General features: G+C 45.6%; 3 protein-coding genes across 9 annotated transcripts; 1 reads left to right on the plus strand and 2 right to left on the minus strand.

The window, feature by feature from the left end:
- The first annotated feature begins 11,747 nt into the window (after window positions 1–11,747).
- Window positions 11,748–17,712, plus strand: LOC123407144. Of its 6 annotated transcripts, XR_006612545.1 has the most exons (8): window positions 11,748–12,071; window positions 12,179–12,300; window positions 12,633–12,738; window positions 15,905–16,087; window positions 16,347–16,823; window positions 16,938–17,024; window positions 17,342–17,554; window positions 17,639–17,712. XR_006612545.1 is itself a non-coding variant. In XM_045100211.1 (7 exons), exons 2-7 carry the CDS (start codon window positions 12,253–12,255, stop codon window positions 17,350–17,352), a joined length of 912 nt encoding a protein of 303 aa, XP_044956146.1. In that variant the 5' UTR covers window positions 11,748–12,071; window positions 12,179–12,252; the 3' UTR covers window positions 17,353–17,712. The 6 variants fall into 6 exon arrangements, 5 of the variants coding, with proteins under 5 accessions (XP_044956146.1, XP_044956148.1, XP_044956147.1 ...); XM_045100211.1 differs by having other exon boundaries at window positions 17,342–17,712; XM_045100213.1 differs by having other exon boundaries at window positions 17,389–17,712.
- A 191-nt stretch (window positions 17,713–17,903) lies between these two features.
- Window positions 17,904–19,420, minus strand: LOC123407145 (thylakoid lumenal 16.5 kDa protein, chloroplastic-like). Its single transcript, XM_045100216.1, has 4 exons — window positions 18,841–19,420; window positions 18,612–18,751; window positions 18,453–18,525; window positions 17,904–18,326 (listed from the first exon to the last, which is right to left on the minus strand). The coding sequence occupies exons 1-4, from the start codon at window positions 19,214–19,216 to the stop codon at window positions 18,217–18,219; spliced, it is 699 nt and encodes a 232-aa protein (XP_044956151.1). The 5' UTR covers window positions 19,217–19,420; the 3' UTR covers window positions 17,904–18,216.
- A 13,025-nt stretch (window positions 19,421–32,445) lies between these two features.
- LOC123408682 (glycosylinositol phosphorylceramide mannosyl transferase 1) lies at window positions 32,446–35,837 on the minus strand. Of its 2 annotated transcripts, XM_045101741.1 has the most exons (5): window positions 35,242–35,837; window positions 34,753–35,137; window positions 34,246–34,409; window positions 34,051–34,121; window positions 32,446–32,878 (listed from the first exon to the last, which is right to left on the minus strand). In XM_045101741.1, the coding sequence occupies exons 1-5, from the start codon at window positions 35,481–35,483 to the stop codon at window positions 32,718–32,720; spliced, it is 1,023 nt and encodes a 340-aa protein (XP_044957676.1). In that variant the 5' UTR covers window positions 35,484–35,837; the 3' UTR covers window positions 32,446–32,717. The 2 variants fall into 2 exon arrangements, with proteins under 2 accessions (XP_044957676.1, XP_044957677.1); XM_045101742.1 differs by lacking the exon at window positions 32,446–32,878 and having other exon boundaries at window positions 34,065–34,156.
- Window positions 35,838–72,089: the final 36,252 nt, after the last annotated feature.

Consider the following 72,089-nt stretch of genomic DNA (forward strand, 5'->3'; position numbering starts at 1 on the left):
GCTTTAGTAGTAATAACATGAGTAGCACGACAACCTCGATGGCAACACGTTGATGGAGATCATGGCGTGGCGCCGGTGACAAGAAGATCGTGCCGGTGCTTTGGTGATGGAGATCAAGAAGCACGTGATGATGGCCATATCATGTCACTTATGAATTGCATGTGATGTTAATCCTTTTATGCACCTTATTTTGCTTAGAACGACGGTAGCATTATGAGGTGATCTCTCACTAAAATTTCAAGACGAAATTGTGTTCTCCCCGACTGTGCACCGTTGCTACAGTTCGTCGTTTCGAGACACCACGTGATGATCGGGTGTGATAGACTCAACGTTCACATACAACGGGTGCAAAACAGTTGCGCACGCGAAACACTCGGGTTAAGCTTGACGAGCCTAGCACGTGCAGACATGGCCTCGGAACACATGAGACCGAAAGGTCGATCATGAATCATATAGATGATATGATTAGCATAGGGATGCTTACCACTGAAACTATACTCAACTCACGTGATGATCGGACTTGAGCTAGTGTAAGTGGATCATAAACCACTCAAATGACTAAGAGAGATGTACTTTTTGAGTGAGAGTTTAGCGTATAATTTTGATTAAAGTTAAACTCTAATTATCTTGAACATATTCTAAGTCCACTTTGAATATATTTGTGTTGTAGATCATGGCTCACGCGACAGTCACCCTGAATTTTAGTACATTCCTAGAGAAAGCTAAGTTGAAAGATGATGAAAGCAACTTTGTAGACTGGGCTCGTAATCTTAAGCTAATCTTACAAGCTGGGAAGAAGGATTATGTCCTTAATGCTGCGCTAGGAGATGAACCACCCGCTACGGCTGCTCAGGATGTTAAGAACGCTTGGTTAGCACGTAAGGAGGACTACTCAGTAGTTCAATGTGCAGTCTTGTATGGCTTAGAACCGGGACTTCAACGTCGCTTTGAGCGTCATGGAGCATTTGAGATGTTCCAGGAGTTGAAGTTTATCTTTCAGAAGAACGCCCGGATCAAGAGGTATGAGACCTCCGATAAATTCTATGCTTGCAAGATGGAGGAAAACTCGTCTGTCACTGAACATGTGCTCAAAATGTCTGGGTGCTCAAACCGTCTAGCTGAGCTGGGGATTGAACTCCCGCAAGAGGCTATCACTGACAGAATCTTTCAATCACTGCCGCCAAGCTATAAAGGCTTTGTGTTGAACTACAACATGCAAGGGATGAACAAGTCTCCCGGTGAGTTGTTTGCGATGCTGAAAGTCGCAGAGTCTGAACTCCGTAAAGAGCATCAAGTGTTGATGGTGAATAAGACCACTAGTTTCAAGAGAAACGGCAAAGGCAAGAAGGGTAATTCAAAGAAGAGGGGCAAGCCTGTTGCCAATCCGATGAAGAAACCCAAAGATAGACCTAAGCCTGGAACGGAGTGTTACTATTGCAAGGGTATGGGTCATTGGAAGCGGAATTGCCCCAAGTATCTGGCAGATAAGAAGGCGGCCAGAGAAAAATCACGTATATTTGATATACAAGTTATTGATGTGTACTTAACCGGCTCTCGTAGTAGTGCCTGGGTATTCGATACCGGTTTTGTTGCTCATATTTGCAACTCGAAACAGGAACTGCGGAATAGACGAAGGCTGGCGAAAGATGAAGTGACGATGCGCGTAGGAAATGGTTCCAAGGTTGATGCAATCGCCGTCGGCACAGTTTCACTTCAGTTACCATCAAGATTAGTGATGAACTTAAAACATTGTTATTTAGTGCCTGCGTTGAGCATGAACATTATATCTGGATCTTGTTTATTGCGAGACGGTTACTCTTTTAAGTCAGAGAATAATGGTTGTTCTGTTTCTATGAGTAACATCTTTTATGGTCATGCACCCAATGTGAGAGGATTGTTCATATTGAATCTTGATAGCAATACACACATACATAACATTGAGACCAAAAGAGTTAGAGTTAACAATGATAGCGCCATATTTTTGTGGCACTGCCGCTTAGGTCATATTGGTGTAAAGCGCATGAAGAAACTCCATGCTGATGGACTTTTGGAGTCACTTGACTTTGATTCACTTGACACGTGCGAACCATGCCTCATGGGCAAAATGACTAAGACTCCGTTCTCCGGAACAATGGAGCGTGCAAGTGACTTGTTGGAAATCATACATACCGATGTGTGTGGTCCGATGAGCGTGGAGGCACGCGGCGGATATCGTTATTTTCTCACCTTCACTGACGATTTGAGTAGATATGGTTATGTCTACTTGATGAAGCACAAGTCTGAAACATTTGAAAAGTTCAAGCAATTTCAGAGTGAAGTTGAAAATCATCGTAACAAGAAGATCAAATTCCTACGGTCTGATCGTGGGGGTGAATATCTGTGTTTCGAGTTTGGTGCTCACTTAAGACAATGCGGAATTGTTTCACAGTTAACACCGCCTAGAACACCACAGCGTAATGGTGTGTCCGAACGTCGTAATCGTACTTTATTAGAGATGGTGCGATCTATGATGTCTCTTATAGATTTGCCGTTATCGTTTTGGGGTTATGCATTAGAAACAACTGCATTCACTTTAAATAGGGCACCATCAAAATCCGTCGAGACGACACCATACGAACTGTGGTATGGCAAAAGGCCAAAGTTGTCGTTTCTTAAAATTTGGGGATGTGATGCTTATGTCAAAAAGCTTCAGACTGAAAAGCTGGAACCCAAAGCGGAAAAGTGCGTCTTCATAGGTTACCCAAAAGAGACAGTTGGGTACACCTTCTATCTCAAATCCGAGGGCAAAGTGTTTGTTGCTAAAAACGGAGCTTTTCTCGAGAAGGAGTTTCTCTCGAGAGAATTGAGTGGGAGGAAGATAGAACTTGACGAGGTTGTCGAACCTCTCATCCCTCTGGATGGTGGCGCAGGACAAGGGGAAACCTCTGTCGTTGCGACGCCGGTTGAGGAGGAAGTTAATGATGATGATCATGAAACTCCGGTTCAAGTTTCTGTCGAACCACGCAGGTCGACGAGACCACGTGTTGCTCCAGAGTGGTACGGTAATCCCGTCTTGTCAATCATGTTGCTGGACAAAAATGAACCTGCAAATTATGAAGAAGCAATGGTGGGCCCGGATTCCAACAAATGGCTAGAAGCCATGAAGTCCGAGATAGGATCCATGTATGAGAACAAAGTGTGGACTTTGGAGGTACTGCCTGAGGGCCGCAAGGCTATTTAGAACAAATGGATCTTTAAGAGGAAGACGGACGCTGACGGCAATGTGACCGTTTATAAAGCTCGACTTGTGGCAAAGGGTTTTTCGCAAGTTCAAGGAGTTGACTACGATGAGACATTCTCACCCGTAGCGATGCTTAAGTCCGTCAGAATCATGTTAGCAATAGCTGCATTTTTCGATTATGAAATCTGGCAGATGGATGTCAAAACGGCGTTCCTTAACGGTTTCCTTAAGGAAGAATTGTATATGATGCAACCCGAAGGTTTTGTCGATCCTAAGAATGCTAACAAGGTGTGCAAGCTCCAGCGGTCCATTTATGGACTGATGCAAGCATCTCGAAGTTGGAACAAGCGCTTTGATGAGGTGATCAAATCATTTGGGTTTATACAAGTGGTTGGAGAATCTTGTATTTACAAGAAAGTGAGTGGGAGCTCTGTGGCGCTTCTAATATTATATGTGGATGACATATTGCTGATTGGAAACAACGTAAAGTTTTTGGAGAGCATAAAGGATTACTTGAATAAAAGTTTCTCTATGAAGGACCTAGGAGAAGCTGCTTACATTCTAGGCATTAAGATCTATAGGGATAGATCAAAACGCCTGATAGGACTTTCACAAAGCACATACCTTGATAAAGTTTTGAAGAGGATCAGAATGGAACAGTCCAAGAAAGGGTTCTTGCCAGTTTTACAAGGTACGAGATTGAGTAAGACTCAGTGCCCAGCAACTGATGAAGATAGAGAGCATATGCGCTCCGTCCCCTATGCTTCAACCATAGGTTCTATCATGTATGCAATGATGTGCACTAGACCGGATGTTAGCCTGGCCATAAGTATGGCAGGTAGGTTCCAGAGTAATCCAGGAGTGGATCACTGGACAGCGGTCAAGAATATCCTGAAGTACCTGAAAAGGACTAAGGAGATGTTTCTCGTGTATGGAGGTGACGAAGAGCTCGCCGTAAAAGGTTACGTCAATGCAAGCTTTGACACAGATCCGGACGACTCTAAGTCGCAAACCGGATACGTATTTATTCTTAATGGGGGTGCGGTAAGCTGGTGCAGTTCCAAGCAAAGCGTCGTAGCAGATTCTACATGTGAAGCGAAGTACATGGCTGCCTCGGAGGCGGCTAAGGAGGGTGTCTGGATGAAGCAGTTCATGACGGATCTTGGAGTGGTGCCAAGCGCACTGAATCCAATAACCTTGTTCTGTGACAACACGGGTGCCCTTGCCTTAGCAAAGGAACCACGGTTTCACAAGAAGACCACACACATCAAACGACGCTTCAACCTCATCCGCGACTACGTTGAGGGAGAGGACGTAAATATATGCAAAGTGCACACGGATCTAAATGTAGCAGACCCGCTGACTAAACCCCTTCCACGGCCAAAGCATGATCAACACCAGAACTGTATGGGTGTTAGATTTATTACAATGTAATTCGCATGATGATGTGAGGGCTAGATTATTGACTCTAGTGCAAGTGGGAGACTGTTGGAATTATGCCCTAGAGGCAATAATAAATATAGTTATTATTATAATTCCTATATCAAGATAATCGTTTATTATCCATGCTATAATTGTATTGAATGAAGACTCATTTACATGTGTGGATACATAGACAAAACACCGTCCCTAGCAAGCCTCTAGTTGGCTAGCCAGTTGATCAAAGATAGTCAGTGTCTTCTGATTATGAACAAGGTGTTGTTGCTTGATAACTGGATCACGTCATTAGGAGAATCACGTGATGGACTAGACCCAAACTAATAGACGTAGCATGTTGATCGTGTCATTTTGTTGCTACTGTTTTCTGCGTGTCAAGTATTTATTCCTATGACCATGAGATCATATAACTCACTGACACCGGAGGAATGCTTTGTGTGTATCAAACGTCGCAACGTAACTGGGTGACTATAAAGATGCTCTACAGGTATCTCCGAAGGTGTTAGTTGAGTTAGTATGGATCAAGACTGGGATTTGTCACTCTGTGTGACGGAGAGGTATCTCGGGGCCCACTCGGTAATACAACATCACACACAAGCCTTGCAAGCAATGTAGCTTGGTGTAAGTTACGGGATCTTGTATTACGGAACGAGTAAAGAGACTTGCCGGTAAACGAGATTGAAATAGGTATGCGGATACTAACGATCGAATCTCGGGCAAGTAACATACCGAAGGACAAAGGGAATGACATACGGGATTATATGAATCCTTGGCACTGAGGTTCAAACGATAAGATCTTCGTAGAATATGTAGGATCCAATATGGGCATCCAGGTCCCGCTATTGGATATTGACCGAGGAGTCTCTCGGGTCATGTCTACATAGTTCTCGAACCCGCGGGGTCTGCACACTTAAGGTTCGACGTTGTTTTATGCGTATTTGAGTTATATGGTTGGTTACCGAATGTTGTTCGGATTCCCGGATGAGATCACGGACGTTACGAGGGTTTCTGAAATGGTCCGGAGACGAAGATTGATATATAGGATGACCTCATTTGATTACCAGAAGGTTTTCGGAGTCACCGGGAATGTACCGGGAATGACGAATGGGTTCCGGGAGTTCACCGGGGGGGGGGGGCAACCCACCCCGGGGAAGCCCATAGGCCTTGAGGGTGGCGCACCAGTCCTTAGTGGGTGGTGGGACAGCCCAAAAGGGCCCTATGCGCCTAGGAAAGAAAATCAAAGAGAAAAAAAAAAAAGAGGAGGTGGGATGGGAAGGAAGGACTCCCACCCACCAAACCAAGTCCAACTCGGTTTGGGGGGGGGGGAGCCTTCCCCCCTTGGCTCGGCCGACCCCCTTGGGGCTCCTTGAGCCCCAAGGCAAGGTCCCCTCCCTCCCACCTATATATACGAAGGTTTTAGGGCTGATTTGAGACGACTTTTCCACGGCAGCCCGACCACATACCTCCACGGTTTTTCCTCTAGATCGCGTTTCTGCGGAGCTCGGGCGGAGCCCTACTGAGACAAGGTCATCACCAACCTCCGGAGCGTCGTCATGCTGCCGGAGAACTCTTCTACCTCTCCGTCTCTCTTGCTGGATCAAGAAGGCCGAGATCATCGTCGAGCTGTACGTGTGCTGAACGCGGAGGTGCCGTCCGTTCGGTACTAGATCGTGGGACTGATCGCGGGATTGTTCGCGGGGCGGATCGAGGGACGTGATGACGTTCCACTACATCAACCGCGTTCACTAACGCTTCTGCTGTACGATCTACAAGGGTACGTAGATCACTCATCCCCTCTCGTAGATGGACATCACCATGATAGGTCTTCGTGCGCGTAGGAAATTTTTTGTTTCCCTTGCGACGTTCCCCAACAGTTTTCGATGTTGGAGTTTTTGCCGGTTCTTCATTCATAGAGGTCTCACATCTCTAGATCATTGGCATTTTCATATCAGCATGGTCTTAAGATTTTCGCTATTTGGATTGCTCTTGTCGTCCTGAATCCAACAAGCTTGGGTTTGCTCGATTCGGAGCTCGTATGCGAAAGTTATGTCTGTTTCAGTGGTGAGCGGTAGTACCGCTGGACCTAGCGGTAGTACTGCTGGCCCTAGCGGTAGTACCGCCTTTGGTCAGCAGTAGTACCGCTCCAGGACTTTAGTACCGTCATCTTTGCAGTTGTACTGCGTCGGACTTTTTGTGAAGACTTTCTTGGCGGTGGTTGGCCCGGTAGTATCTTTGCGCTACCATGGGCTCAGCGGTAGTAGTACCACTGGAGGCTCAGCGGTACTACCGCTGGAGGGTCAACGGTAGTACCGCCGGAAGGTCAGCGGTAGTACCGCTGGAGCCAACGGTAGTACCGCTGGGCTCGGGCTGTAAGTGGGGGGTAACGGTCTGATTCCTTCCCCCACTATATAAAGGGGGTCTTCTTCCCCCTTGGTCTTATCCATCAGTTGAGCTCTTGTTCTACCTCCATTGTTGACATTCTTAGAGCTTGCTAACTCTCAATCCCTCCAATGATTCTTGCTTGTTCTTGATGAAAAAGAGAGAGGAGATCTAGATCCACATCTCCACCAATCACTTTCTCCTCTATGTGAGGGGAACCCCTTGGATCTAGATCTTGGAGTTCTTTGTGAGCTACTTGTTCTTCCTCTCATATTTCTCCATAGCTTTCGTTGTTGTGGAGGGATTTGAGTGTGAGGGACTTGACCACTTCATGTGTTCTTGCCATTGCATTAGTTGCATCGGTTTGAGTTCTCCACGGTGATACGTGGAAGTGAGAAGTTGAGAAGCTTATTACCTTTGGTACTTAGTACCCTAGATATTGTTCTTCGTGGATGCTTTGGCGTCCTAGAAGCTTGGTGGTGTCTCGGAGCTCAATCATTGTGGTGTGAAGCTCCGGGCAAGCGTCGGGGTCTCCAATTAGGTTGTGGAGATTGCCCCGAGGAATTTGTACGGGTACCGGTAACCGTCCCCAAGGGTTGCCACGTGTACGGGTTCGGTGACCGCCCCCAAGGTTTGCCATTTGTACAGGTTCAGTGACCGCCCTCAAGGGTCCCTTAGTGGAATCACGACATCTTGCATTGTGCGAGGGCATGAGGAGATTACGGTGGCCTTAGTGGCATCTTGGGGAGCATTGTGCCTCCACACCGCTCCAACGGAGATTAGCATCCGCAAGGGTGTGAACTTCGGGATACATCCTCATCTCCCCGTGCCTCGGTTATCTCTTACCCGAACCCTTTACATATGCACTTTACTTTGTGATAGCCATATTGTTTATTGTCATATATCTTGCTATCACCTAGTTGTTTATCTTGCTTAGCATAAGTTGTTGGTGCACATAGGTGAGCCTAGTTGTTGTAGGTTTTGTGCTTGACAAATTAAACGTTAGTTTTATTCCGCATTTGTTCAAGCCTAAACCATAATTATTTTAAAGCGCCTATTCACCCCCTCTAGGCGACATCCACGCCTTTCACAATGGCCTCGTAAGCTTGAACAATTTTCACAAAGAGGGATCGGGGCATAGGATACCTTCTCCGGAAGAGGTGCGGCGGATATGTTGGATTGTCGGCGAAGTAGTCTTGCATCAACATCTCGTTCCCGAGATGGCGATTTCGAGGATACAAAGATGGCCAACAGTCTATCCTCGTCGCCTCTTTCAATTCTCGTCTTCCTGCTCCTTCACGACAAGGGCCATCACCCAAGTCTACTGGCGAAAGGTGAGAAGCATCGCCTCAACATCCGAGTCGTCCGAATCAGATGAATAGTCAAGCAAAAACTTCTCGCACGGGCTCAATTCCATCTCTGGCGGTGGATCTCCGGCCGTGATGGATTGGCCGATCCGGGGGAGCCGATGTAGCGGCTCGGTGGAAGATGGCAGGGGCGCCCCGCGGCGCGATTCAGCCCGCAAATTTGGCAGGAATCGCCAGCGGCGGACGGGCGAAACGAATGGCGGTGCGGCGGTGGAATGGGGTGGGGAAAGGGGCACGAGCTGAAACGTCCCTCCCGCCAACCGCTTTCCTGAGATACGGGGCACCATAGAGGTGAGGTGGGAACCTGTGTTTTTGTGGGGAGGGGAGGGGATTTTGCTGCGCCCCTTCAAAAATTTTACGGGCCGGACGCGTTTGCAAGGTCTGATCGGGCCGCATTTCCCACCGAGACCCGTATTCTCGCGGTTATTTTGTGGGTCACGACTTTATACGAGGTTTGCTGGAGATGCTCTAACCATGGCAATAGTATCCTAAATATAAGTCCTTTTAGAGTTTTCATTAGGAACTACATGCGGATGTATATATACACATTTTAAAGTATAGATTTAGAACAACTCCAACGGGGCGACCCATTTCGTGTGCCGCCATCCGTTTGGGTACGCGTGGACAAAAAGTTGGCCCAACACGCTGACCAAAACGGACACACGTTCGCTTTTTGTCCGCGTGCCGACCCATTCCCGATCCAATTTTGAGTCTATTTGCGTCGGCGCGGACACGAAGCGGACGCGCGCCTACTTTCGTCCCTGGCCCGTAAGTCGGCGACAAAGCGGCCACCTTTTCCCCCATTTTTTCCAAGCTCCCCCGCTTGCTCCCGTGCCCGCTCCCACCGTCATGGACGACGACTTCGAAGCCGCTGTCGCCATCGCCTCAATGGCCTCGTTCGTCGCCGCCGCCGAAGCCAAAGGCAAGACCCGCGCCCCCCTGCAAGGCCGTCGTGCCGCCCCAAGAAGAAGAAGAAGGAGTTGACGCCCGAGGAGCGGGTCATGGAGTCGGCCAAGAGGAAGGACCGGAGGCACGCGCAGGATGCAAGGGGCGAGGCAGGTGCCGCCGTGCAACAGGAAGACACCAATGTCCGGGTGAAGGTGGCAACAATGGAGGCCTTGTTGTACCTAGGGGTAAACCCTAGCCAACGTGGGCTTGTCAACGCCGTCGTTGCCGCGGCCGCGACCAGCATGGGCTCGCCAGCATATCCTCGGATGATGCTGTCGGAGTCGCCGCGCGCGTCTTGCACGCAGCCAATTCCCGGCTTCCATGTCTGCCCGCAAGGCAGCCACTTCTCCGAGGAATGCTTGCCGAAGATGAGCATCATGGCCCCTTCCACGCCCGTGCCGATGACCATCGACCTCAACGCCGCGCCGGTGACAGGCGGATCATCGTCCGAAGGCATGAGGAAACACCAATGCGAGATGCCAACCGACATGCTCACCGGCGCCCGTAATCTGTTCGACAGAATGCCGGTGATCATGGATGATGACACGGCCAACCATTGGGCGGTGGCACGCTGAGCTGTTTTATCTAATGTGCGGACATAAAATGGGCCCCCCACATTGGGTGCGCAGCCGACCCAAAAAGAAAAGCGGGCGGCCAACCCAAACGAACAAAAAAGGACAAAACCGTCGTCCATTTGGGTCGGCCGATTGGAGTTGCTCTTACTCATTTTGTTTCGTATGTAGGTCCCTAATGAAATCTTAAAAAAATGTACTCTATTTAGGAACGGAGGGAGTAGTAACATACTTCCTCCATTTCTAAATATAAGCTTTTATAGATATTTCATTACAAACTACATACAAATGTATATAGATATATTTTACTGTATAAATTCAATTATTTTACTTCGTATGTACTCCTCCGTTCTTAAATATAAGACCTTTTAGAAATTCTACTATGGACTACATACGAAGCAAAATGAATAAACCTATACTTTAAAATATGTTTATATACATCCGTATGTAGTCCATAGTGTAATCTTTAAAAGGTCTTTTATTTTAAAAGGTAGTGGCTCGAGCACCTCTCTTCCACCAAGGAGAACTAGGTTTGATCCCCGGTTCTAACACTTTTTCTCCCTCTTTTCTCTTTTTAGGAACATTTTCTCTCTTTATTAGCAGCAAGCATGCACCACTTTTTTCATGTTATATAATCTCACCTCGCTCTTTTATACAAATTTCGACCAGTTTATATAGGATCACATGTTTCCTGAAATATCGATAAGAGGCCTAAATAACTATAGCGGGAAGGTGCATTTAAAGGATAAACAGGAAATTATCCCCTGTCTCTAGGGTATGAAAGGATGGAAACCTTAAAAAAGAAATGTGGGGCTGGATTTCAGATGCATGTGATGCCTCGATGGGATGGAAGGAAAAAAGAATTGTAAAGCAAGTAGTAGCGGCAAGGAAAACAACCAGCAGCATGAGGTTCAAGAGGTTCCTGCATGTTAGTGTTGGAATCATCATTAAAGGGATGAAAGCAGCGATAATGGAGCTAGGGAACTACCTAGGATCAAGAACGCACTAGAGAAACGAGGTGGTCCACAGTGCCATCCTGCCGACATGGATGTCGATCTGCACCAACGGCTGGCGGACCAGGAGACCGTCAGTGACAAAAGGAGTCAGCATCCCTTCCTCCTCTACTCTTCCATAAGCTTTACGGGATTATACTAATATATTAGTTGACAGAGGGAGTATAAGTAGTATTCTAATATCAGAAAAAGTAATATTTAAATCGCTAAAAAATTGTTGTGTCTAAAATGAAAATTTCAAACAAAACATAGTCACGGTTTGTATTTGTGATGAATAACTCAAGTTTCAATTGGCAAACTTAAACTACTAAAATACATTGTGCTCTCTAGGCTAGCCACATGTAATTCATTAACTAAATGTATTATATTCTTATAAGTGCAACCAACGTTCAAATTTATTTGATTTTGAATTAACAAGGTTGACTATACATTATGTGTTCTCAATACCTTGATTTGACCATCGTAGAATTGCTAATTTGTTGGAGCGCACGGAGACTGTACGACGAGGATGTCCCAACGGACGAGGAGGAGCTCACTATTTCCTTGAACGAGGTGGAGCACCAGACATGCCGACACACTAGGAGTACTAGGGTCCGATGTTTTATTTGTACATGCTTCCGGTGCAACGCACGGACTCTTTTGATAGCCAAAACATAATGAATAGTGTTTCCCCGTTATTACCTAGATTTACATAGATCCATGAGAATCTCCGGTCCACCGAAACCTTCTTTTTCGGAGTATGTCTGAGTGAACACAAAGCATAGGGCACTGTATTTGATAGCAGATTCCGTGCGAAAAGCCTCATCACTAGCAGCAGATTAGGAATCCGGGCCCTCCCCCCTCCTTTGCCCCCTTTCTCCCCCCTCCACACCCACACCACACCACTTGCTCCGTCGCTCCTCCCCTTTCTTCTTCCCAGCCCCTCGCACAGCCAACAAGACCGGATCGATCAGCCGGACCTCCCCCCTGCGACTCCACCGCCCTACAGCCGCCGCCGCGCAGTCTCATCGCCGACGCCTCGCCCCCGCCTCTCACGCCCGTTGCCGGTCCCGCTCTTCCCCGCCGCCGGGACGCCGCGCTCGCTCCTGCTGTCTACTCCCCGCACCGTCCCAGCCTCTGCCCGTCGGGTTCTGAGGTACGAGCCCGTTTCCATCCCCCGGGCGGCCTTCGTGATTTTCTGGGCGCGCTGTCTAGATCCGCCCGTGGTCTCACCCCCAACCTTTGGTTGCTTGTTCCTCTCAGGGAGAGCGGAAGGGGCCGAGGAGGGGATTCGGGCAGAGGAGCAGCAGCGAGCCCCGGCGGCCGGCGGCGGCGACATGTCGGGGGAGGACGTCCGCAAGGTCTCTCGCCAGGACATACAGCTCGTCAGTATCATCATTTCACAAACTGACTAACACTACTTCCGCTCTGCTGCATTCTCGTTTTTTTTCCTGCCGATTACCGTCCGATCAAGCTAGCCACGGCCTAGGTCAATACATCATGCACGGCGTGTGCTACTGCTATTGCTTGCTGATGTCGAAACGCAAAGCAGCAAGCAACTGATATTTGTTATGTTTGCTTGTGGGTTGGGGAGCTGACTTGGGATGAGATTCCTTGCACTTGTTACGTTATATGTTATATATACGTTGTGATTAAAATTTAGTAAGTTCTTGCTTGCATGTATCGATGATTCATGTTGCTTGTAACTGCTATGCAGGTCCAGAATCTCATCGAGCGCTGTCTCCAGCTGTATATGAACCAGAAAGAGGTGATTGATACCCTCTCCCTTGAGGCCAAGATAGAACCCAGCTTTACTGAACTTGGTAATGGTCTTTACTTTATATACTCAGAAATATCTTTAGCTATGAGGTCCCAGGATTGGTAAACAACATCATAGTTCATACATAATTGGCCTGATGGCTGAAACCGTCGGCAAATTCTGGTTTGCACAGAATAAATCAATGCTTTTGGTAGAAACCATATCTAAAGTGCTGCGTCAGGAATTGTTATATGATGGGGAGATAAATCTTCTGTTTTTAATACTATAAACCTGGCAGAAAATGTTCAGTTCCCCTCTTTTTGACCTCCGAGAATCCATTAGTACAATTTTCTAACATAATGGAAAATCCTGCAAACCACAATATGTTCTCTTCATTTGTCACTCCTCATGTATTTATGCCAACGGAAATATTTCTTTGTTCCTGTTTGTGCCTTGAAATTGTGCAACTTGATGACACAACATAAGCACTAGCAGAAAGCTTGTCTAGATGTAGAAGATTCAGTTGATAGGCTCATAATGTGGACTTTGTTGGCAAATAACGCAAGCAGGACATCATGTATTCATGTTCAACATCCCAATTGTTTGAAGATTGATTTGCATGACCTGCTTTGGGCTGAAGGTCTACCAGTGGACTGTAGCTTCATTAGCATGATAACAGGCCTACTAGGTAGCATACATGTGAAAATGTTTGAACCTGTTAAGTGGAACTCGCATGGATAGCATTCCCCGAACTTCACGGGCATTCTCTTTTATCTCTCCAAAATATTAAATCTCATTCTATCTCGTAAGTTCTTTTCAAATGGGTAATGTATGATTGGTCCTCAAACTTATGGTATCAGTTCACCTGGGTCCCTGTACTCTTGAAGTGCACTTCAATGCCCCTAATGTGGAATAATTTGCTAATTAGCCGTCCCAATGCCACTTCTGTGTCTTCTTTTGTTGATGTGACTCATCTGGTGGAAGATATAGCGCCCATGTTTTTTGCAAACTTGCTGAAAACCCTTCTGGCCTACATAAAACTCACCAAAGCCTTCTCTTTGACCCCATTTTGTGTTGGAGCTTTAGTTTGGCTTAGGTGAGTGAATCAAACACTGTTTCCTTAATCACCAATAGGCAGCACACCCGGTTTATTAGGACCACTCTTTAAAATGTTCAGCAAATCGCTAAACGGTAACTGCTCGGCCAGCTGGCGTGTAGGGGAATAGTAGGCTAATCAGCTAGTTAATTTGCTGATAAATCTGTTAATCAGCTACTTGGTGACCCACTGAACAGGGATTAATCGGCCGGTCAACTGATCTATCAGCAAATATTTTGAACACTGTTCATTTTCGTTACAATGGCTAGGGAAGTTTGAGTGGAATTGCATCCACCAGGAAATTCAACATTCAGTTTGAGTAAAGATAGATCATAAAGTAATTGATAACATATAGCCTGTTTGTAGAACACAAGTCATAAAATATGAATATTAGCATCATTCTGAACTGGCAATAGGATTTGTTACTGAAAGTGCATGTGTAACTAGCAAGCAGTGGGAGTGTGGGACACAAAGCTCCATATAAATCTAATACTTCAAAATATTTGCCAAGCCAATTATGGGCATAGCTTTTATGGCGTAGTGAATCTTGTGGTGACCGACCTTGTTCATAAATCTATAACGCTTATGGCGTATGACGAAGTGACAACATAGACATGTCCTGACTTTGTGTGGTAGCAAATTAAATCACTACATAGAAAAACCTAACTTTGTACTCCCTCCGTTCCTAAATATAAGTCTTTTTAGAGGTTTCACTAGTGAACTACATACGAATGTATATAGACATACTTTAAAGTGTACATTCACTCATTTTGCTTCGTATGTGGACCACAAGTGAAATCTCTTAAAAGACTTATATTTAGGAACGGAGGGAGTATATGCTAAATTAATTCAGCAATTAGGTTGTACATGACTATACCTTGTTGTTGGTCATGTAGCACACACTGTCTTCTTTCCACTTGCACCACTAAAGTATTTGCTAAATGTGTTCAGTTCACAACTCCACATGGCAATTAGCAATGAGCAAGATAAAATAAGCAGAGGAGATGCACTGCACTAGCCACTGCCCACAGATATACTAGCAGTACATGTGGATTGCAATGAGCAAGATTAAATAATCAAAGGCAGTAAGATTAAAATATGCACTGCACTAACATTACATTTGTACATATATACTAGTGCACTATATGTACAGAAAAGAGGAGCTTTGCAGAGAAAGAAACAGAGCACATCACAGCAGAGGAGGACGAGATATCCCAGCATAGGGGAAGAAGAGAGTCGGGGAGGAAGAGGCAGGGAGAAGAGAGGGGAGGAGTAGGAGGGAGGGGTAGCATACCTCGCCGGAGTTGGCGCTGAAGCTGGCCGGAGAGGTGTGCTGCACCTGCATCGATCTGTGGATTAGTGGATGGGGATGGAGGGAGGTGGCGCTGATGCTCGCCTCCCTCCTGGAACTGGATGGGGAGGAGGTGACAGACCTGGAACTGGGCGGAACTGGATAGGGGATGGTGGGAAGAGATGTGCTGGCCGCCACAGCAAGGTCAGAGTGAAGCCCAATGGCCGATTCTCTCTCTCTCTCTCTCTCTCGTCAGAGAGAAGCATGATTCCCTCCCATCCTAGCTATTTCTCGCGCCTAGCTGCTATTTCCTTCCCACCCCTGCTTCCACTTGCCATGCACTCTGCTCGTGTCATCGGAAATCGCATAAGATGACTCCAACCTCGCCACTTTCATTGCAAATAGACACCATGCCTCTGTGGCGGACGCCACATGCATGTTTTGTTGCGAGGGTCACCGTCTTGGCCTTGAGAGGCACCACACCGGTATTATTCTTGTTATGGCGATGAGACGGGGATGCAATAATACTATGATTATGGGTGGTCTGTAACTGTATATCACAGTTCTGTTGTATAAAAACCAAAACAAACTTCTGTAGTTTTTGAAGGTCTTGGTGCAACCTTTGATTCCACATGTTTGGCATGAAATCGCCTCAATTGTTGGGTTAATGGCATATGATTTATGGCACACCGGGGACCTAAATATGCACTTTGGGGGTACATGGACCTAGACGAACCACCCCACAACTTCAAGGACCCCCTCGTATATTGCACCTTCGTAGAAATGTGTGTTTCTTTTGTTGTTATTCTCCTTAATGTTTTGTTCTTACTCTGTTCTTTCCAGTTTGGCAAAAACTTGAGGAAGAGAACCGTGAATTTTTTAAGGCATACTATGTGAGGCTGATGCTTAAGAATCAAATAACGGCCTTCAACAAGCTTCTTCAGGATCAGTTCCAGCTTATGAACAAAGACTATTCTTCAGGGATCCCTTCTATGCCTCTTACTAATGGCTCCAACTCAACAACATGTAAGACAGTGTTTTTCTCTCAGCTTTAGAGCTTTCTGTGGTGTCTGTTTGTCTTTATCTGGTGTAATAATGTAATTCTCTCGCACCATTTAAGTAATGTAGAAACAAGTAGAAAGTAGTCTCGAGAACTTACTCAAGAAGTTTATGTTTACTTTGTCAAAGTGGTATTGCTGCTCAAGAGGGCTATGTTTGTTGCCTCTGCTTTCCATGTTGTATTGACTTGCTGATTTAACATGGTCTGCTATTTTCCTTGTTTCAGTGAAGCAAAACTCATGCTTTTTACCAGAGTCCGGTCCCATGTCTGCAATGCCAAATGGTGCGATGCACAACGGAAGTTCAGGTGGTTTAGTAAATGGTACATCATCTGGTGATCAGTCAATTTATGGTGGTAAAGACATTCACGGTCCTCGTAGTGGTATGGATGCTTCAACCAGCGTGCTACCAGCCCAGAATGCATCTGCTCTGCTGTATGGTGCAGATAATAATGGTACAACAATAAAGACAGAGTCAAGCTATTCGAGCAACGCTGATTTTGCTTTCTGTGGGAATGCTTTCCTTGAATCATGCCAATCAATTGGTGATGCCTCGGGTGGTTCCTTTAGCAGCTCAGAGTTGAACGGACAACCACTGAATGATGCACTTTTGGATATGGAGTCATCGTCATTTGGCTTCTTGAGCCAGATTCCCCGGAATTTCAGTTTTTCAGACTTAACAGAGGGGTTCAACCAAAATACAGGTACATTAATCGGAGAGAGTCTTCCATTGCTTTGATTTTCTTTTATTTGAGCACCTTTTCACCTAAAGTCCATTGGCTGTATACATTATTTATTTACCATTTTGTTGTCTGCAGAAGTATTGGACAATTATAGCAGGTCACCATTTCTCTCATCTGAGCCAAATAACTTCTCAGATTCTACAGGTGGAGAACATACAGGTAGTCAATATTTAGTCCAGTTTTCTTGTTTTCCGTAGTCAGTCGTGAATGATATATTAGCACATGCCACCACCACCACCACCGCAGTAATTTCTTCTCCCTGGCAGTTCTTTTGCATTAGTTTGGTGCTTGCTATTGTGCATGATCATTTGTGCGTGCACGGTAGTAGTGTGCTATTTAAGTTGTCGTACATGCTACAAGTGCATGTTTGTACCGTGCAATTACAGCTATTATACACTTCTTATGAGAGAACTAATTTGTCAACTGAAGTTCTTCTGCCTTGCTTTTACTTGTCTGACTTAGTCTTTTCTTGTGCACAGAGCGTGTATGACTTTTGCCTTAATCACGTCTCATGCTGTGCCTGCAGGCTGAGCAGCTACCCACCGTTTTGTACATATTCATGGAGAACTTGAGCAACTTTCATGTTAGCATTTTCCCTTGTTAGTTCCAATGTCTTGTAATGTAACAGTATGGGATGAGTTGTAACTTGATGGGAACATGCAGTAGTTCTGCCCCCCGGTTGCTTGCCGAAGGTATTGTAGTTGTGCCTGCCTTGTACATTGATGTTGTGGCTGTAAGATCCGCCATTAGTCGCTGTGATGTTTAATTTGCCGAAGGTATTGTAGTTGTGCCTGCCTTGTACATTGATGTTGTGGCTGTAAGATCCGCCATTAGTCGATGTGATGTTTAATTTGCGAGTCCGTCACTTATGTTCTTGCCTTGCATGTACAACAGAAGCTTGTTGATTTCAAGTGAATGCTGAAATGAGAGTTTGGTTTGTGATGCTGTAGTCAGAAACCCAGCATGAACATACATGAATTTCACGCTATACATTGGAATGTGAGTGCAAGAACTCACATGAATATCTTTGCAAACAAGCACTAGACAGACAGATACACATTGTTTTCTTATTATTATAATGTCCTAATACACTGCAAACAATTTCTTGACACGAACAGTGTCTTTTACTTCTCAACAAGGGGAACAGAGCACAGAGGAAATTGTGATTCTAACAGATTATTCTTCCGTCGAAGCCGTGGTTACGAACTTACAATAGAATCAACGCATGTATATCAGTATCATGGGCAGAGCATTCTTGCAATTCTCTTTGACTCTAGGGAGGCATTTCAGGCGGAAAACACCATCTCCGGTAGGTATGTACTCGTCAGCCAACAATTCACTCATCTCAGAAAATTCAGAAGCCTTTGAGCTTGCCGGTGAGCCCGGCCAGCTCCACCCATTTCTCCAGCGCCGTGGCCGACGACACGAACGCCGACTTGGAGGAGTTAATGTCGCTCTTGCTCACTGCAACAAGAATGAAAACAGAAAAAGATAATGTTTTTGAAGGACCGGAGATGATGTTCACTTGTTCAGAGCCCCTTTTCCTAATTCTTCCAGTGCTAGAGCTAAACTGATGAAGTATATATATACCTGATGTGAACAAGGAGGACAGCGAGGAGTTGAAGCTGTCGACCGCGCTCTTCTCCTCACTGCTTGAGCTGAACTGTTGCGCACATACAGTGATAGAAATCAGTCAAACAGTTCTGTGTGTAAGTGTAAGTATCTGTGTTTTTGTTACAAGGGTTTTGCCTTGGAGAAAGCTGCATTGACGTTCTGCACCCACGGCGCGTCGGAGCCGGGGCCGAGGACGTCGCCGGCGGCGGCGAGGTCGTCCTTGTCAATGGCCTGCCCCACCTTGCTCAGCTTGTACACCAGCTCCTGCAAGTACCCTGTGGTTAAGGATTAATTGCCAGCACTAGTTTGCAAAGCATCGCAGATAGGCACTACTACAAGGCATGGCTAGTTTAAGCTGACCGACCTGTCTCGGCGGCGGAGGAGCTGATGACCCCCTGCTTCTGGAGCCGCTTCTTCTTGTCCTCCTTGACGCGCTCCAGCAGCTCCAGGTCGTCGTCGGCCTCCAGGATGGCGGCCCGCGCGGCGTCGCCCGAGGAGGAGGCGCCGGCGAGCGCGAGCGCGGCCAGCAGGCACGACGACGCGATGCCGCGGCGCCTCCCGACGACGACGGCGGCGTCCTGGCCTGCGCTGCTCGCCGCGGCCACCCCTCTCAACGAGGTGGGTTTCTTGGCGACAGGATGCAGCAGCGCGGGCACCTCCTGCGCCGCCGCGGCCGGCTTGGACGCCGCCGCCCCGCCGCACCCGGCGAGCGTCCACGCCTCGGTGACCATGGGCACCATACGATCGACGGAGAGAGAGCGCGCGCTTGGTTCAGTGGGGAGGTTGGTGAGGAGCTGTGGCCGTCGTCGCGTGGGGAAACCGGAATGCGGAATGAGATGGCCGAATGGAATGGAATGGAAGTGAGTGTCCCCTTATCCTCGCTATATCTCGCCGCGCTCGTCACAGCCACAGACGGGTTAGCCTCAGTCGGCCATGCCAGTGTGGGTATGGAACGGCAATGCTTTGACACATGTAGTACGTGCGTTGTAGGTGGCCTCTCGCGGCAGAAAGTAGTTCTGCCCGTTTAACGTTAGCTACGGGCAACATATCTACCCTTCATCTAGACATTAAGATGCGTGTGGTTGCTAACTTTTTATTCTCAGTTTTTTGTTATATAAAAACTATACCGGGAGAACGGAGGTTTGGAGGCCGAGCTTCATGGAGCTCGAAATTTTCAAAAAAATTCAAATTCTCAATTTTAAATAATCTGGAAAAATATGCGAGTAAAGAAGGATGTTATGTCTATGTGTGTAAATTTTTAGGATGAAATACCTTAAAATACGATCTGTATAAAAAAGATAAATTAATGGCCTAGGACGATGAATAGTATCATGTGTTAAAAAGCGTTAAATTTATCTTTTTTGTACAAACCTCATTTCAACATATTTTCTCTGAAAATTTACACATATGTGTGTTACACCCTCACTTGTCTCTATGTTTTTATCAATTTTTTTTAAAATGTAGAAAATATGAATTTTTATGAATTTTTGGAATTCAAATTTAAAAACCATCATGGAGGTCGAGCTTCGAAAGCAATTTCCGCTATACGTGAAGAAATACAATGTTTTGGACTTCATTATTGTCCTTTACTCCCTCCGTTTCTAAATATAAGTCTTTTTAGAGATTTTACTAGTGGACTACATACGGATGTATATAGACATACTTTAGAGTATAGATTCAATCATTTTGCTCCGTATGTAGACCCTTAGTGAAATTGCTTAAAAGACTTATATTTAGGAACGGAGGGAGTAGTTATGTACTTATGTTAACCTAACCGGAGCAATTCTCCCTGCAGAGAGGCAACACTAAGGAGTACAGATATGGAAGCTGGTGGTCAGTTTGGAGGACAGGGACATACAGCATGGTACTTTAGTGAAATCGCTTAAAAGACTTATATTTAGAAACGGAAGGAGTACATGGCATGCATGCCAGACATGGCACAAAGTTGACAGCTCAAAATGTCTTCTCTCACACAATAAATCTAACCTTTTATTGCACCTTTGCTAAATTAAATCGTTCATATACTTTAAGCCATAAGGTTGTATCTGAAATAATTTATATATTTGAACTCCTGGCGTGAAGACCTTTAGAACTAGACCAATCTTGTATACATTTCAAACACGTTTAAAATTTACCATTTCAAATTTCATATGTGGAATGCACATATTTCACTAAATACGAAACAAACCTATTTCACTAGAAATACTTGAAACCAATCAATTTCAAAATTATGAAATATAAAACAAGCTTATTTCAAAAGAGTGAAATCCGTTATTTCAAAATTGTGCAACTGAAATATATATGAGTTTTGTAAAACGACCAATAAAAAGTGAAATGTAGGTTGTGCATGTGAAAGCAAATATGAAACTGAAATTCAAACTATGAACTTATTACTCGGAAATGTGTAACTGTAAGCGCATCTAGTGACCCTTAGTGATTTTGGTGTATTGAAGACTTATAGGTTATGGGACTAATATGTTTGTGAGTGTACACATGCCCTATAAGTCGATGAGGAGTTTGATATATTCGAAGAATATCGACCCCTAAAAATGACATTTTTCTCAATGGAAGGAAAGGGCAAAGTTGTTATTGATGAATGATCAGACCCTCTGGATGGACAATTTCGTCAAGGTGCTTCTTACTCCACCAATGACGACACGACATCTCAAGATTCTATAGCAAAAGCCTCAGCACAACTTCCTCGAGAAATTGCCCCACAAGTGATGACCGATCGTGAGCTTCTTCTAAGTCTTCATCAGAAGGTCGATCGCAACCACACGTGGGTAAAACGGCAGTTTGGTGCGATTCTTTGTGGCATGACTCTCACGCATAACTCTGTGAGGAAGAATTATTACTATCTCCACGAAATCTTCGATCGCTCATGGGTCATCTTGTCTCACCTCAAGACTCCCGAAGAACATGCAGAGATGGAATTTCAGCACGACTTTGACTCGTCATATCCACCAAAGAAGAAATTCAAGAAAGTTCAAGTTCCTCAGCTGGTAACAAGCTCATTTTCTTCATTGTGCTCGACAGATGAAGCTAAGGACCTTGACGACACTGCTGCAGGCCCTTCATCGACAAACGACCCCAACAACGATGGCGCTCCTCCACCACCATCAAGATGATATTCTTCAGGGGCGTTAGTCCTCAGTTTCGTCCCTTTTCGTCACTTGATGACAAAGGGGGAGAAATTTGAGTTAGTCTTCAAGCGGGTCTATCTATATGGGATGTTTTTGTTAAGTTACAACTCTCGTTCTTCTGAGTTGTTTGATTGTATGAGTTGTAAACTTATGTCTGGTGGTGGTCTGACACTTTTGAACTGCTTTTCTTGCATGCTTATTCCTCATGATTGATTAATGCACGCATGCTGAATTTTGTGAGACACCACTTTTCCGGACCTCGAAAACCATCTTCCTGTATATCAATCTTCATCTCTGGACCAACTTTCGGTTATCACCACACATAACTCATTAATACCAAATCGTCACCGAACCTTAAGTGTGCAGACCCTGCGGGTTCGAGAACTATGCAGACATGACCGAGACACTCTCCGTCAACAACCAATAGTGGGACCTGGATGTCCATATTAGCTCCTACATATTCTATGAAGATCTTTATCGGTCCAACCACACGTCAAGGATTCAATCAATACCGTATACTGTTCCCTTTGTCCATCGGTATGTTACTTTCCCGAGATTCGATCATCGGTATCTCCATACCTAGTTCAATCTCATTACCGGCAAGTCTCTTTACTCGTTCGGTAATACAAGATCCCATGGCTAACTCTTTATTCACATTGATTGCAAGCTCATCGTGATGTTGTATTACCGAGTTGGTCCTGAGATACCTCTCTATCACATGGAGTGACAAATCCCAATCTTGATCCATGCCAACTCAACAGACACCCTCGGAGATACCTGTAGAGCACCTTTATAGTCACCCAGTTACATTTCGACGTTTGATACACACAAGGTACTCCTCCAGTGTTAGTGAGTGTCACAATCTCATGGTCATAGGAACAGATACTTGATATGCAGAAAATGATAGCAATAAACTGACACGATCATATGCTACGTTCATAGTTTGGGTCTTGTCCATCACATTATTCTCCTAATGATGTGATCCCGTTATCAAATGAGAACTCTTGTCTATGGCTAGGAAACCTTGACCATCTTTGATCAATGAGCTAGTCCATTAGAGGCTCACTTGGGACAGAGTGTTGTCTACATATCCACACATGTATTTGAGTTTCCAGTCAATTCAATTCTAGCATAGAGAATAAACGATTATAATGAACAAGGAAATATAATAATAACTAGTTTGTTATTGCCTCTAAGGCATATTTCCAACACATAGTACATACCCTTGTAGACCGTTAAGCAGAAATGTTAAAAATATGGTTGATGTAGTCATACGTCTTCGTGATCCTATCGCGATACGTCCCGATCAAGCGTCAAACGGACGACATCTTCGCGTTCAACACATGTGCAACTCGATAACGTCCCCACCTCCTCGATCTAGCGAGCGAGGGCGGAGTAGTAGATCGGTTCTCAACCAGCATGACGGCCTGGTGGAGGTCATGGTGGAGCTAGTTCAGCAGGGATTGACCAAGCACTACTAGAATAAGGATGGAGGAGCTACGGAGTAACGGGAGAGAGAGGGGCGCCAAGGGCTTGGTTGTGCTCTTGGGGCACCCCCTCCTCTCTACATATAGGTGGAGGGGTGATACGTCTCCAAATTATCTATACTTTTTGTTTTTTCCATGCTATAATATTATAATTCTAGGATACTTTTCTGGTATTTATTTACTAATTACTATTATTTTGTTAGCACTAACCTATTAACCCGGTGCCCAGTACGAGTTGTTGTTTTCTGCATGTTTTTATCTTTTTAGGTTTATAGTACCAAATGAAGTCCAATCGCCCCAGAACTTTTTGATGATTTTTTCTAGACCAAAATAAGACCTGGAAGCTTTGGGAGGAGACGAGAGGCCACACGAGGGAGGCACCACACATCACGACTCGCCCAAGGGGTGGTCGTGCCCTATTGTGTGGTGGGCCCTCCTGGCGCCTCCTCACGTCCCTATCCATCCTATAAATTCTAATAAATCCCAAAAACTCTAAGGAGCCTCCCAAAACACTTTTCCGTCGTCGTAAGTCTCTGTTCCGCCGTGTGCTCATTTGGAGCCCTTTTCTGGTGCCATGCTGGAGGGGGGATCGATCAGAGAGTGCCTCTACATTATCCTTGCTCCTCCCATGGTGATGTGTGAGTAGTTGACCATCAACCTACGCATCCGTAGTTAGTACCTAGATCTCTCTCTATTGATCTTCAATACAAGGACCATCGCGTCTTCTCTTTGATATATATGATGTAACTATTTTGTGCGGTGCGTTCAGATTATTCATGATAAAAGATCAGAGTCTTCTCGGAATTCTATATTTGATTATTATTTGCATGATTATTATAGCTTCATAAATCTCTTTGATATACTGATTTGGTTTGGCCAACTAGATTAATCTTTCTTTAGTGGGAGGTGTGTGTTGTAGTTTGTTCAATCTGATGGTGCTCTATATCCCAGTCACATAGTAGGGGAAAAGACACGTCTTTGTATTGTTGCCACTTAATACTCTAGATGCATGGTGGATAGCTGTCGATGGATGGAGTAATAGTAATAGGTCCAGGCAGGAGTCAACCTATTTGCTTGTGGACGTGATGCCTATATACACATGATCATTGCCGTGAAAATCACATAACTACACGCTTTCTTGTCCATTGCCCAACAGAAATTTGTTTACCCATTGTATGCTTATTTTATGAGAGATGCCACTATAGAAAACTATGGTCCCCGAGTCTATTCACTTATATATTTACAATCACTACAATTTTCTTGTTGTTCTTATTTACTTTTTATTTTATTTTTCAATTTTCAATTATCTACTATCATCTACACACTTCACTTGCATCCAAATAACGAGTCCAAGGGGATTGACAACCATCTTACCCGCATTGGGTGCAAGTGTTTGTTTCTTTGTGTGCAGTCGCTGAAGACGGGGTTGCGTGTGATATGTCTCCAATGTATCTATAATATTTTATTGTTCCATGTCGATATATTATCATTCTAGTATGCTTTTGAAGTATTTATTTACCATTTTATATTATTTTTGAGCACTTACATATTGACCCAATACCCGGTGCCAGTTGTTGTTTTATGCGTGTTTTTCACTTTGCAGGTTTTCCATACCAAACGAGGTCCAATTGCCCTGAAACTTTTTGATGTTTTTTTCTGGACAAAAAGATGACCAACGAGCATTGGAAGAAAGCTGGAGGCCTCAGGAGGGGCCCACAAGCTAGCAGGGCACGACCTTGGGGCCATGACCTGATAACTTGTGCCCCCCTCTGGCCCTCCCGGCTCCGTTCTTCGGTTTATAAATTTTTATTTACCCTAAAAATACGAGAGCAAGTCCCGAAACAGTTTTTACTCCGCCGCAAGTCTCTGTTCCGACGGGATGCCATCTGGAGCTCCGTTTGGGCACCCTGCCGGAGAGGGGATCGATCATAGAGGGCCTCTTTATCAACCTTGCTGCCCTCAAGATGATGTGTCAGTAGTTCACCATAGACCTACGGGTCCATAGTCATTACCTAGATGGCAATCTCTTTCTTTGATCTTCAATATAATGATCATCGCATCTTCGCTTTGATCCATATGGTGTAATTCCTTTTGTGTAGTGCGTTTGTTGGGATCCGATGAATTGTGAGTTTATGTTCAGATTATTAATGATAAATATTTGAGTCACTTTTGAATACTTATATGATTCTTATGTGCATGATTATGATAACTTCATAATTCTCTCCGTTACTGAAATAGTTTGGCCAACTAGATCAGTATTTCTTCGGTGAGAGAGGTGCATTGTGGTAGGTTCAACTTGACGAGTTTCTATATCCCACTAACAGAAGGGGACAATATGCGTCTTTGTGTTGCTGCTACTAAGGATAAAATGGTGGGGTTTATTCATATTGCTTGAGTTTACTTTGTCTACATCATGTCGTCTTACTCCATGCATTACTTCATCTCTCATGAACTTAATACGTAGATAGGCAAGCATAGAAGCGCTCTTGAAGTGAAGTAGTAGTAATAGGTGCAGGTTTTAGTGTGCCTATTTGTTTATGGACGTGATGCCTATATACATATGATCATTGTCGTGAATTGCCCAACAGTAATTTGTTTACTCACTGTATGCTATTTTTCCATGAGCGATGCCATTAGGTAAAGCTATGGCCCCGGGTCTATTTACAACATATTAATAAAACCATCATTACCTTGATGTTATTTACTTGTTTTTATTTTATCCCTCACTTGCTTGCAAATAACAAGACAAGAGGATTGACAACCCTCTTGCCTGCGGTGCAAGTTGTTTGTTCTTTTCTGTGCAACCGCTGAAGACGGTTGTGGTTGATATTCCTATTGGTTCGATAAAGCTTGGTTTCATGACAGAGGGAAATACTTACCCACATTGTGCTACGATAACCCGTTCATCTTCATGGAAGACCCAACGTAGATCACGAGTATTAGGAAGGATTTCCGGCGCCGTTGCCGGGGAATATCATCACCAACTACTAAGTAACTCCACACAAAATTTCATTCACTCGTTCCTTTTTTTATTTGCTGGTATATTTAGTTTGTCTCATAAAAAATAAAAATACAAAATATTTATATTTACTTTCTACTTGTTTGAAGTCATGGGTAGTTCTTCCTTTGTTCATGTTACTCCCAATAATGATGTTGTCAATTTGAATCAAAGGGGAGGAGAAAGTTTGAAGGATGCATGGTATAGGATTTTTCTACGCTCAAAATAAAGCAACTAATAAGCTATCTACTACTATGTCGCTCCATAATTTTTATGTTGGTGTAACAACTTGGTATAGGTTTGTCCTTGACACCATCAACTGTGGGAATTTCCTTTTGTGTCACACTTTGGACGCCTATAATGCCATTGAAAATCTTGTTGGAACACCACCCATTATCACTAATGACACCAATTTAATCTTGGAACATGTTATGCAAAGTCTTGATGCTATTGAAAGGAAAATGGTTACTCACGAACCAATTGAGGAATTAGATAAAAAGTTACATAATCATATCACCCAACTTGGGTCGCATGTAGGAATGACTTTGAAATATTTAAAGGATAAGGGCATATTTATTGATGAGAGGGCGGAATAAGGTTTGACTAGAACTGATAAAATGGAGGAGGTGATTGACAAAGTGGGTTCCGCTTTTACACCTTCTAAAACCAATGCTAGTGTTTCTCAAGACAAAAGTCCCAACTTCATATACGTTCCTAAGAGCATGAGTACGCCTCCTACCAAAAGAAACCAAGATCTTAAAACGATTAGTGTTCATCCCAAATTCATAGATATGATAAAGAATAGTATTTGCAAGTCTTTTCTTGTTCCCACTATCTAAGGTTGTACTATTAAGGAGCTTGATGACAAAGATGACAACACTTGAAACTATGCAATATGCCTACTTAGGAGCGTAAAACAATAGCGCTTGTTGGGAGGCAGCCCAATAGTTATCTTCAAATTTTGCTTTTTGTTTTTATTAGTGTGTGATAACATGATTATTGCCTCTGTAGTTATTGCGTTTTTATGTTTTAATAAGTGTTTGTGCCAAGTAAACCCTTTGGGATGATTTGCATAATGAGTAGAATTGATATGGTGCCAAAACAGAAACTTTGATGCCGAGTGCAGAATTTCTCTGATTTTACTGGAATGTTTTTTAGCTGAATTTTTTATATGGAATTCTACAAAAATTCCTCAGATCGTCATATTTTTCAGAATTTGCGGAGTTACACAAGTATATGTTCATTAGAGATTACTACAAACTGTTCTGTTTCAGTCAGATTCTGTTTTTGCATGTATAGTTTGCTTCTTTTGATGATGCTATAGATTATATCGGGGGGCATAATACATGGAGGAGTTAAGATATAGTACTCTATGTTAAAAAATAAGAATCAATATGTAACAACACCTGAAAGTATATGATAAGTTGCTTATACTAACGGATCTCACGAAGTTTTGTTGAGTTTTATGTGATTGAAGTTTTTAAGTTTTGAGTATTGTACCGATGGAAAAAAGATTGAGGAGCAGCAAAAGCCTAAGCTCGGGGATGCCCAAGGCTGCCCAAGGTAATATTCTAATAAGACTCAAGCGTCTAAGCTCGGGGGTGCCCCAAAAGGCATCCATCTTTTTGTCTCAATCCATCGGTATGTTACTTGGAGCTATATTTTTATTCGTCACATGATATGAGTTTTGCTTGGAGCGCCATTTGATTTTGTTTGCTTTTAATTTCAGATTACCACAATCATTGTTTTCTGGACACACTTATTTGAGAGAGAGATGACATCATCACAATTTGTTAGAATACTCTATGTGCTTCACTTATATCTTTTGAGCTTAGGAGTTGCTCTAGTACTTCACTTATATATTGTTGAGCACGGTGGTGTATAGGTTTTATAAAAATATTATGCTCTCGTTCTTCACTTATATTTGTTTGAGAGATGGACATATAGTGATGGTAATTTTCATGAGTCATAAAACTAGACAAAAAATAATGAGTATCCAATGAATGATGATAAAAACCACCATGTAGCAAATATATAGAAATTGTGGGTTAATGATATTGATGCGGTGATATGAAAAAGGTGCGAGTGCATTATTTTTAATTTAGATAGGTGTAAATATTAAGAGATGTTAAACTTCTTATTCATCTAAAAATTTAAAAATGCATGGTGATGATGTGTGAGCATTTCTATTCCTCGTTGAAAATTGTGTGTTGTTTTGTGTCGGAGTCGTGTGATGGTTAACTCCTTCCAACCCTCTCCCTCGGGGAATGCGAGTAGTACTTTGATTTGTGATAAAACTAATAAAACTTTGCAATAAGTATATGAGTTCTTAATGACTAATGTGACACCATGGACATACACACTCTCACCTCCTCATATTTGCTAGCCTCTTCGGTACCGTGCATCTCACCTTGAGTATTGGTGCAACTTTCGCCGGTGCATCCAAACCCCGTGATATGACACATTTTGTTGCACATTAACCTTTTTATATCCTCCTCAAAACAGCCACCATACCTATCTATCATGGCATTTTCATAGCCATTTCGAGATAAATTGCCATGCAAATGCCATCGTCACTTCACATGACTAGTTCGTTCATCATCATAATGATTTGCATGATAATATAGATCTGACATAGTATTTGTGGAAAAGCCGCCATTCATCATATTTTTGATACATGCCACGCTAGATTTTTACACATCCTGGTACATTTCCAGAGGCATTTCTTCAGTCATATGTCCTATCAGTTTTCATGATGAGTTGTAAGTAAATAAAAGTGTGATGATCATCATTATTAGAGCATTGTATTGGTGAGGAAATAAAAATGGGGGAGGCCAAATGATCCCACCATAAAAAATAGAAAAATAGAGAAGGGACTTTGCTACTATCCTTTATCACACTTGTGCCTCAAAGTGGCATCTTGTTCTTCATATAGAGAGTCTCATGTTATAACATTCTTATTCTTGTGGGAATCACTTTTTCATAAGGCTTGTATATTACGATGACGGGGATCCTCAAATTCCCAAGGTCTTCATGAGGAAGCAAGTTGGATGCACAACCCACTTAGCTTTAGTGGAGCTTTCATACACTTATAGCTCTTGAGCATCGTTTGCATGGAAATTCCTACTCCTCGCATCGATATCTACCGACGGGCATCTCCATAGCTCGTTGGTACACCTAGTTGATGTGAGACTATCTTCTCCACCTTTACCGCTTTGAAACCTACCATCATATTCTATTACACCTTTATGCTATGTCCAATGGTTCACGCTCATGTATTGTCTGAAGAATAAAAAGTTGATGCATATTGAAAAAGTACGATCCAATTGCCTGACTTGAACACCGTGGTGCTTGACATTTGTATTAATGTGGTGAGGATGGAACCATGCCTTGCTAATGTAATAAAGATGGATGGAATGTAAAATAATCTTTGCGGATCGTATACTTTGAAAGATTAATGATTTGCTGCTTATACGTATTAGTATTGCTATGTTAATGTTTGTTAATTCATCGTTTCTCAATGAGCATACATTCATGGGTTACATCATGGATAGCATGTCACATCAAAAATTCTGTTTTTACCATTTACCTACTCGAGGACGAGCAGGAATTAAGCTTCGGGATCCTTGATACGTCTCCAACGTATCTATAATTTTTTATTGTTCCATGCTGATATATTATCATTCTAGGTATGCTTTTGGGGTATTTACTTACCATTTTATATTATTTTGTAGCACTAACCTATTGACTCAATGCCTAGTTGCTGTTTTCTGCATGTTTTTCACTTTGCAAATTTTCCATACCAAACGAGGTCCAATTGCCCTGAAACTTTTTGATGATTTTTTCTGGACCAAAAGAAGACCAACGAGCAATGGAAGAAAGCTGGAGGCCTCACGAGGGGCCCACAAGCTATCAGGACGTGGCCTGGGGGCCTGATAGCTTGTGCCCCCCTCATGGCCCTCCCAACTCCGTTCTTCGGCTTATAAAATGTTCTAAGAGCTGTCCGCCATGCATGCTCGACGGGACGCATGAGAGCAGTCTACTGTGCAGGCTCATGGAGAAGCGATACTTTGACCTCCACCCCCCGCTCGTCTCACTCCCAACTTCTGAATTAATGGCGGCCGACTTGCTGTTTATCATGCGGTTAATGCACCTGGACGGAGGGACTAGTCTGCTTGTGATCCCATTACCCCCCCTCAATGTAACCACTGTTTTGTCCCTGCCACGCTGAGAACTTGACTTTTCGTCAGTTTTTGACTCGTATACATGTACCTACAAACGAAATAATATAACAAAAAATTCGCACTAGGGAAGGTTGATAATTCTATTACATATTCAGGATAATAAAATGCCACATGCGGTAACTCTCAAAAGACACATAGGCAAAAGAAGAAGGAAGAGGATGAAGAAGTAATACACATACAACGATCTGGGCCGCTGCTATCTATTTCTTGATGGGTTGTTGGGCACGGAGTTCCTTAATCTCCTTCTTCATCGTCTCCACGACCTCCATCTCCTCTCACCTCTCCTTACTTCTTTCAAGTATGACTAATTAACAAAAACCTATCACTAATCTAATCTAGTCTAGCACTAAACCTAGTAAACTACATATGTAGTCTAATCTAACAACTAAAAGGCAAAAGAAGAAGAAAAACTAGAAGAAAAACAAGAAAAAAACTCATCTGAGGGCAGTGTGGTGCTGGAGCGGCAGGGTGCAAAGGCCGGGACGGTGCTGCACTGGGGCGGCAAGGTGGTGCTGGGTCGGGCAGGGGCACCAGTGGCGGGGAGGGGTGGCCACGAGGAGGATGGCCGGTGCAGGGAGGAGGTCCGGCAAGGGGTCGCCTGCCGCGGGGATCTGCGATGGTGGTGAGGGAGAGGTCATGCACGCGGTGTGTGGGTGGAGAGAGAGAGAGAGGGGGAGAGAGAGGGGGTGCGGCCGGGGGGAAACGACCGTTAGAGGAACTTAGCGGGGATCTAGAAGGTTCCCAAAACCGGGGCACTGCAAACCTTGGAAGACCGTCAGCATCCACCCAATCACCGGCGTGAATCAGAACACCGACACATACTAGGGGAGAATCAAAACAACGTTCGACGAACGCAAGCTGGTCGACCCCGACTTCGTCAACATCCACATGGACCATGGCGAACCACTGGTCAACAATCCAGCCGTCCTACAAGAAGTGGCATGGGATCATCTAGGAGGTCGCTGCTCGCCCGGAAAGCGGCGCCAATGTCGAGGGTCAGGTATGGACATAGTTCGTAGGCCCCAGTTCGTCGCATCGCCGTGTACTTTGACGACATGTGTTTGCTCGCGGGTTGTGCAAATGTTTCGGATGTTCGCCTTGTATCGCGCCGACAACGAGGACCAAGAGTTCGAATCTCTCTCGATAAGGCCAAGGAGACCTACAACCCGGACGCGCTTGCCCCGACTGCGACAGAAGGGCGCCCAGATGGCACCAAAAAAGCCAGCGCGGCGAGGGATGCGACGCCCGCTGCTGAACGGCTGCAAGCTTCGATCGAGCAATGCATCGCCGACGCCAAGAGCAACGCTGCTAGGAGGGAGGAGAAATCCAGCGCGCGATGGTCGGCGCTGATGATGAAGCGGGACGTCAAGCTCGAACTTCTCAGGACCAACGTCGCCACGAAGAAGAGGAACACCGACCTGGCATTCTTGATGGAGGCAGACGCGTCCACGATGGACGAGCAGGTGAAGGCGTGGTACTTCGTGGAGCGCGACCTGATCTTAAACCAGATGCCAGCGCCAGCGGCGACTGCAGCGCCGACCCCGACAGCAAACCCGACTACGCCGCCAACGAGCCCGACTACCCTGTCCAGTCCCACGGCAGAGGATCCACACTACGCTGAGCTGGTCGTTTGATTCGTTTCATGTCTACTGTCCCTTCTTTTTTTATCACCGAACTACTGGGTGTGTTCTTCTTTTTTTATCACCGAACTACTGGGTGTGTTGACCGCCAAACTATGGCACACTTGATCGACTTGTGGCATTCTTGATCGCTGACTTGTGGCATGATGATCGCCGAACTTGTGCCGTCTTTTCGGCAGCGGAAAGATAAATCTGAAAAAGTGATAAATCTGAAAAAGTTGACGTCTGGGGGCTGAAACCTGAGGGCACGTCTGAAAACTCGCTCGCCCCCAGGGCGAAAAAATCGTAGTGTGTGTGTGTGGGGGGGGGGGGGGGAGGGAGGGGGGGGGGGGGGGTTAGGGCCAGATGTCAAGTATCATTCGAGAAGGTGCCTTGCGATCCCCATGAAAGTACGTACTCCTGCAGGTATTTTGTAGGCAATACATCATGCCCTTGTTTCATGTGCAATGTTAGTATCTAGAGTAAAAAACAGAACTCTGTACTGCGCTTGACTCGAGGAGTGTCACAATTCATAAATAGTTTCACCTCCCCTGCACATAATTTACAAAAAGCTATAGCTTTGCAAACGGCCACTCTATCTTGAATTCAGCACGTTATGTGTATAATCTTGCAACCTGTATTCTTGGGACCTGAATAACTATGCAGAAGTATGCTAACCTGGTAATATGTGCTAGGCCGCACCTAAGAGAAGGCATAATAACGCTAAACCAAACTGAACTTAAAACCATATCACCAAAACCAGCTAGTTCGGCTATCAACAGCCTTGACTGTAGTCGCTACCAGGGGCATATGGCCATACATGGAAACAAATGCATTCAAACATCTAGATCTCCGCAAATCGTGGCCTTTTAGACTGCTGATGCCGGCCGATCCGATCTCAAAAATTCTTCCTGCAGTAATATTAACAATGTGGGCATGAGTCTGACCTCCTCATAACAATAACATACAGGATAACGAAATAGTCATCTAAATACACATGTCCTATGTTTTCGTGGCTAGTTCTCTTTGGTTTTCTGTATTCATGTCAAAATGGTATTACTGCTATAGGCTCTATTGGTCTGTTGAGGTGAGTTACTGATTGCTTCCAGACTGTTGTTGCTAATTCAAGCAAGGCACTTCAAGTAATCCTACAATTAATTGCAGGAAAAGCAACAAGATTTCACACAAGCTACAGCAACTTAATGCTTTCCTACATTCTAATAGACACGGGATGACTGGAATGGTGGGTAAGTTACTGACTTACTGTAACCGTTCAATTTGAACTTTGCGGAACTTAATGCTACATATGAAGCTACAGTAGCATTAAGATATTTTTAACTAGATCAAGTTCAAGTTCTGAAAGCCTCAGGTGATCATGACGTTGTAAACCATATACCAACAAACTTAGACCATGCTCATGGCCACCAGGGGGAAATCTTTTGTACAACAACTGGGTTCAATTGAAGTCATTAATAATTTCTATCAAAAATCTTGTAAATAAATATTTACTGTTCGTTATCAGAATGTTGTGAAGTTTCACCACCGACGGCCACACAGCTTATTGGTTTAGGAATTGCCCTGAGGAAATCGCTGGCACAGTGCGTGTTGGTTGTAACTCTGCTATGGCTCAATAAACCTCCTTTTTTATTCAAAAAGAAGAAGAAAAAAACTACTCCCTCCGTCCCACAATAATAATAGCGTTTTTGACACTATGTATTGTGAAACATTTGGAGGATTAACCACGGATGAGATACTATTAAGTACAGTACATAATTAGCATGCTCGAACTAAAGATACTAAATATGTTCAATTCACGAGCACCCCTGAATTGTAGGTAGGTTGTGCTGACAATCCATTTGATGACAAAATGCACAGAAAAAACGCATCAAGATTGACAGTCTAAAGTCATTTGTTGCCATAATTAAAACTGGGCATCACTAATAATCCCCCAAAGATGGAATTTATCAATATACTGAGAGGTGACTGTAAATGTAAAGATCATTGCAGCACATTAATTGTGAACTAACTCAACTAAATAAGGCTATATAAGTTCTTCACTTGTGCTCAAGGGATGCGTACAGACCTTGGACCCATATTGGTGGAGCTCCGGTCACATTTGCAACAAGAAAAGACATAGCAATGTCCTCACAATTCCTGCCAAGCATTGGTGGAAATCTTAATACTACATCCTACACAGGGCATCATTTCAGCATAATGTATACATAACTGAAGGAAACTTTCTACAAATGGTGCCACAGCAACATAGAGTTATATATACCTATTCTCTGTCACATAATCGCGAATCGACGGTAGCATGTGGTTGGTATATAGATCCAAATACCGCTTATGGAGAAAACTCGCTTTGGAAAGTACCATGCTGTATGTCCCTGTCCTCCAAACTGACCACCAGCTTCCATATCTGTACTCCTTAGTGTTGCCTCTCTGCAGGGAGAATTGCTCCGGTTAGGTTAACATAAGTACATAACTACTCCCTCCGTTCCTAAATATAAGTCTTTTAAGCAATTTCACTAAGGGTCTACATACGGAGCAAAATGATTGAATCTATACTCTAAAGTATGTCTATATACATCCGTATGTAGTCCACTAGTGAAATCTCTAAAAATACTTATATTTAGGAACGGAGGGAGTACTTCCTAATAATATCGATGCCAAGTTCAAAACCCACCAAGAATTAGCTCCTTCTAATCATACGAATATTTCGTGTGATCCACTAAAATACAGAAATACAACTCGTTTGGCAGTGTAGTAGTGTATTCATTTGTACCGGGTCAGTAGGCCAGTGCATTCGGGGCACGAAGCCGACCATGGCAGAGGGCGCGCTCTGCCAGACGCCGAAGGCGAACCGCAGCGTGGAGCACGGCACGATGAGGTCGTCGTCGACGGAGAAGATGGCGTCCGTCCTGAGCCCCTGGATCGGCCTGAACCTGTTGTTGAGGCTGTCGTCGCCCCTGTTCATCACGAACCGCACCTCCACGGCGGCCTGGGTGCAGTTGAGGACCCTCCGGCGCAGGGCCTCGGGAGGCTCCCGCGGCTCGCTCCACACGACGTGGACGGCGTCCACGCCCGCGCAGCCGGAGTAGTGCTGGACGGCTTTCTTGAGGAGGCCGTAGCGCTTCCACGTGTTGATCACCACGGCGTAGCCGCTGCCGCTGAGAGGGAGGAAGGAGGTCAGCATTAGCTGCCGCGGCCGCGGGTAATTAGTCGAGCAGGTGGCGTACGCGTGCCATGTGGTTGGCAACTGGCCAGTACTCACCGGGGCGAGGCGTCGGAGACGGCATCAGGCTCCGGGCGGTGGACCGTGACGCAGAGCGTGAGGACGGCGCCGGCGGCGAGAGCGAGCAGGCACGCGAGGAAGCAGGCGGCGAACCTGCCGGCTCTGGCCGCGGGAGCGTGGCGAGGGAGCACGGGGGCGAGGAGCTGGCGGCGGCCGGCGCCGTTCCTCCGGTGCGTCGCGGCGGCCTGCAGCTGCAGCAGCTGCTTGGCCATCCCCAGCATCACAGGCAGCACTCCCCAAGACGATGGCTTCGCGGAGGCAGCCGCGGGCAGATGAAGAAGAAGAGAGGGACCGAGCTTTCACGGCGAGCGTGCGTGGCGAGGCCTTGGCGTGCGTCCAGTGGACGCCACCTGACTGGCGATGGCGACACTGAAGTAGTAGTAGTACTGGTACTGGTCAATTGGCTCGCTCGACGCCAGCGGCGGAGCTGGGGGAAGCGAGAGCTGACTTGAGCCGAGCTCGCTTTGCTTTTCCTAATGCAGATGCAGCGGAAGAATCTACGGGTGGTTGAGCTGAGGCTGAGCTCGCTTCAGCTGCCTGGAGCAGGTGGCAGCGTAAAAGGGACAGTTCCCTCGAATCTCGGTTACGCATGGGCCGCGTGCAGTAAGCAATATACTCACGCAACAATAGTTAACCTGAGTTGATAAAGTTTTTATTTTTTCGAGAAACTTTCGATCTATTAGTGAAGTATTAAGAGATAGGGGTACTTAGTATTTAGGACACTAGAAGTAAAAATTGCATTTCAATAGATCAGCTAGCGACTGTTGGATATAGGACCGACTCGACGAGTACTTTCCGTCGAGACGATCTCGTACGCCGCAGCCACAAAGAGCAAGCAAGCACTCAAGCTGGTGGATGGATACTCAGCGTCACAAACCTAAGCAGCCAAGCTACTAGCTGGATGGATATTTCGAGTCAAGCTAGCTACCATGGCTGTAAACACAATACTCATAGTTGGCCAGAAGGCTCGTATCGAGCCTTGTGATTTTATTTCTTTGATCTGAGATTACAAGGGGTAGCTTGCATGAGTATATAAAGAACTAAAGCTAGCCTAATACGAAAGCGAGTCGGTTGATTGTTCCGGTCCAAACCGGACACAGACAGCTTGGTTATTTCCAACAATCACCCCCCTAAACACGATGTCCTCACTTCACAGCTTGGATGCCGATCCTTCTCCGCATCTCTGTAAATTTCTGTCGTCCCAAAGACTTGGTCAGGATATCTGCAAGCTGATCATCGGTGCAAACGTAGTTGACTTCAATCTTGCCTTCTTCCACGCACTGCCGTATGTAGTGATACCTTATATCTATGTGCTTAGTCCTGTCATGATGCACTGGATTCTTACACAGGGCAATCGCAGACTTGTTGTCAACATTGAGCACCACTCTTTCTGGTTCTTTATCTGTGAGGTCACCGAGTAGCCTTTCTAGCCACACACCTTGACCCGCTGCGGTTGCAGCTGCTATATACTCTGCTTCGCAGGACGATAATGCGACCACCTTCTGCTTTTGTGATAGCCAAGTTACTATGCTCCTGCCCAAGAAATATGCCAGGCCCGAGGTACTTTTACGGTCATCCACATCTCCTGCCAGGTCGCTATCACTGTAGCCAAGTAGCTCCACCATCTCCTTCTTTTCTCTCTCAAATAGACACAGCCGAAGTTTGTTGTCCCTTTGATGTACCTGAGTATATGTTTGACAGCTGCCCAATGTTCAGTCGTGGGTGCTTCCATGAAGCGACTCACTATGCCAACGGAATAGGCCAAGTCCGGTCGTGTATTCACAAGATACCTTAGGCTTCCGACCACACTTCTATAATCCGTTGCATCAACCGCAGGGGCTTCACTCCTTTTGCTAAGTTTAAGCCGAGGCTCCATTGGAGCATAAGTTGGTTTGCAATCCTCCATGCTACAACTTTCAAGTATCTTCTTTGCATATGCCTCTTGACATGTTGTGATCCCATTCGGCTTTTGTTGTACCTCGATCCCAAGGTAGTATGTCAAGAGCCCTAGATCACTCATCTTGAATAGCTCCTTCATTTGTAGCTTGAATCTTGCAATCTCCTCTTCGTCTGCTCTAGTTATCAAGAGATCATCAACATAGATGCCCACTAAGAGACGATCCTTGCCTTTACCTCGCTTGTACATAGCATGTTCGAGTGGACTTTTCTCAAAACCAAGAGAAATCAATGTACGGTCAAGCTTGATGTTCCATGCCCGAGGAGCTTGATGTAGCCCGTACAATGCCTTGTGTAGCTTCAACACCTTGTGTTCTTCTCCTTCTTTGATGTACCCCGGTGGTTGCTTCACGTATACTTCTTCTTCCAACTCCCCGTTCAAAAATGCGGATTTTACATCCATGTGTTGTAGCCTCCAAGATTCTTGAGCCGCGAGAGCTATAACTAGCCTCACCGATTCCATCCTTGTGACTGGAGCGAACACTTCCTCGAAGTCCACACCTTGCTCTTGCACGAATCCTTTAGCTACGAGCCGAGCTTTATGCTTGACCAAGTTTCCTTCAGCATCCTTCTTGACTTTATACACCCACTTGAGCCCTATGGATTTGTGACCGTTGGGAAGATCAGCGAGCTCCCATACTTTGTTGTCTCGTATTGATCCCAACTCTTCATCCATAGCACGACGCCAACACTCCTCAGTATTTGCTTCTTCAAATTTTGTCGGTTCCTCGACGCTAAGCAAACATTGTCGTCCTCTTCTTATAACTTTGACAGGATTAATAGTACGAAGTGCTTCCTTCGGATATAAATCCACCACTGGTCGAAGACGAACTGGTGTCGGCGGACGTTCCCTTGTCTCCTGTTCTGTCGAAGACGAGGAATTTTCATCTTGTGGAGTTGCCAAACTCCTGTTTTCTGGCGATCCAGGTTCTCCAGAATTAGTTGCATGTACATGTGAACCTTCAAGTCCACGTGCATGCCTTCCTGTCTCACAGCTAGCTTGAGTAGGAGCCAGATTCTGGCCACGTCCAGGCTATGGACTTCCAGGCGCAGCTCCCAGGCTGCTCCCCTGTGGTACGCAGTCACTTGGTCGAGCGCTTCGAGCATTGCTTGGTGTGCTGCACGAGCCATCGCACGCCTCGTCTGCTGCGTCCTGCTGCGTGCCTTGGCGCGCCTCAGTCGCTGCTTTATCTGGCGCGTTCGGCTGCGCTGCGTTGTCTGGAGAATCACTCGGCGTCGTTGTAGTCTCCGGTTGATTATCGACATGCTCGTATTCGTTGTAAACAACGTGAAAGATTTCATCAGAGATCGGGTATACCGGCTCGGTAGAGTTCCAATTCCATGACCTTGCTTCTTCAAAGACCACGTCACGCGTCACAACCACCTTATTGGTAGAGGGGTTGCACGCACGGTACGCCTTCGAGCCCGCTTCATAGCCAACCAATATCATTGGAGTACTCCGATCCGCCAACTTACTTGTATGCCCGGCCACCGTCTTCACATGCGCCACGCACCCAAAAGTACGAAGATGATCAACCGCGGGCTTATGTTCGTACCATGCTTCGTACGGCGTCATCCCAACCACACTCTTGGTTGGAGCCCGGTTTAGCAAATAAACGGCCGTATTGACCGCCTCACCCCAAAACTTGCCCGGAATCCCTTTGCTCTTCATCATGCTTCGTGCCATCGCCACCACAGTTTGATTCCTCCGTTCCACAACACCGTTTTGTTGCGGTGAATATGGCGCCGTAAGATACCGCTTGATCCCATGTGCTTCGCAAAATTCCGTGAATTCACGAGACTTGAACTCACCCCCCCGATCGGTGCGGAGGGCCTTCAGTTTGGGTTCGGATTCTACCTCGGCCGCCATCTTTACTTTCCTGAAGGCTTGCAAAGATTGGTCCTTCGTCTTCAACAACACAATCCACATGTATCTGCTGAAGTCGTCGACGATGAGTAAGAAGTATTTGTTCCCAGCTGGGGTAGCCGGTGTAATGGGTCCGCACAAGTCTCCATGGACCAACTCAAGAGCTTTAGTTGCTCTAAAGTTTCCCTCTCTCGGGAACGAGGCCCGCCTTTGTTTCCCAACAAGGCAACCGTCGCACACTTGCTCAACATGATCAATGCACGGTAGTCCACGTACCATCTCCTTTTGTCCAAGTTGCCGAAGAGCCTGGAAATTTAGATGACCGTAGCGCGCGTGCCACTTCCATGCCGAGTCCTCCATGCTTGACAAGAGACATACTGGATCCACACGATCCAAGTTGAGGACGTAGAGTCTGTTTGGCGACCTCTGCACCTTCATGATCAACATCCTCTGACGGTCATACCCCCATAAATAGCTATCTTCGAGCACAATCTTGCAACCACGCTCCTCGAGCTGGCCAAGACTTATGATGTTGCTCTTTAGCTTGGGAATATAGTACACATCTGTGAGTACCTTGTGGCCGCCATTGTTCAGCGCAAACAGGACAATACCTCGCCCTGTGATGTCAACGGTCCGCCCGTCACCGAACCGAACCGTGCCTCCGACCGAGAGATTTAGCTCAGAAAACTGGTCCTTGTCACCGGTCATGTGGTTGCTTGCTCCCGTGTCGAGGTACCACACGTGCCTCGCCGTGTTCACCCTCTTCTTGTCATGAAGGTAAACCTTCTCTTCGTCGAGCGTGAAAACCTCGGTAGCCGGTGCCTTCGGAGCTGGACCATCCTCGTCCATAAGCTCGCATACTTCGACCATGAGCATCATATCGCTATCATCGCCTCCCTTGGCCATGAGAGCTTTTTCCTTCGGTGGACTCTTGCAATCAGACTTGAAGTGACCGAGGATTCCACAATTGTGACACCTTACTTTTTTATGTCAAATTTTCTCCTTGGTTTTCTAGCCTTTTCTTCCTGTCCAGCGAGGTCCTTTTTCACCGGGCTTTGCTTCTCCTTTGCTTTACTACCGCTTCTGGATCCACCTTGCTTTCCTTTCGACAGGGCCATCCATTGCGCCATTGTAAGCATGAGATGCTCACTCTCCTTCGAATCGCCGAAGCTGAGACGAATTCTCTCGTCGTGGGCCTTGAACCTTCCGACGAGATCCTCGACCGTGAGAGTGTTCAGGTCAAGACATTGCTCGATCGACGTGACTATTTGGATGTAGCGTGCCGGCGCGGCGCGCAAAAATCGTCAGACGATCGCAACTTCTTCTAGAGTTGAACCATAACCGCGTATGCCATTGACGAGGGTCTTGAGACGGGAGGCAAACTGATCAACCGTCTCGCTTTCCTCCATCTTCAGGCACTCGTAGCTTCTCATGAGGGACTGAAGGTGTGCTTCCTTGACACGGTCATGACCCTGGTGCAGGATCTTGATGGTCTCCCATGCCTCCTTCGCCGTTTTCTTTCCGACGAGGTGTTGCAGCACATCCTTCGGCATGGCGGAGTAGATCGCCGTTAACGCCTGACTATCCGTCCGGTACTTTGCCGCGCCCTTCGCGTACTCGGCGCCGCCGGGATCGACAGCTTCCCAGAATTCCGCTCCCTCCATCGCGACCTCCATGTTCATCGCCCATAGTGCGTAGTCCTCTCGATCCAGCCGGGGGAATTGCGACCCCCAACCATCGGCATCGGTGCTTTAGCTCCCGCCACAACGATCTCCTTGCCCGGGTTCGACATGATCCTTCGATTGCTTTCTGAAGATCACGCCAATAAACCAAGCTCTAGATACCAATTGTTTGATATAGGACCGACTCGACGAGTACTTTCCGTCGATACGATCTCGTACGCCGCAGCCACAAAGAGCAAGCAAGCACTCAAGCTGGTGGATGGATACTCAGCGTCACAAACCTAAGCAGCCAAGCTACTAGCTGGATGGATATTTCGAGTCAAGCTAGCTACCGTGGCTGTAAACACAATACGCATAGTTGGCCAGAAGGCTCGTATCGAGCCTTGTGATTTTATTTCTTTGATCTGAGATTACAAGGGGTAGCTTACATGAGTATATAAAGAACTAAAGCTAGCCTAATACGAAAGCGAGTCGGTTGATTGTTCCGGTCCAAACCGGACACGGACAGCTTGGTTATTTCCAATAGCGACAACTATAATTACTGAAGCGAACCGAATGAGCGCCATCATCATTGCCCCTCTAGAGTCGGGCGAACCTTACAGTAATAGACGAGTCGGTAAGTCGCCGTGATAAGGCACTATAAGACCAGCACACCAGAACAACAACCATCGAAAGGATCTAACATGCGGACACACAAACACATGCCCGATCTAAGTGGATCCATAAAAAACAAAACTAAATCCCACGAAACCCGTCGGAGACACACCTTCACACGTCCTTCAATGAGGCTAGACACACCATCGAGACAGGGGCTAGACGGGGATAATATCCATCTTTAGGGAGCTAACGTCGTCTCGCCTTTCTAAGGACACAAACGCTAAACAGACAAAAGACACCTAAAAACAAAGCTGGAGCCCCCCTCCCCCTCCCCCGACTGGCAAGGACCGAGATCCACCACGCCCCTTGGCCTAAGGCCACAACAGACGGGTAAAACTACAGTGGCGCCGACAGTAGGCGAGCAACCCAGCTGCCAAGAGGTACGACTGTGTTATTTTCTTGACCAAGTTGTACACATCTTGTAGCGACAATTGGCCCATGTTATCGGCTCAGATGATGATCCGTATAATAACCTCCATCATCTGAATCATCTACACATAAATATGCATCATATTTCATGTGCACAAATCTATGAGCTGTAAACTGAATCTATAAGAAAATGTTGGAAATTTTTACATCCGGGTGTTCGAGGTCGCGCAACAAAAGGGGTGGTGTAATGGGCCTGGCAACGAAAAGAAGGTGCGGGGCTGCGGCGAAGTGTAGAAGGACCAGGAAACGACTTAGCTAAGGTGACATGGGTCAATTCACGGGGTTCGGGCTTTGGAGGTTGTATGATAGAAAGACAACACAAGAATGTGGGTGGGGGACGAAGAGCGTGCATCCTTAAATGTCCCCCGTGTCAATATTTAGATGAGCCATCCCGCCCAACATCCAAATATGAAGTCGCGCGCCCGCCAAAAGTTGTGTTGACAAGCGAGTGAACCAATCAGAGGTACGACGGTAATTATATTGTCGTCGGATAATAACTATCATTATAATCATGTATAATTATATGATTATGTGTATTGTTTTCTTCGGCACTATGTTTTTATGGTTTATTGTCGCATTCTCGATGTACAAGTCAGAATGAAATCATGGATGCCTAAGAAAACATGGTGATATTGACACTTGTTGGATAATTTTTTTAAAAGGAGGATTATATGAACGATGCATGCAACTATTTTATTGATTATTCATAAAGATCTTACAAAATAGTACATCAGGTAGTCTGAAACCACCATCTTACCAACAATTGTCACTATTTCTGTTCACTTGATGAAGGGATGCCGATAGTGCGGACCTAATACCAAACAGACATCGCATGAAAGCCTATACTCTAAAGCCGGAGGCCCAAACCAAGCCACATAATGGGTTTGGGGTACAAATCGGTCCGAGCAATCTCATGTATCATCGTCGCCGTCTTCCACCAATCTATGTTCAGAGAAGAACCTAAAGCACCGTCCTTGCCAGGCCTCTCTGCCATCGACATCACCATGACGCCAAACAACGTCCTTCTACGCAAGTTCATCACCACGCATCGAACGTCGAGTCTCCACTGCGTCACGCTGTCGAGATCCGCCGTCATTAATGTGTACGATGAAGCACCGCTCCACCAAAGAAGTCGGACACTGGTCCCCCGAGTCCGTGTACACCTCCAAAAATGACACCCAAGGAGGAAAGGACACCAGAGTGCCGCCGTCATCCAATCTACTAATTTAGGGTTTCCCCGAAGGTAGCCGATAGAGGTCTGGAGCTTCTCCATGGCGATGCCTTCAAAAAGGTAACGACATAAAAGAGTGTCGTCATTGCTGGTCTTGCAACAAGCCGAGAACGAGGTTTTCACCCGGATCCGCTCGACGAATCTCCATCAAGCATCGTGCACACGTGTGGCCAACAATTTTAGTCGCCGCGTAGCATGCCGCATCGGCCAGATCAGATTTGTCCAAAGGCTAGCATACATGGCGCCGACCCGTCCACCAGGCCGTCATTGCCGCCGTCGCCGATCCAGGCCCAAATGACTCGTCGCCGTAAATCTGATAGCCACCGCCGGATGCAACCAACGCCGCTGCCCGACGCAAAGCCAGATCGACCGCGTCTCCTCATGCTATGGGGCACCGCACCATCCCCATGACGCAGGAGAGAGGAGGCTCCCCCCACCGCCGTCGGTCCCCGCGTTATAGGTCGGGGGCGTCCTTCGGTGTCAGCGGAGAGAGGGAAGGAGGGAGAGCCTCCGGCGGCTAGGTTTCATCCCGCCCGAGCGAGGCGACGCGGGGGGTGAGATCCGATCTGCCCGTACGCGTCTCGTGGGTCCTGAAGAATGCCGAGTGCTTTTATAGTGCGGGAGAAAAGAAAAACCTCCGGAAGCTTAGGTTGGTCGTGCGATATTTCATCTGAGCGTAACGCTGGTTGTAATGGGAGTATCTTAAGTAGTTGTAATGGGAGTATCATAAGTAGTATCATGCATGCCAAGTAGGCATATTTGATGTGGTGGCATGAAATTAAATAAAGAAAGAGAGGGTTGAGTATCATATTATGATATCGTATCATATTAAGGGGGTGTTTCTTTTTAGGGACTTTTTGGTGTAGGGACTAAAAAAACTCCCTTTTAGTCCCATGTGAAAGAAACATGAGGGACTTTTAGGGACTAAAAGAGGGTATTTGGGACTAAAGGAAGAAGTCCCTATGAGAGAGACTTTTTGTCACTTTTTTCAACGGTGCCCCTATTTTTAGCATGTCATTTAATAACTTCTAGTATATTACTAAGGGTAACATGGTCTTTTTGCATGTCATTTAATGACCTCTAGTCCATGTTTAGTCCTTGGAAAGAAACGGATAGAAACTAAAAACTTTTTAGTTGGGACTAAAAAAATCCTAGGACTTTTTAAAGAAACACGGCCTAAATGTTGTGCTACTATATGTCATGCATTACAATAAATGAATCGTTCTATGATACTAGCACGTGATACTATGCATTACGAATGTAGTATCATACACTAGTATCATATGCATGATACTAGTATATGATACTCCCGTTACAACCAGCCTAATCGAAGGGCATGAGCGGCGCATGCTTGATTACTTTGTGTCGGGTTGTAATTTCGCATGGTACATGTTCTGGTGACACACTTCCGCATGATCAAACGACCGTTCCATCAAATTTGCAACGACATGCACGCCAATGAACATTTCTTTTTAACAACAGAGAAATTAAATGCCAGTGGTCTCTTAGGTTCTCCCCATTTTAAGAAGATGACCACGACACTTAGGTTATAATGATAGTATCATACATATCAATTAGATAATTTTAATAAGGTGACATAAAAAAAAATATAAAAATATATGATTGAGTATCATATCATGATACTATATCATATTAAATGATATGTTACTATGTGTCATATATGACAATAAATGAATTATCCTATAATACTAACTTATGATACTATGTATGGATGTAGTATCATACACTAGTACCATGCATGATACTAGTATATGATACTCTCCATTACAACCGGTCTTAGGAGGATTGCACGTTGCTCTCTTGCAGATTCATGGGATGACACTTTCTAAATGGCCAAAGATACAAGAATTAAGTGCAAGAAAGTGTTCACCTAAAATGTGGTGCGTATTCATGGACCGCAATATCTGCATGCACCCAATCCGGTGGACATGGCGAGGAGCAGAAGGCTGGCTTGTGGTGCTAGGGAGTGTTGACTGTATGCACTGGAGCGTAGGTATTACCCTGCAACTTGGCATTGTCAATTAACCGGGCGTTGCAAGGATCGAACCCTAGTTTTGGAAGATGTTGCCTCCGAAGATCCGTGGATCTACATTGCTACTTTGGGTTGCCTAGATCTCATAGTACCATCAATGTCTTGCGGAGATCTCATATGTTTGCATGGCTAGCTGTTGGTACTTCTCCACCTTGCAATTTCACAGTGAATGGCCACTATACCCAAGGATACTACGTAGTTGATGGCAACTATCTATCGCAGTCAACATTTGTGAAGACAAATTCTAATCCCAAGAGCAGGAACATAAAAAAATTTCCAAGGCGCAACAAGCTCATAGGAAAGATATGGAAAGGGCATCTAGAATGCTTCAATCAAGATTTTCAATTGTCCCGGACCCTGCTCATTTCTAGATCTCATATGTTTACTTGGACAATTTATTCATTCGGATTATTTATGCATTTGGATTATTTGTTAATTTGAATTATTTGTTTTATTCAAAATGATTTCTAATAATATTTGTTGAATTATACTCAATGTTTGATCTAAATTGTTGTAAATATACTAGAAAGAACATATGACCCAATGAAAAATGGGTCCTACTTGCGGGGAACATATTGATGCAACATAATGGCGACTTTGTGTTTGCACAGAGCCTCCACAATCTCCAAAATATTATGAGGGGTGAAGCTAGAAATAAATTCCTATGGTGTCAGCCATGCATTACTGATGTCATCTGTGCAATTAAGCAATAACTAATACAAAATTAGTGAATAAATTACAAAATAACTGGTGTTAGCTTAAATCAACGCTTCCATGGCAACTCCGTTCTAGACATTTTTTTTGAAACAAAGGCAAAAAAAAACTGCCTCATCAATTAATTAAAAAGAAAAAAAGTCGAGTAATTTACAAAAAACGAGCTAAAACTGATACAATTGAGCCATGATTGGACTAGTCACAAATCCTGAGATCTCACGAGCACACATGAAACCTACCAAACCATCCCACCACACAACATCAATAACTCCCGATGCTTGTACAACACAAACATCACAACAGAAGATACTGGACCACACCAAAACCACAATGACGATCAAATTGTGAGGACGAGCCGAGGAACCGAGAGCCATTCATTAAGCAGCTGTGCGCGCCTTACCTATGATGCCACTCTTCTTACCCTTTACACCTTAGTGACTTCTTCACTATGCCGTGAGGACAATCACTTGCCTCCTTGCATTTGCCGTTGAATGTTGTTCCCGTCAAGAGGCAAGCAATCACCCTTCCAGATCCAGGGCTAATAGCCTACACGCTGGCGAACAAATCAACAAGCTCTTTCGCAAAGAGAACTAGATTTATGCACCTGCGGCGGTGGAGCGGGTGCCGAAGTCACATATGAGCACCCACACGAGTTCACAGCATGCGACTCACATGACAAGCTTGAATCATGTCCCTCACATGATTGCCTGCATGCCCACCATGGTTCGCTCCACTGATAGAGACGGATTAGAACTCGCACATAACACTTCAATCTCAGGCATCACCTGGATCACCCGAGGCACGACCTCGGCAATGGTCTCACCCTCAGCGGTAGACGACACAATAGGCAAGGTAGACGACGATGGCGGGTTGTCCACAGCTCGAGGGGAGAAACAACCATAGAGCTCTGCAAGCCTGTTGAATGCAACACATCAGACACAAGAGAGAACTTTTCTAGAGCAGCCTCCGCCCGCTCCAAAAAGCTCCCAATGCGCACCAGCAACTTCATATGTCTTATGGAGGTTGGCAACATCACGACTCTGCTACAGTTGCTACTATTCTAAAAAGAGAAGATATGTAATCCGCTTTGGATCGTTGATAACAAAATGATTTTTTAAGGTAACTAATGAACTGAAATTTGATTTGGATTTTGTTTCTTATGACTTCTTTTGAGCTGCTGTAATCAATTTTCCCCTTGAATTCTTTGAAGTTCATTTCTCTCTTTTTTCTGACTTTGTGAAACAGGTTTCCTTCAGTTGGATGATGATGGTAAAATATTTTCTTACCAACAAAAAACTGTAATAAGTGATAAAAATTTAAATTGATGGGTTACTTCGTAATAGTTGTGCGAAATTTAAGGTTTGAACAAGAACTAATATAATAATTTGTTAATTATAGTACACAAAATTGATAATGCTATATCTATATATTCAAAACTTATATCTGTGTTCAAAACTTTCTTGTTCATAAATCTTGATTTTTTGGGTGTTACTGTGTGCAAAATTGCTTTTAGTTTTTTTTTATGAATTTATCACTATGAAGTAAATGATTGTATTATAAAGTACAGTGAAAGTTGAATTTGTGTGTCTGAATACTTCCTTCATTTGTGCGCGGGCGACCGTGGTGTCGAGCTCCCTTCATTGAGAACAACCTCAGAGCATCTCTAGTAGATCCCGTATAATGCTCCGACTCGTAAAGTAACTGTTAAAATACGGGTCGACACGAAAAATGCTGCCCGACCAGACTCCGCAAACGCGTCCGATCCGTAAAATTTTTGAAGTCCGTGACAAAAGTTCGCCCTCAGCCTTCACATTCACGGGGTGGGGTGGGAGGCTGACCCGAGCTCTTCCCCCTATCCGCAACGAGATTTGGCGCGAGGAAAATTTCCGCACTACAGTTCCCCACTCCCCCCTTTTCGGTAGCCATTGCCCTGCCACCGCGCGCTCCAGTCCACTTTCCCTGCCATTCTTCGCCACCATGGAAGCCTCCCACCCGTCCCACGTCAACGTGGAGGTCGCGCACGCGCAATCCCCTCCGACGGATCTCGTCGCTGGCCATGTCGCCCCCGTCGTCGCCCAAGACACCAATGCGCCTGCCCGCAAGCGACATGACAACATTGTCGTGCAGAGCGGCAATCACGCGCCTTCGTCCACTCCCTCCGCCCAGGCGAGATGTCATGACATTGAACCGCAATGACATGGACGACATCAGCAAAGAATGTCATGATATAACAAGGAGATACATCTTGAAGAGGAGGATGCTTGCACGTTACAGTGATGGCGATGTTTTCTCATCGGGAATTGGAACCAATATCACTGATGATTTCGGTGCTGAAGTTGGAACAAGTGCCGACGATGGATTCAGGTGCGACGATGACCTAGATGATGCGGAGTGAAGAGCGACCAAGATGATGACCGACGTGGTCGTCACTTTTGCAGGAAGTCCTTTTGCGTTTGTCCCATAAAACTATGCTTTTATTTACGCGCGAACTATGTTTTATTATTTGAATTTGAACTTATTTGTCGGAATCGCTGTTAAATTAGTTTATTGAGGGTTTTCGGTTTACGGGTCGACGCGGCGGCGTCCGAGCAGACCCCGCATAACCGATCCGTAAAAAAGCATCTTCTGCAAATATCCTTTTTAGGTTCTTTTTACGAGGTCTGACTCTGTACAACCGTTTTTGTACATGTCCGCGTCCGTCCGTAAAACCGTTTTTGTACGAACTATAAACGAGCTTTACGAGTCAGATTTATACGAGGTAGATCTCAAGGTGGAGGATGGAACTGCGACTGCTGGGACTCAGATCCTCATGCTCGCATGAGTGCATTCAGTTGGATTTTCGTTTAGTGAGTTAATTAATAGTCTGTCGCTCTAGCGTGCGGTTAGAACTAGTGTCGCGTATGGCGGAAAAACAGCTTCCATCATTTTCAGACAGAGAGTCGTTGCGAGGTTCTTTACCTGCGACTGTGCGAGGGCGGCTAGAAATCTATCCAATCCTCCTCACCCTTTTTTTGAACTCCCAGTGCTCCTCAACTTTATATAAAAGAAAAATAAAGTGTTAATAAAAGGCTCAGACAGTCGTGACTTCACCGTGTGACTGTGCGAGGAGAGGCTGCGCAATTTGTATTACCGCAAGAAATAACGTATGCCATGACACAACCTCGGATTACGAAAACTACAGCTATTCTACAATACGCACTCATCAAAATAGATATTGATAAGCTCCCGAAAATCTTAAAATACTTCGAAGACGTCACGGACCTCGCCGCCAATTTCAACAAGAGCTCGGTTGTCTCAATTAGATACGGCCACCTCAACCTTGGACTTTCTTCCCTTTGCGGTATTTGGGGCTGCCCCTTTCGGTGTGGCAACTTAAAGGGGGAATTTTATTTTTGTCGCTTTAGCTTTTGCCAATTTTCTTATGTCTTTATAAATTTTAACATTTTATTTTTTCTACTCTTAACTTATGACAATTATCATAATTATCATTCCATGGCCTTTCGAACCCAACAAGAAATAAAATAAATTGATTGATGGAAACTATTAAGAGTTAACTGTAAGGCTGCGAAGACTATTTAATGGTTTGTTTGAAAGCAAGGCTGGCCACAATGGGGGTATCATAGCTAGTAACATAGTCTTAGAACTAGCAGACATGGTGATGTGGCAAGTAATTAAAGAAGAGAGAGAGGGTTATAGTAACATAGGTAGATACTGTATCATGTTAAATGCTATGCTACTATATGTCATGCATGTCAATAAATGAGGTCACCTATGATACTAGTTTATGATACTATGCACTATGAAGGTAGTATCATACAATAGTAACATATGCATGATACTACCATATGTTACTCCACACTATAAGCAGCCTTATGTGGTTTAGAAACAAGATTAATTGCAAGAAAGTAAATAATAACATAAGTGTAACGGTGCAATAAGTGGCTCAATACTGAACTATGTCAAGGACAAACCAGTGGTTTCACGTATTAGGATCATGATGTTCTCGAAGAAGCACGAGAGTTTCATTAAGATCCATCGAGTTAGCATTCATTGCTTTGATAATTTATCGTGTGGTAGAACCTATGATGGTGTGCTTGAACAAATAACATACACTATAATTATACCTTCTATGCAAGTATAGCCAAACACAAGAGAGTAGCTAAGATAACATCTAACCATATCAATAACTTCTAGGCACTACTAGGGAAATGCTTATAGGCAGGACCTGAGTAGTAGCGCTGAAAAAAGAAAACGCTGCTGCTAATTAGCAGTAGCGCTGATCCAGTTAAGCGCTACTACTAACACCTTAGCAGTAGCGCTGCTTATCAAAAACGCGCTACTACTATGTGGGACCAGACGATGCCATCGACGGTAGTTGTAGTAGCAGCGTTGCCCAAAATCCAGCGCTACTGCTAAGTGTTTAGCGGTAGCGCTTTGTTTTGCAGCACCGCTGCTGCTGGTGGGCCTCACTTTGTAGTAGCGCTCGCATGTGACAAGCGCTACTACTAATAGCATAGCAGCAGCGCTACTGCTAGTTGCGGCTGGTACCACCTTTTTACCCCCTCCCCCTCCTCTCCCCCACTTTGACCTCTCTCCCCCTCCTTTCCCCTCTCCACTCTCCACACGATTGTTGCTCTTCTTCTCTCTTCCTCCTACCTCTCTTCTCTCCTCATTAATGTCCCCCTCCACCATAACTCTCCTTCAATGGCCTCTCTCACATCTCTCTTTGTCCTACCTCTCTTCCTCTCCCCATTAATGCCCCCTCCACCATAACTCCCTCTCCATTAATTAGATAGCTAGATTCAGCTCTCCTCCCCAAAAACTAGATCTAGCTAGCTATTTAGCCATCCATGCGTGCTCTTTCGATTGGTCTCTCTCATCATCTCTCTCGATCGGTCTCTCTCGGAAGATATATAAGTGAGTAAAAAAAGTTGTTCATTTAAAGAATGCGAATATGTGTGTGAATGAGAATATGTGTGTTTGGGATATATACATACATACATACATACATACATACATATATATATATATATATATATATATACATATATATATATGTGTGTGTGTGTGTGTGTGTGTGTGTGTGTGTGTGTGGAGAGATTTGTGCGAGTGTGACATGACCTCGAGTTGCTTATGTTTTGCCGAAATGTCGATTTATTTCCGTTTCGGTGAATTTCGAGCAAACTCAATATGTCCTGTTTTTAGGCAAGGTCATGCCAAAATTTTATAGGACTTTGAAGCATGCATGCATTATTTATTTTATAACCCTTTTTCTTGTTATACCATGCAGTCGGTCATGAAGGTGAGTGGATGGAAGGTGGAGAGGTACATGCAATCCGTGGTGATGGACATGTATGCAAATAATCGGACTAGGATTAGATGTTCGTGTGCAAGATGCAAGGAAGGAGTCCTTTTGGACCCTTTTGATCGTGGCACTTTGAAGGCGCACCTGCTGATGAATGGTTTCATGGATGGCTATACTCAGTGGATAAGTGAAGAAGATGATGATGATGAGGACATCCAAATGGTAGGGAATAACGACATGGGGCTAGACGAAGAGATGACTGATCGACACGAAGATGATGGTGTCGGACATGGCGGCGAGGAAGAGTCACGAAATGACGGCGGCAGAGAAGATTACGGACACGACGAAGAAGAGTCTGGACATGGCAGAGAAGAGGCGGTGGTCACGCCGCAGTCTTCGACGCTAGTAAGTGCAGTCGTGCAAGACCCTCATGTTCAGGACCTCCTTCGCAAGAGTACGGCTAGCGAGAGAGCTGCTTGTAGAGAGGAGGCCAAGCTGGCTCAACTTGAAGTGGACTCGAGGACTCCATTGTATGAAGGTTGCGATCCCGAGGTGGCCCTCTTGAGTTTCACGCTCGAACTTCTAAAGACGAAGGCCAAAAACAAATGGACAGACAAAAGCCTCGATGAGCATTTGAAGTATCTACACCTCAGGCCATTTGAAGCGAGCAAAGGAGAGTATTTCCATATGATAGCTGCACTGATGACGACGGTGCATGACTATCTCGGTTACGGGTACACCTCAGGCCAGGTGTGCCACGGGTACTGCGAATGCACGAGGTGCATGGATGATACAACGTCTCAGCAGTTTACGTCAACGAAAGATGGCGGGTCTGGGAAAATCATGTACATGGGGCATCATAGATGGCTCGAGAAGGATGACCCATGGAGAAAGCGTGGAGATCTATTCAATGGGTTGGCTGAGCTTCGAGGACCTCCACGTAAGAGGAGTGGCGCCAAAATCGACGAGTTGTTGAAAAACTGGGAACAATGCCCCGCGCCGGGAAAGATCAAAAAGGCGCCAGAGCCGCTGCTGAAGGTATGGAAAACGAGGTCTGTTTTCTGGGACTTGGAGTACTGGCCCAATCACGACACGCCTCATTGCCTTGATCAAATTCATACCATGAAGAATGTCCTCGAGAGCTTGCTTGGCACACTGATGAACATGCCGGAGAAGACCAAGGATGGGCCGAAGGCAAGGAAAGACTTGGAAGATTTGAAGATCAGGAAATACCTCCACCATAAAAAGTTGATGGAGGAGACGGAGATGGATACAGAGGAGGGGGAAAGGGGCAGAAAAGTCAACAAGAAGGAGGAGAATTATTGCCCCCCTTCTTGCTTCACCTTAAGTGCGAAGGAGGTCGATCAATTCATCAAGTGCCGTATGGGAATCAAGTCAGTTTCGGCTACTGTGGGAAGATAAGCAGATTTCTAGACCCCAATAAGCCAAGGTTCAGCAGGATGAAGTCTCATGAATGTCACGTGATGATGACGCAAATACTCCCGGTTGCCATTAGAGGGATAATGGACAAGCACGTCCGTGACACGCTTACTGGTCTCTGCAACTTCTTCGACGTTATCTCTCGAAACTCCATAAGTGTGAAGCAGCTCCGGAGGCTACAGGAAGAGATCGTTGTCATACTATGTGACCTTGAGATGTACTTCCCGCCCGTGTTCTTTGACGTCATAGTGCATCTGTGTGTCCACATCGTGGACGAAATCATCGACCTCGGGCCGACATTCCTTCACAGCATGATGCCGTTCGAGAGGATGAATGGGGTCATCAAAGGATTTTTTCGTAACAAGTCCTGTCCCAAAGGGAGCATCGTCCAGGGATATCTGACGCATGAGTGCGTCTCCTTTTGCGAGAATTATATAAGCGTCGGAGACCCTGTTGTTGGTTTTCCCGTCAAGAAGCACGATGGGAAGCTCGAAGGAGATGGTCACAACAACGGCCGGAGGGAATTGCGCGTGGACTACTCGGATCGACGGAACTACTTTGACAGGGCTAACTTAGTAGTGCTACAACACCTAGATGTGGTAGATGATTATGTGGCACGACACAAGGAAAGCGTCGCACAGAAGTACCGTGATAAGGGGATGCTCAAGACGGACGACGAAGTTACTGTAGAGCACAACGCTACTTTCTTGCGTTGGTTCAAAGAGCAAGTTCTTGAAAATCCCCCGGAAGAGGGAAGTTCGGACGGATTGCTCATACACGCCTTAGCACATGGCCATGCGCCACTCGCGACCTATCAATCCTACGATATCAATGGGTACACGTTCTACACAGAGGCCAAAGACATGGACATTGATTACCAGAACTCCGGGGTGACAATTCAATGTGTGACCGACGCCAACGATACAACTGAAAGATTCTACGGAAGGGTCGAAGAGATCTGGGAGCTTGACTATGCTGGAATGCATGATGCGACGATGTTCCATGTCAGATGGGCCAAGGATGTCGTAAGAGAAAACAAGTATTTCACCACCATGTCTATACCCGACGCGAAGAGCACTCTCGTGAACATTAACATCATCGCCAAAAATGAGTCATGGGTACACGCTAAGCACGTGGCACAATGCTTCTTCATACCGACCCGGCAAATCCCAGCCGCGTTGTCGTGAGGAGATACAAAAGGAGCATCGTCGGAATGTATGGAGTCGCCAACGAGGAATACTACGACCAATACGGCAACCCGATGAGGGAAGATGATGATGACGATGAAGCATATGTGAAAAGAAGAATCAAGACTACATTACATAAGAAAGATCATCTCCTTGGCTCCGGAAAAGTCACAAGGAGGGGCTCAATTACTCGAAAACGAACAAGAAAGCGAAGAAGCTCAATGTGAAACGTCGTCAATGCAGCTGATCAGAAACCTAAATTTATATATATGTATCTATTTTGTGTACGCACTTAAGTAACCGTTATCGGTCAAATGATATGTTACCACCACATGCATGGTTCCGGTGATATTCGCGCATTGGGGGAGAGGGAGACGCCGTCGTCAGGAGAAAAACAAAAAAACAAAAACAAAAGGGAGAAAGCAGTATGAAAGAAAAAGAAAAGTAAACAGAAAAGAAAAGAAAAATAATGAAAAAAAAGAAAACAAAAAACTAGAAAAGGAAAATAATAAAAAGAAAAGATGGAAAAGATAGAAGTAGCGCTCGTTTAGGGAACCAAAACCAGCGCTATAGCTAAGTTACTAGAGCGCTAGCTCCTAAACCAGCGCTACTGCTACTTGTATTTTACAATTAAAAAAATAATAATTCGAAATGATAGCAGTAGCGCTGGTTCAAAACCAGCGCTACCGCTATTTGAGTTAACCCCCCGCCGCGCGGGCTCAAAATTTAACCAAGTCTCATTTGCCCCCATCTCCACCTCGCCCCTGCGCTCGCCGTCGACGCCCTCGACCTCGCCCACCGTCGCGCATGCGCCCGCCCTCGATCTCGCCCGCCGTCGCCCCTGCGCCCGCCGCCCTCGACCTCGACGTCGCTGCCCCTCTCCGCCGCCTGCCCCGTAAGCCTCTCTTTCTCTTCTCCCCTGCCCTCCTCTCTCTCTCTCCGCTCTCTCTCTCTCTTTGCTCTCTCTCTCTAATTTTAATTTAGCCTAGCTAAGTGTTGGATGTATGAACCCTAGCTAGGAGATGTAGCAGAGAGAGAACAATTTAGTTTAGGTATATTTAGAAAATTTAGTTTAGTGCAATTTAGTTTAGGGCGATTTTGTTTAGGGCAAATTACTTTAGGGCAACTTAGTTTAGGTACATTTAGCAAATTTAGTTTAGTGCAATTTAGTTTAGGGTGATTTTGTTTAGGGCAATTTATTTTAGGAAGTTTAGTTTAGTGCAATTTAGTTTAGGGAAATTTAGTTTAGGTATAAAAAACAGTAGCTACAATTTATAAAAAACATGAGCTAATTAGTTTTTGTAGGTATATAAATTACGAAAATGCCGTTTGGTGGCCGCGCACCATGGAGGCCGAAATCTATGCCCTCTGCCGTTGTCTTGATGAGTGCCATGCAGTCAGCCCGCTGCTGTATTTCAGCATTGCACCCTTTTTAATATCCTGTATTACCAGTAAATAACGAGATGACAACTCATGTAGACGAATCAGAATAGGAGGGCCCGCACAGTTTAAAGGGAAGGGGTCACGGGAAAGTACATGGGATTGACTTAGGCGTCATGTTCCTACATGTGAGAAGCAGAGAGCCATTTTAGTCGATCGTTGGTAGAATCATGCCGTTGCCAATGGCAGTTCTTCTATTTATACCACAGACCCTATCTATAACAGCCACAACCATTGTCAACTCAAACCCAGCTCCATTCATGGCGTCTTTCTCAATTGGTCCGATCCAGGGACTTGTGTCATCTGCCGTTCATCATGTGTCCAAATTGCGGAGAAGCTGGCACTGACACCAACATTAGTGGCAAAAAATTTGGCGTGCAAACTGAAGATGCGAACAATAGTTTTTGTGTGAGAAAATGCAGATCACAGTATTCAAAAAACAATAACGACAACCTGATTCGCCAAAATAAGTGGAAATATTTTGCAAACACAAAGGGTTAAACTAGGAGACAACTGCTCACAGAAATACCACAATTTAGTGTATTTTATGGATTTAGACGAATCTGATGACAATATGATTCAGAAACAAGGGCTGAAAGATTTCCAAACATAAAAAGTTAAACTAAACCCGATTCATCTTCCTCAACTAAGAACTCAAGCCCATCCATGGCGAACTGTCACACGCCCAGCTGCCGCCGCAAGGTGATGAATGGTCTGGTGAGGCAGGGAAACTTGCTCACTATGTCGAAGTAATTGCAAAGCTATCTGCAGCGAACATACAAACTTATCTACAGATTATTAATTACCCACCAGCCCGCTCCTACCTACGCGATGTTCAAACTATCCCGGTTGGTAGGCAAGTGAATAGACATGCCACCGGGTTGTATGTCCATGTATAAATACATCACTCGAGCCATGGCACTGATGTATTTGCATTTAATGGAGTGCATATAAATAAATGAAAACTAAACAGCACACATCAGAACGCTATTACACACGACCCATATTTCGGCCTCCATGGTGCGCGACCACCAAAACGTCTCTCCCTATAAATTAGCTATAAAAAACAGTCATATGTTATATGAACTTGGTTAATTTGTCATATGATGTTGTCATGTTCTCTTGAGATAGCCTACTCATATTTGGTTAATTTGTCATATGATGTTGCCATGTCATATTCGAGTGGCCTATGTTTTGCCGGAATGTTGATTCATTTCCGTTCCGGCAAATTTCAGGCGCTCCATATGTCCACTTTTTAGCAAAGGTCATGCCGAAATTTTCGTCATGACTTGTGCTCGAAACTAGGACATATGGAGTACCCGGGATTTCCCGGAAGGGGAATGAATCAACATTCCAACCAAATATAGGCCACTTTTTTCTCTTCACTATATCTTTTATTTACAATTTTTGCATAGGAAACATGTCTACCGACGCCGAAGTCGTAGGTGGTTCTGCTCGCCCCGCACACCCCATCGAGGCAGCAAATCACTATTTCGATTACCTGGACGAACACCAGATGGGGTTGCATGGTGGCAACAGTGGTCCCTGATACGTCTTCGTCGTATCTACTTTTCCAAACTCTTTTGCCCTTGTTTTGGTCTCTAATTTGCATGATTTGAATGTAACTAACCTGGACTAAAGCTGTTTTCAGCAGAAATGCCATGGTGTTGTTTTTGCGTAGAAGTAAAAGTTCTCGGAATGACCTGGAAATTTACGGGGATTTTTTGTGGAATATATAAAAAATACTGGCGCAAGAATCAACCGGAGGGGTGGAGCTGAGAGCCCACAAGCCCAGCAGGCGCGGGCCCCCCTGGCCGGGCCTGGCAGGCTTGTGGGGCCCATGTTGCTCCAACGTCTCCAATCTCAGCTCTATTTAGTCCCTTTCGTCCGAAAAAATCAAGGAGAAGAGTTCATCGCGTTTTACGATACGGAGGCGCCGCCAGCACCTGTTCTTCCTCTGGAGGGCAGATCTGGAGTCCGTTCTGGGCTCCGGAGAGGGGAGATCGTCGCCATTGTCATCACCAACCTTCCTTCATCGCCAATTCCATGATACTCTTCACCGTTCGTGAGTAATCTCATCGTAGGCTTGCTGGACGGTGATGGGTTGGATGAGATCTATCATGTAATCGAGTTAGTTTTGATGGGGATTGATCCCTAGTATCCACTATGTTCTGAGATTGATGTTGCTACTACTTTGCCATGCTTAATGCTTTTCACTAGGGCCCGAGTGCCATGATTTCAGATCTGAACCTATTATGTTCTCGCCAATATATGTGTGTTCTTGATGCTATCTTGCAAGTTGTAGTCACCTACTATGTGTTATGACCCGACAACCCCGGAGTGACAATAGCCGGAACCACTCCCGGAGATGATCATAGTATGAGGAGTTCATGTATTCACCAAGTGTTAATGCGTTGGTCCAGTTCTTTATTAAAAGGAGAACCTTAATATCCCGTAGTTTCCATTAGGACCCCGCTGCCACGGGAGGGATGGACAATAGATGTCATGCAAGTTCTTTTCCCTAAGCACGTATGACTACATACGGAATACATGCCTATATTACATCAATGAACAGGAGCTAGTTACATATCTCTCCGTGTTATAACTGTTGCATGATGAATAGCACCCGGCATAATCATCCATCACCGATCCAATGCCTACGAGTTTTTCCTACTGGTCCTTGCTACTGTTACTCTGTCGCTACTACTGTCACTTTGCTGCTACTGGTTACCGTTGCTACTGTTGCTATCATACTACTTTGCTACTGATACTTTTCTGCAGATACTAAGTCTTTCAGGTGTGGTTGAATTGACAACTCAACTGCCAATACTTGAGAATATTCTTTGGCTTCCCCTTGTGTTGAATCAATAAATTTGGGTTGAATACTCTACCCTCGAAAACTGTTGCGATCCCCTATACTTGTGGGTCATCAGTCCCAACCCCGACACCAACGCCGACACTGGCATCCGTATTGGCACCGGCACCGACACCACCCCCGAGGCCGGCAACGATGCTATCGTTGTTGGAAATATGCCCTAGAGGCAATAATAAATTAGTTATTATTATATTTCTTTGTTCATGATAATCGTTTATTATCCATGCTATAATTGTATTGATTGGAAACACAGTGCATGTGTGGATACATAGACAAAACACTGTCCCTAGTAAGCCTCTAGTTGACTAGCTCGTTGATCAAATATGGTCAAGGTTTCCTGACCATAGGCAAGTGTTGTCACTTGATAACCGGATCACAACATTAGGAGAATCATGTGATGGACTAGACCCAAACTAATAGACATAGCATGTTGATCGTGTCATTTTGTTGCTACTGTTTTCTGTGTGTCAAGTATTTGTTCCTATGACCATGAGATCATATAACTCACTGACACCGGAGGAATGCTTTGTGTGTATCAAATGTCGCAACGTAACTGGGTGACTATAAAGATGCTCTACAGGTATCTCCGAAGGTGTTCATTGAGTTAATATGGATCGAGACTGGGATTTGTCACTCCGTGTGACGGAGAGGTATCTCGGGGCCCACTCGGTAATACAACATCACACACAAGCCTTGCAAGCAATGTGACTTAGTGTAAGTTGCGAGATCTTGTATTACGGAACGAGTAAAGAGACTTGCCGGTGAACGAGATTGAAATAGGTATGCGGATACTGACGATCGAATCTCGGGCAAGTAACATACCGAAGGACAAAGGGAATGACATACGGGATTATATGAATCCTTGGCACTGAGGTTCAAACGATAGGATCTTCGTAGAATATGTGGGATCCAATATGGGCATCCAGGTCCCGCTATTGGATATTGACGGAGGAGTCACTCGGGTCATGTCTACATAGTTCTCGAACCCGCAGGGTCTGCACACTTAAGGTTCGACGTTGTTTTATGCGTATTTGAGTTATATGGTTGGTTACCGAATGTTGTTTGGAATCCCGGATGAGATCACGGACGTCACGAGGGTTTCCGGAATGGTCCGGAAACGAAGATTGATATATAGGATGACCTCATTTGATTACCGGAAGGTTTTCGGAGTTACCGGGAATGTACCGGGAATGACGAATGGGTTCCGGGTGTTCACCGGGGGGGGGGGGGGCAGCCCACCCCGGGGAAGCCCATAGGCCTTGGGGGTGGCGCACCAGCCCTTGGTGGGCTGGTGGGACAGCCCAAGAAGGCCCTATGTGCCATAGATAGAAAATCAAAGAGAAAAGAAAAAAAGGAGGTGGGAAAGGAAAGAAGGACTCCACCTTCCAATCCTAGTTGGACTAGGATTGGAGGAGGACTCCTCCTCCCTTGGTGGCGCAGCCCTTGGGGATCCTTGAGCCTCAAGGCAAGCCTCCCCTCCCGTCCTCCTATATATATGGAGCTATTAGGGCTGATTTGAGACAACTTTTGCCACGGCAGCCCGACCACATACCTCCACAGTTTTTCCTCTAGATCGCGTTTCTGCGGAGCTCGGGCGGAGCCCTGCTGAGATTAGATCACCACCAACCTCCGGAGCGCCGTCACGCTGCCGGAGAACTCATCTACCTCCCTGTTTCTCTTGCTGGATCAAGAAGGCCGAGATTATCGTCGAGCTGTACGTGTGCTGAACGCGGAGGTGTCGTCCGTTCGGCACTAGATCGTGGGATGGATCGCGGGACGGTTCGTGGGACGGTTCGCGGGGCGGATCGAGGGACGTGAGGACGTTCCACTACATCAACCGCGTTCACTAACGCTTCTGCTGTGCGATCTACAAGGGTACATAGATCGGAAATCCCCTCTCGTAGATGGACATCACCATGATAGGTCTTCGTGCGCGTAGGAAATTTTTGTTTCCCATGCGACGTTCCCTAACAGTGGCATTATGAGCTAGGTTCATACGTAGATGTATTCTCGAGTAGAACACAAAAGTTTTTGTGGGTGGTGATGTGCGTTTTGCTGCCCTCCTTAGTCTTTACTTGATTCCGCGGTATTGTTGGATCGAAGCGGCTCGGACCGACATTACTCGTACGCTTACGAGAGACTGGTTTCATCGCTACGAGTAACTCCGTTGCTCAAAGATGACCGGCGAGTGTCGGTTTCTCCAACTTTAGTTGAATCGGATTTGACCGAGGAGGTCCTTGGATGAGGTTAAATAGCAATTCATATATCTCCGTTGTGGTGTTTGCGTAAGTAAGATGCGATCCTACTAGATACCCATGGTCACCACGTAAAACATGCAACAACAATTAGAGGACGTCTAACTTGTTTTTGCAGGGTATGCTTGTGATGTGATATGGCCAATGATGTGATGTGATATATTGGATGTATGAGATGATCATGTTGTAATAGTTAATATCGACTTGCACGTCGATGGTACGGCAACCGGCAGGAGCCATAGGGTTGTCTTTAAACTAACGTTTGTGCTTGCAGATGCGTTTACTATATTGCTAGGACGTAGCTTTAGTAGTAATAGCATGAGTAGCACGACAACCCCGATGGCGACACGTTGATGGAGATCATGATGATGGAGATCATGGTGTGACGCCGGTGACAAGAAGATCGTGCCGGTGCTTTGGTGATGGAGATCAAGAAGCACATGATGATGGCCATATCATGTCACTTATGAATTGCATGTGATGTTAATCCTTTATGCACCTTATCTTGCTTAGAACGATGGTAGCATTATGAGGTGATCTCTCACTAAAATTTCAAGACAAAATTGTGTTCTCCCCGACTGTGCACCGTTGTGACAGTTCTTTGTTTCGAGACACCACGTGATGATCGGGTGTGATAGACTCAACGTTCACATACAACAAGTGCAAAACAGTTGCACACGCGGAACACTCGGGTTAAGCTTGACGAGCCTAGCATGTGCAGACATGGCCTCGAAACACATGAGACCGAAAGGTCGAGCATGAATCATATAGTTGATATGATTAGCATAGAGATGCTCACCACTGAAACTATTCTCGACTTACGTGATGATCGGACTTGAGATAGTGGATTTGGATCATGTACCACTCAAATGACTAGAGAGATGTACTTTTTGAGTGGGAGTTCTTAAGTAATATGATTAATTGAACTAATTGTCATGAACATAGTCTAATGGTCTTTACGAATTACGATGTAGCTTGCGCTATAGCTCTACTGTTTTTATATGTTCCTAGAGAAAATTTAGTTGAAAGTTGATAGTAGCAATCTTTGCAGACTCGTTCTGTAAAACCGAGGATTGTCCTCGTTACTACGCAGAAGGCTTATGTCCTTAATGCACCACTCGGTGTGCTGCACCTCGAGCGTCGTCTGTAGATGTTGTGAACATCCGACATACACGTTTCTGATGACTACACGATAGTTCAGTGCAAAATACTTAATGGCTTAGAAGCAAGGCGCCGAAGACATTTTGAAACGTCACGGAACATAAGAGATGTTCTAAAGAGATGAAATTGTGATTTCATGCTTGTGCCCTTGTTAAGAGGTATGAGACCTCCGACAAGATTCTTTGTCCAAGAAGTAAAGTAGAAAATCTCAATCGTTGAGCGTGTGCTCAGATTATCTGAGCACGACAATCGCTTGAATCAAGTGGGAGTTGACCTTCCAGATAAGATAGTGATGGTTCTCCAAAGTCACTGCCACCAAGCTGTGAGAGCTTCGTGATGGACTATAACATATCAAGGATAGATACAATGATCCTTGAGCGATTCGCGATGTTTGACACTGCGAAAGTAGAAATCAAGAAGGAGCATCAATAGTTGATGGTTAGTAAAACCACTAAGTTTCGATAAAGGCAGGGGCTAGAAGGGATACTTCATGAAACGGCAAAGTAGTTGCTGTACTAATGAAGAGACCCCAGATTAAACCCAAGCCCGGGACTAAGTGCTTCTGTTATGAGGGGAACGGTCACCGAGGCGGAGCAACTCTAGATACTTGGTAGATAAGAAGGCTGGCAAAAGTCGAAAGAAGTATATTTAATATACATGATGTTGATGTGTACTTTACTAGTACTCCTAGTAGCACGAGGGTATTGGATACCGTTTCGGTTGCTAAGTGTTTAGTAACACGAAATGAAAGCTACGGCATAAACGGAGACTAGCTAAAGGCGAGGTGACGATACATGTTGGAAGTGTTTCCAAGGTTGATATGATCAAACGTCACACACTCCCTCTACCATCGGGATTGGTGTTAAACCTAAATAATTGTTATTTGGTGCTTGCGTTAAGCATGAACATGATTGGATCGTGTTTATTGCAATACGATTATTCATTTAAAGAGAATAATGGTTACTCTATTTGCTTGAATAATCACCTTCAATGGTTTATTGAATCTCGATCGTAGTGTTACACATGTTCATGATATTGGTGCCAAAAGATACGAGGTAATGATGATAGTACCACTTACTTGTGGCACTGTCGCTTGAGTCATGTTGGTATAAATTGCATGAAGAGGCTCCATGCTGATGGATCTTTATACTCACTTGATTTTGAATCACTAGTGACATGCAAATCGTACCATATGAGCAAGGCATTGTTTTCATTGAGATCAAACAAGATAGTAACTTGTTGGAAGTGATACATTTTGATGTATGCAGTCCAATGGGTGCTGAGGCACGCAGTGGATATCATTATGTTCCTACTTCAATGACGATTTGAGCAGATACAAGAGTATTTACTTAATGAATCACAAGTCTGAAATATTGAAAGGTTCAATTCTGTTTCAGGAGTGAAGTTCGTCGTAACAAGAGGATAAACTGTCTACGATATGATCATAGAAATGAATATCTGAGTTACGAGTTTTGGTACGCAGTTAAGACAATGTGGAAATTGTTTCGCAGTTCATGCCACCTGGAACATCATAGTGTGATGATGTGTCTGAACGTCATAGCCACGCACTATTTGGTATGGTGCATGCTATGATGTCTCTTATCGAATTACCACTATCGTTTATGGGTTATGCATTAGAGACAACTGCATTCACTTTAAATAGGGCACCACATATTTCCGTTGAGATGACACATTATAGACTGAGGTTTAGAGAAATCTAAACTGTCGTTTCTTGAAAGTTTGGGGCTTCGACACTTATGTGAAAAAGTTTCAGTCTGATAAGCTCGAACCCAAAGCGGATAAATGCATCTTCATGGGATATCCAAAATAGTTGGGTACATCTCCTATCTCAGATCCGAAAGCAAAGTGTTTGTTTCTAGAAACGGATCCTTTCTCGAGGAAAGGTTTCTCTCGAAAGAATTGAGTAGGAGGGTGGTAGAACTTGATGAGGTTATTGAACCATCACTTCAACCAGTGTGTAGCAGGGCGCAAGAAGTTGTTCCTGTGGCGCCTACTCCAATGGAAGTGAAAGCTGATGATGGTGATCATCGAGCATCGGATCAAGTTACTACAAGCCTCATAGGTTGACAAGGTCGCGTACTATTGCAGAGTGGTACGGTAACCCTGTCTTGGAGGTCATGTTGTTGAGCAACAGTGAACCTACGAGTTATGGAGAAAGCAATGGTGGGCCCGGATTCCGACAAATGGCTGGAAGCCATGAAATCCGAGAGAGGATCCATGTATGAAAACAAAGTGTAGACTTTGGAAGAACTACTTGATGGTCATAGGACTATTGAGTAAAGATGGATCTATAAAAGGAAGACAGACGATGATGGTGATAAGTCACTATTAAGAAAAGCTCGACTTGTCGCAAAGATGTTTCCGACAAGATCAAACAATTGACTATGATGAGACTTTCTCACTCATAGCGATGCTGAAAGTCTGTTAGAATTATGTTAGTAGTTGCTGCATTATTTATGAAATATTGCACATAGGATGTCAAAACATTGTTTCCTCGAGGGTTTCCTTGAGCAAACATTGTATGTGATACAACCAGGAGGTTTTGTCGATCCTAAAGATGCTAGCAAGTATGCAAGCTCCAGCGATCCTTCAATGGACTGGTGCAAGCATCTCGGAGTTGGAATATACACTTTGATGAGATGATCAAAGATTTTGGGTTTGTACAAGGTTTATGAGAAACTTATATTTCCAAAGAAGTGAGTGGGAGCACTATAGAATTTCTGATAAGCATATGTGGTTGACATATTGTGGATCAGAAGTAATGTAGAATTTCTGTAAAACATACAAGGTTGTTTGAAAGGAGTTTTCAAAGGAGTACCTGGATTTTGCTACTTGAACGTTGAGCATCAAAGATCTATGCAGATAGATCGAAAGCGCTTAATAGAACACACGGATCTGAAAGTTTCAGAACCGTTGACTAAAACCTCTCTCACGAGCAAGACGTGATCAGACCCCATAACTATATGGGTGTTGGATTCGTTGGAATCACATGGTGATGTGAACTAGATTATTGACTCTAGTGCAAGTGGGAGACTGTTGGAAATATGCCCTAGAGGCAATAAAAAATTAGTTATTATTATATTTCTTTGTTCATGATAATCGTTTATTATCCATGCTATAAATGTATTGATTGGAAACGCAGTGCATGTGTGGATACATAGACAAAACACTGTCCCTAGTAAGCCTCTAGTTGACTAGCTCGTTGATCAAAGATGGTCAAGGTTTCCTGAGCATAGGCAAGTGTTGTCACTTGATAATGGGATCACATCATTAGGAGAATCATGTGATGGACTAGACCCAAACTAATAGACGTAGCATGTTGATCGTGTCATTTTGTTGCTACTGTTTTCTGCGTGTCAAGTATTTGTTCCTATGACCATGAGATCATATAACTCACTGACACCGAAGGAATGCTTTGTGTGTATCAAACGTCGCAACGTAACTGGGTGACTATAAATATGCTCTACAGGTATCTCTGAAGGTGTTCATTGAGTTAGTATGGATCGAGACTGGGATTTGTCACTCCGTGTGACGGAGAGGTATCTCGGGGCCCACTCGGTAATACAACATCACACACAAGCCTTGCAAGCAATATGACTTAGTGTAAGTTGCGAGATCTTGTATTACGGAACGAGTAAAGAGACTTGCCGGTGAACGAGATTGAAATAGGTATGCGGATACTGACGATCGAACCTCGGGCAAGTAACATACCGAAGGACAAAGGGAATGACATACGTGATTATATGAATCCTTGGCACTGAGGTTCAAACGATAAGATCTTCGTAGAATATGTGGGATCCAATATGGGCATCCAGGTCCCGCTATGGGATATTGACCGAGGAGTCACTCGGGTCATGTCTACATAGTTCTCGAACCCGTAGGGTCTGCACACTTAAGGTTCGACGTTGTTTTATGCGTATTTGAGTTATATGGTTGGTTACCGAATGTTGTTCGGAGTCCCGGATGAGATCACGGACGTCACGAGGGTTTCCGGAATGGTCCGGAAACGAAGATTGATATATAGGATGACCTCATTTGATTACCGGAAGGTTTTCGGAGTTACCGGGAATGACAAATGGGTTCCGGGTGTTCACCGGGGGGGGGGGGGGGGCAGCCCACCCCGGGGAAGCCCATAGTCCTTAGGGGTGGCGCACCAGCCCTTAGTGGGCTGGTGGGACAGCCTAAGAAGGCCCTATGCGCCATAGATAGAAAATCAAAGAGAAAAGAAAAAAAGGAGGATGGAAAGGAGAGAAGGACTCCACCTTCCAATCCTAGTTGGACTAGGATTGGAGGAGGACTCCTCCTCCCTTTGTGGCGCAGCCCTTGGGGCTCCTTGAGCCTCAAGGCAAGCCTCCCCTCCCCTCCTCCTATATATATGGAGCTATTAGGGCTGATTTGAGACAACTTTTGCCACGGCAGCCCGACCACATACCTCCACGGGTTTTCCTCTAGATCGCGTTTCTACGGAGCTCGGGCGGAGCCCTGCTGAGATTAGATCACCACCAACCTCCGGAGCTCCGTCACGCTGCCGGAGAACTCATCTACCTCCCCGTCTCTCTTGCTGGATCAAGAAGGCCGAGATCATCGTCGAGCTGTACGTGTGCTGAACGCGGAGGTGCCGTCCGTTCGGCACTAGATCGTGGGACGGATCGCGGGACGGTTCGTGGGACGGTTCGCCGGGCGGATCGAGGGACGTGAGGACGTTCCACTACATCAACCGCGTTCACTAACGCTTCTGCTGTGCGATCTACAAGGGTACATAGATCGGAAATCCCCTCTCGTAGATGGACATCACCATGATAGGTCTTCGTGCGCGTAGGAAATTTTTTGTTGCCCATGCGACGTTCCCTAACAATCGTAGCCGGTAAAGCACCAAAGAAGAAGAGGACACGAAGACCAAACGAACTTGGCATCGGACAAATTGTGGTCATGGAGATGCACCCCAAGAAGTTAGAGCCAACGGCGCCAAAGGAAGCGCGCAAGTGCTGGGGCAATCAACTTGGATGCATCCTCAGGGAAACAACCAACATCAACAACGAGAAGTTGAAGCAGATACCACATATGGAGCACATGCTCCTAAAGAAGTTGCACAATAGGTTCATGTTCCCCGGCCGGGATGAAGGCAAATATAAAGAGCCGTGGGACGACGTTGCCATGACAAAGATAAACGACAAGGCGATGGTGATGTTCACCAACGACTTGTCCTCCTGGAAAGTTTGAGTGAAAAAAGCGATTGCGAAGAATGAACCGTGGTCCAAGATTCATGATTATAATCTGAGAATAACGGCAGAGGACTTTGCAAAATTCCAGGAGAATTGCGATAAAGAAGAAGTCAAGGCAAAGTCGAAGAAAATGAAGGCGCTCCAGGCCAGGAACACGCCTCCCCACCGCCTCGGAATCCATGGTTACGAGGGGAAGAGGCACATATGGGCCAAGGAGAACGCCGAACGTGAAAGTCTCGGGATCCCAGACCCCTTGGCGGAGTTCACCGACCCGCTGGAGCATGACTGGATCAGGGCCCGGTACAATTGGGACAAAGTCAAAAAGATGTTTTACACGGACCCGAACACGAGGGAGTTCATGAGACTTCTGGTAATTGTTATATTACCACATTATCATATTAGCCCAATCAATTTGACTGCAAGTTTTGTCACATTAGTAAACCATCCACGTTCCTTTTGCAGAAAGAGCAGCACCAAAATGCAGCCGAAAGCGACGAGTCGTCACAGTCATCGGCGAGGCCCAAGTGGGACACCCCATTCAACCGGGACCTGAACATACTGAAAAAGGTCCCGGTGGACAAGCCGCTGTCCTATGGACGTGTGCACGGAGTTGGAGATGGCGCCTCATGGAAGACGTGCTACCCTGAGGAGCCATAGGAAAGAAGGAAGAGACGGTCGGTCGTCACTCAGCAGAGCATCGACGAGAAGGTCGAGATTGCGGCCAATAAGACCAAAGCTGAGACCAAAGAAGAGTTGGTCGGGGTAGTCAGTGGGTTGGTCACTGATGCGGTGGCCAGCTTGATTCCGACAATTTTCAATTGGTCGAAGAGCAATCCAAATGCACGGCCGGAGGACTTTCCCCTTCCCAGTTTTGTCGGGAGCAACTCGGCGAACACCACAACACCAACACCTGCCCAAGCAACCGCAAAAGGTCCCGTTCCTGTTCATAGCAGCCCGACCTCTATCTCTGGCATGCTGGGCGGGCCTACATCGCTGGCTGAGCTCGACGCCCTCACGGTAATTACGCATCATACCCTTTTCACCAGCATGTTTATAGTCTTCCGTTTCAGTTGCCTTTCAGATGTTTGATGTCGCAGACATGTCTCCTTCCTAGGCCGACGACATCCCGTGCACCCTACTCGACGATATCAAGGGCCAGATGGTGGCTGTGGGAAAGGCAACCATCGTTAAGCCGAAGGACCGCATGTTCCACAACCGAGAGATGCCCGATTGTGTCTTCAAGGTTAACGTGGCCAGTGTCTTAGCGGGCTTCGAGGATTTGCCTCCTCCGATTCCAGTCGATGACAACGAGACCCCTAAGATGATTGGCGCATGCAAGAACTGGTTCTTGCCTTGGCCGAAGTCTCTTCTTCGTCTCGAGGAGCCCAGTATCACGCCAACGCCACCTTCTCAAGAAGGTATGAACACCACCCCACCTACCAAATTACCTGCACCTATCCTGGCGGATGATGGTAGCGTACGAAGCGAGGGAGAGCCTCCATTAGTGCCAGATCATGTCGCCCCCGTTGTCGAAGAAGAAAATGTTAATGATGACATGGAGGATGATGATGAGGACCCGAACAAGTATTTCAATACCACCTATGATGGATTGATGGCTCAGGATGCCGAAGACTCAGGCTATGAGCATGGAGATGATGACTTGATGATGCATGATTTGCCGGAGCCGGAACGTCCTAAGGCGCAATGCAAAAAGTCTCTCTTCAAGCAATCCTCACAGGAGACGCCTCCAGATGCCGCCTCTATCCAGCAACCCCGAGGCCCGTCCACTGTTTAGCCCGACGACACTGGGGGTGGTGGTTAGGGAAGGTATGGTGGGCTCACTACCGCCGCCCGCCAAGAAGCAAAGGAAGATACCGGCCAGGAAAAGCCCTAAAGGCGCCATAGGTGCTTCAAGCAGACAGTCGCCTCTGAAACCCCGGGTGGTAGACAAAATACCTGTCGAAGCTAAGAACCGTTTCCATGTCGCCGGCGAGCCGATACTACCTGCCAAAGCGCTAGATCACATACTAAACAATGATCTAAAGAGACTCCATGAAGATGTTCTGGCCATAGAGAAAAGCCTTCTAGTTGTGAAAGATCCAGGATACCCGCTTTACGCGGCTCACGTGCCGGGTGGGAAGTTGTACGTCAATACCTGGTCCGCAAATCAGTTCCTCCTACGATTTGACTACATCTACAACATGTTCCACATGACCAAACATGATTTCCAGTTCATCCGCATGTATGCGTTGTATCTGAACTACTTCATCAGGATGGAGAGCATCAAATATATCTGCGTCGCGGACCCATACTATATGCACGAGAGCTTCTTGGCAGTTTGCAAAGAGCACCGTGACTATGCGAGCAAGTACCTCGGAGAATTCATGATTTCTAATAAGGACAAGGAAGCGATTCTGTCGGGGATATACCCCATGGTGTACCCGGCTTGAAATATGACCCGCCAAGGACTTGGCGACTCACCGGCGACTCAGCAGTGACCTGGTGGGCGACTCATATTTAACCCCGCAGGCGACTCAGATAATTGATGAAGGCTCAAGGCCCGGCGTACACTCTCGCATAAGGTGACTCATAAAGAGGCCAGGAGGGCTGGCTCACAAGAGAAGGCCCAAGAAGAGGAGAGACTCCCTCAAGAAGGAAACAAGACCCGGATTAGGATTCAAGAGAGACTAGTCATATTCCTACTCCTAGTAGGACTCTACATGTAAACCTACCCCTTCCACCTATATAAGGAGGGGTAAGGCGCCCGAAGAGGGACAAGATTCACAAGTAAGATTCACAACTTAGGTCTAGACAAGACAAATCATGAGATAGACAGATTAGATACCCACGAGATTAGAGGTGGCGAGTCTGCACCCTTGTAATCGAGATCATCATCTTCATCAATGAAACACAAGAAGGACGTAGGATTTTACCTCCATTGAAGGGGCCGAACCTGGGTAAACTCGTGTCTCTCGATTCTGACCAACCCCTCTCAAGCCGCCACATGGTTGCGATGGCCTCACACCTAAGTCCTTGCACGAGGACATATGCTGTGACAAAACCACGGAATTTGGCGCCCACCGTGGGGCGGATCGCACGGTGGAATTGTGTTCTAGAAGGGATCTATCTTAGGGATCGAGAAGCTCATGAGTAAACAGACAAAGAAGAATCGACACAGAATAACCATGGAGGACAACCTAGGATGGGAAACTCATCGTTCGTTGATCTAAATCGACAGTTCAAAGGAAACTCGTGTGCACCGCCGCTGCCTCAACTCAAGGACATATCCAAGATCGTTCAAAGGATCATGTCGCAGAAACCAGCAAGAGTACGAGAGGAATTTCACAATGCGATGGGCGCAGGAGGTGCGGTCATTTTCTATCAACAATAGTGGCGAGTTCATCATCACATCGGATTCGACGACTCAAACATCCGGATTTCCTTCAACGTGTGCGTGGAGTTGTGCATCGTGTGTGGTTATGTACGGCCCCAACCCGGAAGTGAACGTGGACGCATAAACAGCTCTCCACCGCCTCCGTTGTCGTAGCTCGTCCAGCCGGTCTGCCACCGCAACAGCAGCCTCCGCCCTCGATTCGCCCTAAGAAGTCCCTCTGTTGTGGCCTTGCCTCACCTCAACAGACGCAATCTCACCTTAAGGCGGCCTCGCCTCGCCATGGCCGATCCACCATGATGGAGGGAGCCGGCTACAATTTCCAGGAGATTGACGCCAACATGGACTCGGTCTTTCCCCGCTGGCTCATTACTTCGCCTCCGTCCGTCCGCGCCGCCTGAGAGCGGTCTCATCCGGTGGAACTATTTTTTGTTGTTGGAGATAAGAAATAATGTGTGGATCAAGAAGCTACACCCACGTGAGGTCTCCAGGACTACCTGATAAGGCGTCACATCAAAAGGAGTACAATGCATGCGAGAGAACACAAAAATCAATACGGACTACACAACGGCTCCGCTTGCTTAGCCAAAGCCGGGCACAACGTGGACTCAGATTCACCTTGTTCTGCAACCACGGCCGCATCTGAGCCGGACTCATACCCCTGCTGCGTCATGGCCCGCGCGCGGGCATCATCAGCACTACATCTTTTGCACCCCGCCAGCGCTTGCTATGACGACGCTGTGCTTCACCTGCACCTCCCCTTGCCCATGTGCATTAGTCGTGGTTTTGTCACGACATATGTCCTCGTGCAAGGACTTAGGTGTGAGGCCATCGCAACCATGCGGCGGCTTGAGAGGGGTTGGTAGGAATCGAAAGACGCGAGTTTACCCAGGTTTGGCCCCTCCGATGGAGGTAAAAGCCTACGTCCTGCTTGTGCTTCATTGATGCAGATGATGATCTTGATTACAAGGGTCCAGACTCGCCACCTCGAATATCGTGGGTGTCTAATCTGTCTATCTCATGATTTGTCTTGTCTAGACCTAAGTTGTGAATCTTACTTGTGAATCTTGTCCCTCTTGGGGCACCTTACCCCTCCTTATATAAGTGGAAGGGGTAGGTTTACATGTAGAGTCCTACTAGGAGTAGGAATAGGATTAGTCTCTCTTGAATCCTAATTCGGGTCTTGTTTCCTTCTTGTGGGAGTCTTTCCTCTTCTTAGGCCTTCTCTTGTGAGCAGGCATCTTGGACTCTCTATGAGCCGCCTGATGCTAGGGTGCACGCCGGGCCTTGGGCCTTTGTCGTTTGTGTGAGTCGCCTGCCGAGTCATGTATGAGCCGCCTGCTACGGCAACAAAAGTCCTTCCTTGGCGCTAGGAATTCTTCTTCTTACTTCTGTGGTTTGCGTTGGTTTTTTCCTTGAAGAGGAAAGGGTGATGCAGCACAGGAGCAGTAAGTATTTCCCTTAGTTTGAGAACCAAGGTATCGATCCAGAAGGAGGGTCTCGTCAAGTCCAGAGTACCTGCGCAAACACAAACAAGCTTGCACCCAATGGTTCAAAGGGGTTGGCAATCCCTTCAAGATTGTTTGCAAAGTGAGATCTGAAGGCGGAAAGTGCAACGAAGTAAAAAGTGTAAGGCTGAAAATATGGTGTGGAGTAGACCCTCGGGGCCATAGTGTTCACTAGAGGCTTCCCTCAAAATAGCAAATATCACGGTGGGTGAACAAATTACTGTCGAGCAATTGATAGAACCATGCAAAGTCATGACGATATCTAAGGCAATGATCATACATATATGCATCACGTCCGAGACAAGTAGATCGATACTTTCTGCATCTACTACTATTACTCCACACATCGACCGCTATCCAGCATGCATCTAGTGTATTGAGTTCATGACGAACAGAGTAACGCCTTAAGCAAGATGACATGATGTAGAGGGAT

The sequence above is a fragment of the Hordeum vulgare genome, chromosome 7H (genome assembly GCF_904849725.1).
Source record: "Hordeum vulgare subsp. vulgare chromosome 7H, MorexV3_pseudomolecules_assembly, whole genome shotgun sequence".
NCBI lineage: Eukaryota > Viridiplantae > Streptophyta > Magnoliopsida > Poales > Poaceae > Hordeum > Hordeum vulgare.

Bases quoted from the DNA above. Each gene is read 5' to 3' on its own strand.
- LOC123408682 (XM_045101741.1), bottom strand. From the start codon at position 35,483: ATGCTGGGGATGGCCAAGCAGCTGCTGCAGCTGCAGGCCGCCGCGACG. The intron at 34,122-34,245 runs GTATATATAACT...AATGCTTGGCAG, and splicing joins GATTATGTGACAGAGAATAG to GAATTGTGAGGACATTGCTA. The intron at 32,879-34,050 runs GTCTGTACGCAT...ATATTACTGCAG, and splicing joins TCCACCAATATGGGTCCAAG to GAAGAATTTTTGAGATCGGA.
- LOC123407145 (XM_045100216.1), bottom strand. From the start codon at position 19,216: ATGGTGCCCATGGTCACCGAGGCGTGGACGCTCGCCGGGTGCGGCGGG. The intron at 18,752-18,840 runs GTCGGTCAGCTT...CCTTAACCACAG, and splicing joins CTCCTCCGCCGCCGAGACAG to GGTACTTGCAGGAGCTGGTG. The intron at 18,327-18,452 runs GTATATATATAC...TTCTTGTTGCAG, and splicing joins GTCCTCCTTGTTCACATCAG to TGAGCAAGAGCGACATTAAC.
- LOC123407144 (XM_045100211.1), top strand. From the start codon at position 12,253: ATGTCGGGGGAGGACGTCCGCAAGGTCTCTCGCCAGGACATACAGCTC. The intron at 16,088-16,346 runs GTAAGACAGTGT...TCCTTGTTTCAG, and splicing joins TGGCTCCAACTCAACAACAT to TGAAGCAAAACTCATGCTTT. The intron at 16,824-16,937 runs GTACATTAATCG...TGTTGTCTGCAG, and splicing joins GGGGTTCAACCAAAATACAG to AAGTATTGGACAATTATAGC.